General features: G+C 36.8%; 1 pseudogene; it reads left to right on the forward strand.

The window, feature by feature from the left end:
- The first annotated feature begins 30,902 nt into the window (after positions 1 to 30,902).
- LOC117018008 (5' exonuclease Apollo-like) lies at positions 30,903 to 51,242 on the forward strand (annotated as a pseudogene).
- The last annotated feature ends 20,847 nt before the right edge of the window (positions 51,243 to 72,089 follow it).

Here is a 72,089-nt window from a genome sequence, read left to right on the forward strand (position 1 = left end):
GATGTGACAAAATATGTCCGGTTGATTTTTGACAGGGGAGAAAAACCAATTCAATAAAAAAAAAAAAGAGTCTTTTTAACAAATGGTGCTGAAACAATTGGCATCAGTTTCAAAAAGAAAAATGAACCTTGGCCTAAAGCCCACATATTACATAAAATTTCACTCAAAATGGGTCATAGACATCAATGTGAAATGTAAAACTATAAAACTGTTTTTTTAAATATAGGAGAAAATCTTCATGACCTAGCGTTAGGCGACAAATGCTTTGACGACACCAAAAGCATAATTCATAAAAGAAAAACTCAATTATAGGACTCCATCAAAATTATATCATTTGCTCCGTGAAAAACTACGATAAGAAAATAAAAGGACAAACCACTGATTTAGAGGAAACATTTGCAAATCACATATCAGACTCATATACAGAATTTATAAAGAGCCCTCTAAACTCAACAGTAAGAAACCAAACAATCCAATTAGAAAAAGAGCAAGAGGTTCCAATAGACATGTCACCAAAGAATAGATACGGATGGCAAACAGACAGGAAAAGATGTTCGACAACATTGATCGTTAGGAAATACAAATTAAAACTATCGTGAGATACCACTACAAATCGATTAAAATGGCTAAAATAAAAATATACATATGTATATATATTGATAATGCCAAATGTTGGTGAGGTTGCGAAATAACTGGATCTCTTGTACATTGCTGATGGAAACGTCAATGACATAATCACTCCAGGAAATTAGTCTGGAAGTTTTTCCAAAGTTAAATATATACCTGCCATGTGACCCAACAGTTGCACTTCTAGGCATTTATCCTAGAAAATGAAAAGTTATGTTTATACAAAAATCTGTACATGAATATTTATAACAGCTTTATTTGCAATAGCCCCAAACTGGAAATAACCCAAACATCCATCAGTGTGAATGATTAAACAAACTGTACGGCATCCAGCCAATGGAATAGTACTTGGCAATAAAAAAGGAAGGAACTATTGTCATAGACAGACTGGTTCCATCTTAAGGGCATTATACTGCAAGAAAAAAAAAAAAAGCTAGTCTCAACAATATACCTTCTGTATGATTCCATTCGTGTAGCATTCTTGAAAAGGCACATTACAGACATGGGGAGCAGATGAGTGTTGCCAGGGGGTGGGGAAGAGGAGTTGGGGTGTGAATATAGAGGATAGCACTTGGAGGCACTCGGTAGTGGTAGAAGAACACTTCTGTGTCTTCATTATAGTGACGGTTATACAAAGCCACACAGATATGTAATACAGTGTCATAGAATTAATCACAATGACAGAAAAAAAATGAATGCATAACATGGAGAAACCTGAATAAGGTTTGTGGTCTAGTTCATTGTGCTCATCTAATTAAATTCCCGCATTGGTAAATGTGCTATGGTTATGTAACATACCACCGTTGGGGAGAGCTGACTGATGGATACACAAGACCTCTCTGCACTGGTTCTGCAAATTCTATCATTATTTCAAAATTTTAGAAGTTCCAATAAAACATTGCTGGTGATGGAATTACTAAAACAAATCATGAAACATTAAGTACACAATTCATTTCCATGATCACGCAAACACTTGTAATACTAACACATAGAGTCTGTTTTCTTCTCTCTCTTTAACGTGAGAGTGTAATGTGAGATGAGCAGATCCAATTTCAAGAGCTCATGTTTTCTTACCCAGACTGTGGAAACCCAACTCCCCACAAGACTGAGTAACTACCTGGCTCTGGATAAAGACCATGGTTTTGATAACTAAGTGACTTACATTTGATATTGCAGCCTGATCCCAGACCATCCTCTTTTTCATACGTGTAAACTTACCCATTGAATATTTTATTACTTTATAATAGGCACTCTTTTTTATTCCCTCTATTGGAGTGTAATTTAGAAACCTGACCTCATTCAAAAGCCTATCATATCAATATGGCGGCACTTAGCGTAAAGTTCTTGGTGTCTACCTTTCAATACAAAGTGGCTGATGGCAGTGGGTGCTGCGGGTCCCTGGGGAGCTGGCCCATAGCTGCCTCTTCTCACTGACACACACAGCATTCTCTTCACGGAAAGCGTCCCTGGTTTGTGATTTGGATCATTTCATACCAAGAAGATTTCATCCCTTTGACTATTTCACATTTCACCCTTTTAATTAGAATTAGATAGGGCTCCCACATTAAGGTTTTTACATTATTATCTTAAATATATGTCACATAGTCCGTAGTACAAGATATCAGACTTCATCCAATTTAATTCTGCCTGTGTTGTTGATGTAATAGGAAAGTTTCATTAGAAAACCTAAAGATCACAGAAGATGTCAGCCATTCCAATTAATGGGTTAATACGACGTCTTCACAGCACTGGACAGTTTAATTATCACAATTAGGTACTGAGTTCTTTACCTGCCACACCTGAATACAGTTACCTAGTAGTCATACCTGTCTATTTTTTAAACCTATTTTAATAACGATGAAATACCAGAGAATCATAATAATGTGTAGAAAAAGAAAAGAGAAATGATTTAATTTGTTCCATTAACTAGTTTTATTATTGTACCTTTAATGACAGGACATCAATATTCTCTAATACATAAAATTTTCAATATTTAGACCATTAAGAATCCCTTGATAAATGAGGTCCCCCCATCTATCAGATATGGTCTGGTTCTTTCCATGTTTATTTTCTGTACTCAGTGCCAGAAAATACCATCATTCTCATTCATTACACTTTTCTGAATGAATAAATGAATATGTAGATGAAGAAAATTAACGCCAGTGGCAGAAGCTTGCTCCCTGTCACCAAGCTAGCTATAATCCTAGCATGTCTCATATAAAATAACCAACTATTAACAATGATACAGGATTTGAGCAAGGTTGGACAATTATTTTTAGGAAAAGTTGGATATGAGGAAATGAAAGAACTAGCCATGGAGAGAAAAATAAATACATCATAAACCTGTAACAGATTGCTGGAGAAGAAAAGCTTGAGTTGGGCTATGGCTAAACATAAACTAGATTGAGGGAATCTATTAAAACAAATAACTGGATATTTGGAATGTATACTTAGATTTAATAAATAAATGTTTTTAAATCTTCACTGTTAAAATAAATTGTTCTTTGTACAATTTTCTGTCTCTTTATTAATACTTTAGTGTCTTCATTTTCCCAGTCTGGTTCATAAGAAATTTCTAATAATCATGTACAGAAAACAAGTGCTGTATAAATACTGTCCTATTATCTTTGCACTTGATCTAGTTAGGGCTGTCCCAAGTCAGAGACATTTCATTCAGGAGTTTTTGAAGGTGCAGACATCATATTTTGTATTAATTATATAAATAATAATAATAATAATAGTTATTATTATTATAATAAAATAAATAAAATTCCAACCAAAAACTATTTCCAAATTTTGGATTAGGACCCAATTAGATTTTGCCTTTTGCCCACTGAATAATTCATACTTCATTTTCATGTAAATTGGAAAAATAATATTGTGTGGGATAGGTGGTATTTCCAGGAAACAAAACAACATATTAGGCTCTTTTCCAAAAGTATTTAAGATTTTAAAATAATTGCAATTCTCTGTCTTACATGAAAGTTATAGATGATTTTCTTTTATGTTTTTTGGGGAAAGAAGATTAAATAAACAATTTATTGTCTTATGTGTATAGGGATGTTTTCCTATTCTTTAAAATAACTAAGGTGCTTTGCACAATCTCCATGATACTTTAAATGTGAGATTCAGATAATAAATGATCTAATAGTTCCATATATTCCAGCAATATTCAAATAACGTCAATTCTTCCACGCTGTGTTTATCAAGTTTCTAACATATGGGGCTAAGAAAGGACACTGTCAAAACAGCTATAAACTCAGACATATTACCAAACTCCACATGAAAATTGGTTCAGAACTTCTCTGCTGATGTCATTCACAAAACTATTAATTTTAGGAACAACTAGATACTAACTAGCTAGTAAATAATTTCTAATGTAGTAAGAGTACTCTAGCTGAGACAGTATCCAAGTATTTATTGAAGGCTAAATAGTTAGTTGTAGAGGAAAAACAGCAGCTTCAAAACTGTTATTTTTTTTTCCATGTTCTCTAGATTATGACACTTTGAATTTAATTTTGAGAACAGATTGCATCTTAACTTTGGGGAGGAAGGGAACGGCCTCTGGAGGGATTTTTTTTTTTTTTCCTAATGCAAAAGCCACTATTCTTGTCTGGAAGGAAACAGTTAGAAGTAAGAAACAGTTAATTAATGAAAATAGGCATAGTCATTATAAGTTAGTTTTCTGTTAGATGAAGTTACTTCTGTGAGATGGTTTACATTCAGGGAAATAAATACAACAAAATAACATAAAACAATGAAGGAAAGTTCTTATTTCCCGGCTAGAATCTTCAGAAGAACGAGGATCTAGACTTTAGGAAGGGTTCCTGAGAGAGAGGGCCGGCCACTCCGATGTAGCTAGCTGGTGACCTGCCCTCTTGCAATGATACTAGTAGACTTCCATTTGAGAGCCGCATCCATCCAGTAGGAGGAGCTATGGGGGTACAAGACCAGATGTATCCATTTTTTTCTTCTTAATGTACTTTTTGAATTTTTTTACCTTTCTCTTATCCCTAAGATTTTGGTAATTTTTTGCTAAAAGTAAAAGCCAAGTGTGACAGTTCTTTAGAGAACTAAGAGAAAGGTTTGTGTTGTCCTTTAGGATAATACAGTGTGAAAGAGGGACAGTATTTGAATTTGACTTAACTGCAGAATTAGAAGACTACCAGGGTGGAGAGGGAATAAGTGATCATCAATCAGGCTGAGTAAAAGACAGATGCATTTGTTGGGCTTTTTCAAAAATAGGAAGGGGACAAGATTTGGCTTTCTTTGACCAATTATGATGAAGGCAATTTGGGTATGAAAGAAGGATGATCTCTAAAGGCTGAAAAAGTTGAAAATGGGTTATGCAGGAATAGCTGGTTAAACAGATAAATTATTTAAACTGAACTGAACTGTTTGTTTCAAGAAAAAAAAAGGTCATTGCTTAAGTGAATAACGAGCTAGTACATAGTTTGTTGATATTTAATAAATATGTCATTGTTTATTGAAATAGCTAATTTTTTTTGAAAAATAAATAATCATGTTGAGTTTTGGTATACTGATTTATGTGCAAAGTACATTTTAATCACAAAGGATATTAACTGTGAGACAGAGTTACATGGAGCACAATAAGTAAGCATTCTATGATTAATGGATTCAAGGATTCAGCTTGAAGAGAATGAGACTAAACTATACCCCACAGGGCTTAAGGCATTAGGACACCAAAGCTTTGCTGATAAAAACAAAGCTATGTGATTAATCAATCCATTAATTCAATTAATGCAGCCAGTCAACCTGGATAATATGGGGAGAATCTTTTTATTTTCTTCAACAGCAACTCTTTTTTTTCTGTAATTGTCCTTAATCATTCAAATAATTGAATTAGCTATTTTATTTTGCTTGAGTGAGTTTTCTTGACTTATTTAGTTTATTCTGTATAACTTAAGTATTGAATTTCTGGAGGTGTTTTACCATATGCCCTGCCTTTGTCAGTGGTCATCCAAAAATAGTTCTCGTGAGATGATTTTTACCATAAACTATGTATAATTATCTGATTTTCCCCCCTTCCTTCATCTTATTAGTATAAGTAAGTTCTATGATAATCAACTATAGATTGTGACCTTGATTTTCCTGTCTCAAATACCACTTTATCTCCTCCATAAAATTTTCATTTAATTTGTCTATACATTTATCTTAATTAGTCTTCAGTTCTTTCAATTAAGTATATCTCTATCAATGTTTGCTGTGACTAGCACAAGTGGTGGATAACGGTGCTATTTTAGGGAGGTGTGAGTCAGATAACTGCAGCTCCAGGAAAGCTGTGTCTTTTTCTGCTCCTGGAAGTCCAAGGAGCAAGAGAAGGACAAATTAAGTTATTAGAATGAGAGTCCTACCTTCATGGGAGACACAGGATCCAGAGTTGCTCCTCAAGTTCAGTTAAGTGGTCATTAAGACTAAGTTACAGGCTTAAATAACAGTAAATGAAAGCGAGATCTTTATGTAGAAACCCTTTAGATTTTGGTGAAATATTTCATTTATTTTAAGTAGATTATGAGGTAGATTCATGACATTTCAATCACACAGAAATTTAAGAAAAAGGAGAGTTGCTGCGCTAGCTGAGAAAATGTAGGAGAGAGGGAGAAAAATAACCCCACGCTTACTAGCATTTGATTGTTGTATTTCTGCTGTTTGCTTGGAAATGGAAAGAATAATATGAAGAAAAAGTGGGAGCACATTTCCCCCCCATGGTCATAAAGCTCTTGGAAACTTCTCCCCAAATGGAAATTACATATATATATATGTGTGTGTGTGTGTATATATATATATATATATATATATATATATATATATATGCTTTATATATATATATGCTTTATATATATATATATATATATATATATATATATATATATATATATATATGCTTTATAGAGGAAAACCATTTCTGATGGTGAGACATAAATATACTTAGACATTCACATACATAACTTTTCTTAATATATATGATTTTTGCCCAGATCCTACTTTATTTTCTCTGCAATCTATGTGGTTTTCTGACCCATCTCTACTTTTGTACTTTATAAGATTCTTGAAGAAATGCTGTTTGCTTTATTACTATAAATTATGATTCTATAACTTTCATCATTATTTTTCTTTCTTACAAAATGGAACGAGTTTGATACATCCAGCTAACTCCCATTATTTATTTTTTTTAAAAGGTGCAATTAGTAGGGAGCTACAAGAGAAACAAAATATATAGGCTTAGCAGAAACATTGTTTTGAATCGTAAATGAAAGCCACAGAAACATTTTTTTTAGGTAAACCCCTCATCAGACTTTAGACTTGCAAGGGGTGTTCAAACAGATTTTTTTACCAATCTCAGCGATCTTACAGAGCTGCTTAAGCTGTTGCATCAGAGCTGTAGGGTGTTTGCCTGACCTAAGGCTTAGCTGTAGAAGGTTGAGAAAGACAGACATTGAATTTACTGTAAGTTAAACTTCAACCTGAACCTCTGGTTGATGAGGACAGACTCTTCTTAAGGTTCCAAATGGGGAGCAGAGCAAAAATTTCTTTTCCTTCAGTTACTTGAGTGGTAGTTTCTTTGTCCAAACCAAAGCCCCTACATCTTCCAACCTGCCTGGTGAACCACTCCCCGCCTGATGCCTTAGGCCCTGGAATAAATTGGCTGCTTTGTCCTTTCCTTCGCTGCCTTCCACCTGTGCCTTTCTTCCCTTCCATCAGCAATCCTGGTGATCTCGTGGTGCCAGCCCATCACTTCATTATTGGGGGACCCTATGAATGGAGTCCTCCAGCTTAAACCTTAAGGTATTGAATATAATTAAATACACTGAACTCTTCTCTCAAGGAAAGGTCCTTCTTTGTGGGCCATTGTTTCACTACAAAATCCTATTTTGAATGCCTCAAGCAAAATATTACTTCATTTCTGACTCTAAGTGTTCGCAGGGAAACGTAATGACGCCCCAGAAAGATGGATGCTTTAGGTGGGGGTCAAAGAGAAATGCAGTAAAGAAAGCATGAATGACCTTCAAAGTAGAATTCCGATCACATTTATTTTATAAGTAAACAAATAATCCAGGTGAAATCACTAGGGAGAGGTCTGTGCCTCATGCTTTATTGCTAGTAGTTACTAAATTGTGACAGAGACCAAGGAGAGCTTCTAAATGCTCAATCAGAAGTTACAGTGCCTCACTGACGATGCATTTGAACACAGATTCCATTGCTACTGGAGTTATGCCTATGAGACGTCAGAAAGATTGAGATTCGAACAAATTGGAAACGCAGATTGGGTATCTGGGGAGAATGAGAGGTGTCTTTCTCCTCAGATGCGGCACAATCTTGTACAGACAGCCAAAACCTACTACATGGATAAGTCATCCAGGGAGACTCGAATGATTTTTCCCAGTCTGTCATTCTGTGAGTTCATCATTTTTATGACACAGGGTGGAGACAAATTGCAAGAGAAAATTCACTTAGAATGAAAATCAAAGGCTAGCAACTACTCAAAGTCAGCATCTTGGCTTCATCTCTTCCTGGCCTTTTAGTAACTACAAGTAATCAAAGTCATTTGGAGGCTTTCGTGTGTGCTGGAACTATTTCCCCATGCTGTATACTTTTCACTGTAAAAAGCAAATTTATTTACCTAGTCTGCAGACTGACACACAGTAACTGATATCTAAATACAAGTGAACCTTTGGGAGAACAAAGAAAGGCTTAATACATGAGGATCATTCAACCTATAGATAGAGGTTTATCCTTCGGTGTTTAAGTTCCCTCGTACTAGGATACCATCTAGTATAACTGTTTTTGTTTTTTTTTTTTTCTTTTTTCTTTTCTTTAATAGCTCTAGTGATTTTTAACACTAGAGCTTGTAGGATTTTCTTTTTTCTGTTTATTTTAAAGTGTTCCTAAATCTTTTATGAAAAGATGCTTTTGACATTTGCTTTGATATTTTTCATTTAATTTCCATTTAAGTACTTGTTCCATTTATGTACTTGTGCCATTGTTTCATTGTTCCTAGGAGCTGGGAAATTAAAACTTTGGATATGATCAAAGTTATTAAAAGTGTATGTACTTCCATTGAAGCCTCTTACCATTTTGTTCTGGGTATAGGTTTCAGTGTGGGAACATACAGGGGAAAAGTTGATACGTACCAGTGTATATTGCCCTTTGTTTTTGTTTCCTTTTAATAGATTGGGAATAGTGGCTATCATCTGAATGCCGTCTGGGTAAGAAAACTCATATCTATATGTAAATTTTATATATGACATAATATTGGAAGTTGATAACAAAAAAATCATTATTTTTTGACATCATAAAATTGAAAATAAATAAGACCTTTTCAATTTTTAAAATTAGATAATCATTCATTATTGATTGTTAGCGTAAATGTTGCCTTCTGACCCTATGATACGTGTATTTGCTAGGATTTCAGCTGTAATTTGTTTAGCTTAGAATCAGGGACATCTTGAAGCATGATTCATATGATGTACCTAAATTTTACAAAAGCAACAATCTAGTCTTTTTTTTTTTCTTTTTTATAACTTATGTTAGCAAAAGGTAATATAATAAAGATGATCTGGAAACCTATCAGGAAAATAGGAACTGTACAGTCCTGAAAGCATCTTAATGGATATCTTGTGATGGATGATGATGAGTTCACATTACAAGGCCACCTCCTCTTAATTCTTGAAAAGAACAGTTTTTCCTCAGCTAGCATTAAAAAACATCCCTTTATAGATTTAAAATGTTTAAGAGGTGTTCAAAACTTTTAACCTCTGTACTAATTCATTCAACACATATTTGTTGAGCACTAAGTATGTGCTGGTTTCTAGACTGGAGATATGTACGGCAGAAAAACTAAAACAGGTCATCAGTCTGAAACCAAGAGAGCTCAATTCTGGGCACATGCATGGGGACAGTGCCTCAGGACAGAAAAGGTCAAGGACATAAAAAAGGCACTTTTCTGCTTTATTTCTGAATCTGACCTTAGAGCTACTTTTCCTAACCGATAGAGTCTCTCTCATTTTTATTTTTTAACTTCTGAAATGCATATAAGACACATATACAGAAGAATAAACAAGACAAACATATGGCTTAATGAATTATCATCAGACTAACACCCCAGTACCCAGCATTCATGGCAAGAAAGAGAACTGTGGCCTGACCCCAGGAGGCCCTCTCATGTCCCTCCCCACAAATGCAGCCACAGTTCTTTACTTGAATCACATCTTTGCTTTTTTTTTTTATAGCTCTGTCATCTAAATATTCTAACGACTAAAACAGAGCTTTGCAAATTGCACATATTCAAAAAGTGCCTAAATAAATTAAGGCTGAGGTATTCTCAAGCATGCATCCCTAGATGCTGCATTTTATCGTGCCCATTTTCAGTTTGGTGTGTGTGTGTGTGTGTGTGTGTGTGTGTGTGTGTGTGTGTGTGTGTGCAATTTTTGGATGTGTCACCTAAATCACTATTACTCTGCAGTTTTTCCTTCCACTCCCGACTTTTCTTTACAATTTATTTTGTGAAGGACTAGGTCTATTTGACCTGTAGTTGTGGATATTCCTCTGTCCTCTGTATTTGTCACAATCTGGCAGATAACACGCAGGTTTCATTAGACTCAGGCTCAGTCCCTTTGGCAACACCACAAGTTGTATTGCGTTCTTGTGTGAGGGGTCACGTGCTGTTTGGCTGTCCTTTTCGTGATATTAGTAGCTGTGGACCCCATGACTAGATTCATTAATTTGATGGGAGTTGTAAAATTCTACTGCTTGTCATTTAATTTTTAATATGCTGGCTGGAATAATTCTATACATAAAGGCTCTTCCTCCACTATTATTTTGGTATCATATAAGATTAGTAAAGCAAGACCAATGTTTTAGTCTTTCCTTTTATTTCCCATTTATCACCATAACAAATTTGTCCTCAGTCACCTTCTGAAAGTAAATGATCATTTTTTTTTTCTTTTTTACACCATTATCAACTCATCGATTTAAACATATTTGATGGGTGTCTTAGTCCAATCAGGCTTCTGTAACAAAATACCACAGTCTGGGTGGCTTATAAACTACAGAAACTTATTTCTCACAGTTCTGGGGGCTGGAAGGCCAAGATCAGGGGGTCAGTGTTGGGGAGAGTTCTCCTCCAGCCTGTGGACTGAGGATTTCTCCTCGTATCCTCACGTGGTAGAAGGGGCAAGATAACTCCCTGGGGTCTCTGTTATAAGGGCACTAATTCCATTCGTGAGGGCTCCACCCTCATGACCTCCTAACCTCCCCCAGGCCCCACCTCTTAACAACATGACATTGGGGTTAGGATTTCAACACAGGAACTTTAGGAGGACTCAAACATTCACTCCGTAACAATGGATTTCAATTCATTGCAATCATTATCCTTGTTGGAGTTCCAATTGTCCCACATTTGGCTAGCAGGAACCTGCTCACTTGTCTGGCTTTGGTGCTGCCAGCTGGTGATGAGGATGACAGGGCCATGTGTCTCATCATCCAGTAGGCCAGCCCAGACTCCATCACGGGGGTCAGGTATATATATCAAGTTCACAAAGTTAATTATCCAACCTTTGTGTGTGTGATATATATATATATATATATATATATATATATATATATATATATATATATATATATGTGTGTGTGTTTATATATATGTGTGTATATATATGTATATACACACATATATTTACTTATAGTTGACATACAATATTATTCTACTTCAGCTTCAGGTATATATCACATCAGTCAGGCATCTACACGGTCTATGACGTGATCCCCCTGATAAGTCCAGTGCCCATCTGGCACCTTACACGATCTTTACAACATTGTTGATTCTATTCCTTATGCTATATTTCATATCTCCGTGACTATATTGGAAATATGACTACTTTTAAAAAGAATAATCAGCATGTTATATCTAATGCAAGAGCCAAGTTATTCAAGTCGTGTTTATTCATTTAAAAGTGACACATGTCTGTATGCACCTAGGGACAGTGGTCCATGCTGAATTCAAATTAAGTATTGCAAGTCTCATGTGTATAGATCCTGTTTTCATTACAGAAATTGCCAGGAAACAGTCTTTGATCTAAACCTGTCAGCCTGCATTGAATTATAATGTCATTTGCTTCCTCCATCCCAAAATGACCAATTTTTGCAGCAGTATGATCTTTTAATAAAGTGACCTGAAGTAACTGATCACACAAAATTTGATTTGTTTGATGAGCAGATAAAAAATAGCACAGTAATATTTTTGTCTTGCCTTTCAGCTGACCAATTTGTCTTAGCTATACCTGCATCTCCAATGTCCCAGAATCCCAGCAGCTGATGGTACTGAGAACCAAAGGTCCAAAGAAAAAGTACTTAATCATAATAATTTTAACTTCTATAAGGAGCGAAACCAAGGCAACGTCTATAACATCAGGTGGCTTGGAATTCCATTTGAAGCAGGCATTGATAAAGCTACTTTTAAAGTCAGTATACCAGCTCCACACCTAGAATCATCTCGCTCCTTTCCTCTTCCATCTTCTTGACTATAATTATGTAAGGAATTTAACTTCTTAGGGTAACTTTCAAGATATTCAGTCATTTGGTTTCATCCTGATTTTGAAGGTAAATAATTTTCTGGAAGGTTGGACAGCTGAGAGGTGGAGAAAGAAAACAAGGGATGCCAAGTCCCGAAATGGCTTTTGCCCCAAAATAGAATACCATGTTGTCAATGTTGAGGTGAGCGTAAGGTGAGAAAGCCCAGCTGTCTGTAATTTTTTTCTACTGAAAACATAAAATGATTGAATATGTTTTTCCTGAACACTGAGGAGATTTTACATTATAAGAGTATTGGGATATAGCAAAAAATTTAGATTTTTAGATCTAAAAAAATTCCTAGTTTTCTTGTACAGAATCATCGGCAGGTGACTGCCACCCCTCACCACCCCAGAGACTAGTGACATTCTACATGGGAAATGAAGTTATTGTAAAAGTATTTTGTATTCTTTGCTTAAAATCATCACAATGACAGTAATAACCATGAAAATAATAATACTAACAATAATAGTAATAAGGAACTTAATCTAAATATATGGTTTTAATTTTTCACATTCCTGTAAGTTCGTAGTTCATTCTGAGAAGCTGTCCTATCCTGCATCATCTCTGTCGGTCTCCTCTGTAGCGTATCCTTCCATCACAGTTTCATTCTTCCATGTTTGCTCATGCTGTTTCCTCCACTTGCAATGTCCTTCTCTCCTTACTTCACAATTACATTCCACTTCAGTTTCAAGATTCCTTTAAAATGCTGCTTCTATTAAAAAGCCTTCCGTCTGTAGCACTTTGACTTTGTCTCTATTCCTGCATTTATTTTGTTTTCCTGGTGCAGAGGTTAACAGATTATGTGTCTGGGAGCTGACCGCATCGTCATTTGTCTGTCCTCACAGCTGCTGTTGTAGAGTTGCCTTCCTCTGGGAGGTTGATTAATTATATTCGCAGTGGTGGGACTTAATGGGCCTGCATACATCAGAGCATCTTTCATTGCAACAGGATCCTTCTGGAGAGAGATATATCCCAAAGGTAAGACTGTGAAATGCATTTCAGAGGATGTGGGGTGATAATCACAAAGATAGTTTATTTAAACCATTTCAAAGTATATATAATTCAGTCATTTTTTATTATAGTCACAATGTTGTGAAATCCTCACAACAAGTATCTAATTTCAGATACTTTCCAACATCCCCAAGGAAACCCTAAACCTCCCAATTCACCCCTCACCTCTGGCAACCACTAAGCTACTTTCTGTCTCTATGGGTTTGTCTATTCTGCACATTTCATATAAATGGAATCATGCAATATATGACCTTCGTGTCTGGCTTCTTGTACTTAGCATAATGTTGTCAAGGTCCATCCATGCTGTAATATGTATCAGTACTTCATTCCTTTTTATGGCTGAATAATATTCCATTGTGTAGATATTCCACATTTTTTAAATATCCATTCATCAGTTGATGGACATTTAAATTTAGACTCTTTGGATATTATGAATAATGCCACCATGAACATTTACGTACAAGTTTTTGTGTGGACATATGATTCCAATTTTCTTGGGTACAATCATACGAATGATATTGCTGCGTCACATGGTAATTCTGTGTTTAATTTACTATGGACGTGCCAAAATGTTTTCCACAGTAGCTCTCCATTTCACATTCCCACCAACAATGTATGAGGGTTCCACTTTCTCTACTCATCAATACTATGAAAAATATGATCTTAAACTAAAATTTGTTTTTTTAATCAGAAAATATTATTGTGAGATACATGAAAATATTGCTGAAGATTTGAAATAGCAACTAATAGATCAAATTATTTAGTGTGGAAGTTTCCTATACATTTGGATGGGAGTACATATTTCTAATACATCTTACCATAGAAAATTTGATAGATGATGAAATATTGAAATTATTTTTTCTGTGAGTCTCTCAAAAGTATATGCATTGGTTAACACTTCAATAATAAATGATTCTTTTAATTAAAAAACAAAAGCTTTAAGGAAAAGATACATAAATGTAACCACAGTAGACTAGTTGCCTTGACTGTGTTTTTTTTTAATGAGTGAAAGATAAGGTTGGGAAAATAGCATCCTGCATGAAATGCATTTATTGAATTATTTTTGTGCAATGTATTATAGGTTAAGAAAATAAAGGCAGCAGTGCACAAAATATTTTACTATGTCATTATTATTAATTTAAAAAATCAAAATCTTTTACAAAGGAAAATCTTTAAAATACTTTATAATGAGAAGAGATGTGACCTTGAAGTTCATTTACATTACTTAGAAATGTACTAGCTGCTTTGTAAAAAATATTGAAGAGTTGAACTTAGATATTAGCCACACATATTTCATTTTAGAAAAAAGAATGTTTTCCAAATATGTGAAAATTTTCTCATATGGTTTCAGGCAAATATTAAAAATAAAACTTTACCTTTCAAAGTACAGCAGCATTTTAACTTGGCATTAGGGAAAATGAAATTTTACCAGACAAATTTCAGTAAAAACATTCACAGAATTTGTGGATGTGGTTGAAATATTAGTATCATGATACAGTAAGTACAACTGAGAATTTTTTTTCAGTTTGGATATAACCTTCTCAGTATGATGTCTTTTTCACTTGCAACAGCCATTAAAATCAATTATTTATATAAATTGAACTGATAATCAGAACTTTAATTTGTGGATACCAAATGTTTTACTAGATTTTCAAAATTAGCAAAGTATTTCCTATTAGAGTATCTATGAGAGAAACATTTTTAAAATCATTAATAAAAAAATGAAATACTTTATCTTTCTATTTTTAATTTATATTTTTACATATTTTATAATATAGTAAATCATTAATACAATAGTGTATAATTTATAAATAAATACGCTCAGGTATATTTTCGACAACTATGTAAAACTATATATAACCATTGATTTAACCTTTGTTTTAGGTGTGAATACTATACGTCAGCAACTAAAAATACTGGGTTCTTTGCCCTTCATTTAAACTACATTAAAACCGTTATGAGGAATATTTTTGTCTCATCTTTATTTTAAATTATCCATTTCTGGGAAAACGTTGGAACATTATTTTGAATTAGACCACGTTTATTTTTGACACATTCCTAACCTTTATTTGGGTTATGATATAGAAAGTTTTCTCATATTGTTCCAAATTAATTCACATCTGGTCCCTTTTTCCATTTTAAGCTATCCAGAATTTGTTTTTCTGAAAATGGAGTTGAGTTGTAAATTATGCTGGAAATACAGATAAGATAACCTAGAATGAGTTGCATGCATGTGCAACAGAGACTTTTATGCACCACAGTTAAGAGGACAGAAGCCAAGGCACATATTTTGCTAGGGTAATTGAGTTTGAATGGTAATTTCTTTTTAAAATATAACTTTACTTGAATTTAAAAAGTCAGGGGCAAAATATTTTGTCACTACAACTTGGAGTCAGAGTGCAACAGACAGAGCACATGTGTCAGCTTCAGTAAAGGCTACTGTGAACACTTCTCAGATCTATAATTAGGTAATGATCACAGTAGTTTGGTGGTAATAGTAGTGGAAGTGTTGGCGATGGTGGCTGTAATAAATAGGTGTAATAGCTGTTTGAGCACAATTTGAAACACTATATATATATACTATAAGTATATATATAGTATATATATAACACTATATAGTGTTTCTATATAAATATTCTATATATATTCTCTATATATAATTCTATATATATAGAGTGTTTCTATATATATAGTGTTTCTATATATATAGTGTTTCTATATAAACACTATTTAATTCTCCCAACAATCCCATGAGGCTGGTACTATAATTACATTCCTTATATCGATGAGGAAACCGAGGCTCAGAAATGTAAAAAACTGGCCTCCAAACTCACAACCAGTAAGTGGAATAATAAGGATTCACAACAGAAACTGCAGGCTGAGGCCATGATCTTAATCACAGTACTACAAGGTGTGATCAAAAAATACAGTGAATGCTGCTGCCAAGTGCCATCCAACGGAAAGGCAGGGATCTTCGATATGGGAAGCGACATGTCAAACCTTAGTAACAGTGTGTGACAAGTTTCAACTTGTTCAGTGCAGGCAGTCGGGTGTGAGCTATGGTTGAGAGAAGGTGTGTTTTAAAGTGTGCCATAAAACATCCTCCATCATGACAATGCTCCATGTCACACATCGTTTCTGGTATATGGCAATTCCTGTCAAATAAAAACGTTACAGTGTGTCCTCATCCACCTTATTCACTGGATCTGGCACAGTGTGACTTCTGGCTCTTCCCCAAAGTCAAAACAATTCAGGACATCGAGGCAGCCACAATAGCGCAACTAAAGACACAAAAGAGGACTTCCAGAACTGCTTCAGAAAGTGGCAAGAACAATGGGATAAGTGTGTTTGAAGTGACGAGGAGTATTTTGAGGGGGATTAATGGTAGTGTGCCTTTTGCTGTAATAAATGTATTTTTTATTTAAACATCCACCGTATTGTTTGGTTGCACCTCGTATATTCAGTGGTACAACAAGGGCAGAGTACTTGCTACTCAGGACGAGACAAAGAGAAGGACTCACAAGACTAGGTATACTTATGTAAGGCTTCAGTAAAACTGAAGGACTGCGAAGGAATGCATTTTCAACAAAAGGCACTGTAACAACTGATTAACTATGGTACTGGATAAACAACTGGTTAAAAATGACTTTTGAAGACTATCTCATACCATCCAATAAAGCATAACAGGAGAAAGAAAGCATAAACTATAGAGAGATCCAAAAACTGCCAGATGCAGCCCCCCAGGTCCTTTTCTTCTTTGGATTATGAACCACCACGATATATATGATGTACCTTAGTTTAATGGAAAAACGGGCATGAGCTTATTACAGAATCTTTTATATTATAATGTTCTGAAAACTTGCTAAATAATATAATCCTTAGGATTTTCTACGTACACAATCTTATTGTCTGTTAATAAAGGTATTCTATTTCTTGTCCATCCATACACACATATAGTGCACACTAATAGTAAATAATGTATATAACTGTATATAATATATAACATTATATAATAGTAGATGTCAGCATAATAAATGTGCAAACCTGTAGAGAATTTTTATAAGAGTTTATTTGAGCCAAACTGATGACAAATGCTGAGGAGAAAGATCTCAAAAGCTCTGGAGAATGACAATTTTTCAGCTTCTTTTATGCATTTGAAATTAAGGATGGGACTAAGGAATATTGGAGAAAGCAAGGTGGGGATTGGATCACAGGATAGTTAACAAGATTATGTACTCTCCTGAGGGTGGTTATTTCAAGGGTGTGTTAACCTAAATGCACAGAAACAATGCGCAGGACTTGCTTAAAGAAAGGTAAATCTTTTACTAGAACGTTCCATGCTTGGGTGTGACTCCCCACCATGGCCTGCCCAGTTAGGAATTTATGATCAGATCACCCTGTGAGGTTACTTTCCATAGAACCCTTTTTTCTTTTTTGTCCACAGTATAATGTATATAATATACTATATCTAACATATAATATATATATATATAATACATTATATTTAATGTATGGTATAATACATGCATAAGAATATAATATGTAGTACATAATCAATGTTGTATACAATGTATATAATACTAGGTCAGACAATTAAGTTCGTGAACTTGTTGCAACGATGTTGCTAACCTTTTTTTGATATCAGAGGGATTACTCATTATGAATTTATACCAACTGGACAAACAGTTAACCAAGTTTACTATTTGGAAGTGCTGAAAAGGTTGAAAACGACCCGAACTTTTCACCAACAATTCATGGCTCTTGTACCACGACAATGCACCAGCTCACAGAGCACTGTCTGTGAGGGAGTTTTTGGCCAGTAAACAAATAACTGTATTGGAACATCCTCCCTACTCACCTGATCTGGCCCCCAATGATTTCTTTTTTAACTCAAAGATAAAGGAAATATAGAAAGGAAGACATTTTTATGACATTTAGGACATCAAGGGTAATACGACGACAGCTCTGACGGCCATTCCAGAAAAAGAGTTCCAAAATTGCATTGAGGAGTGGACTAGGCACTGGCATCGGTGCAGAGCTTCCCAAGGGGAGTACTTCGAAGGTGACCATAGTGATATTCAGCAGTGAGGGATGCAGCACTTTTTCTAGGATGAGTTTGTGAACTTGTCAGACCTCGTATAATACTATTAATATATATGCTATAAGTGATATAATGTATATAATAGTATATGTATATATGTGTGTATTCTGTAGCTGGATAAAGGCTTTGATTATGTGGGAATAGGGAAGCTATGAAGAAAGGACTGGTCAGCAAAATGGAGGGGGGTCAGAAAAAACATAATGAAGGTAAATTCTCAGTTTTGATCATCAATATACTTCCAGTGGTAATGACTTTTATCCATTTTTTTTTCTTTGTACAATTTAAACTTACTATTCAGTGCCGTACAAAAGTTTAACATGTGAAGGATCATAGTTCTTTCACCCTTCAAGTTTTTCTTGAACATCTATAGATACTACATAGTGAGATACAAAAATGAATAACATGTAGTGCCTATGCTTGTATCCCCTTGGATGGGACTCCTGTTCCCATCCTGAGCCAGATGTTAGGGTGGATGTGACCTTACCCACCCCCACTCCCTGTTCCTCAAAGTGACATTAATTGGGTAGAGCCAAACCCTCATATTCCAATCACACGGAAGGGTTTGCATATAAACATGGGACTTGGTCTGGGTAAAACAGAGTCCAGATGTTTTCTGGACATTGGGCATCCATGTGCTTGATTTCTTGTCTCTAGGAGCTACCGGAAGGAATGGTTCTCTCCTGGGTGGTTTGTTGCGGGGCTCCCACAAGTAGAGAGCTTGATTAGAATGGCTCGAGGAAGATGCTGAAAGGATGACAGGGAACCAGAGCTGGAGCTCTGTAACACTCTGAACTTGTTTGTGTAAACCTAGATAAACTGAAATCAAGAGGGTATGTCCCCTGGTGTGTGCCTGTTCATGTAAGGGTTTGGGAGAAAACAAGGCTAGAAAGTAAGGTTTGAGCTGAAAAATGAAGAATTTTGAATTTACTAAACGTTTTCCTTTAAGCATTGTGGAGACATGTTATGATTTTTTATGTGAGGAGCAAATATTTTTTTATGACAAAGGCCAAATTATACGCCTCTGCAGTTAGAGATAAAGGAGACCTTAATTTTGGATAGCTAACATCTGAAAGTTTTAATATGTAATATAGTCTCCGTATAATCACAATGAAAGGTGCAATCAACTGAACACTGTCAAAATTAATTGCAATCTGAATGGTCCAGGGTGCCATACTTCATGTCAGATTTAATTTGAATCTTTTTAAAAGGTAAGTCTGGTTTTTACTGGGTTTGAAGTCTTCCCCAAAGCGTGTCTTTTCAACTGAAATCATTTCATTGTGAATAGGAATAAAATGTGCTTTACACAGTGAGATGAAATACATCACCATTTTACCTGACATCCAAGAAATTTAAACTGATGAGAACCTTTTAAAAGAATCAGAGAAAAAGTATACTTTGAACAAGGAACGCCGCCAATAAACACTGGTGTGGCCTTGGGCACGATGGGGGACTCTTTTGTTTTTTAAACATCTCTTTTCTCAGATGTCTAGTTAAGGAATTAGGATTCTTCCTCTTATTTATAGTTTCTTAGAGAGCTTTGGGTGCCCAAATTACTAACACAGATGCAAGGAGCTAAAAACACGTATAGGGCAATACAACCCATTATTTATTTACTTTGCATACTACAATATAGTATTATACAGAGCATGAAAAATAGAGAAAACATTGCTTTCCTCAGTTGTGAGCTGGCTTAACCTAGAGCTTTAATAATAAGCAGAGATGATAAATGAAAGGCAAAGGATATACACATCAACTTATTTGTAAACTCCTTAGCAAAATATGAAAACAACAAATCTAGGAACTTACTGAAAACAAAATCAAGTATAATGACTGAGCCAGGTATATTACAAGAATACAAAGATGGTCATTTAAAAAAACAATCTATAAATGGCATTTATCCTACCAAGAGATGAAAAGAAAACCATCTGTTACTTCAAAAGATATAGAAAAAGTATTTGATAAATTTCAGCATCCATTTATGAAAAAAATGTTTAATAATTTAGGAAGAAAAAGAGCCTACTTAATCTGTTAAATTATCTACCAATATTCTACAGCAAAAACCTGTTTACTGTTGAAAGCGTTCTCATTTGATCAAGGACAAGCAAAGATACCAAGTATGAACCACACCTACTTCATAGTTTACTGGAGATATTAGCAAACCCAGTAATACCTATAAGTTAAACACGCAAACAAACAATAAATGATATATGGTTGGTCAAGTTAAAGATAAGACTGTCAAAACTGTCATCATCACATATGATGGAATTCTTTTCATAGAAGACAAAATGTCAGTGACAGAGCATGATTAGAATTAACATGTCTGGCAAAGTGGATGAATAAAAGATCAAAATACAAAAATAAATTCATTGATATCTATTAGCAGCAATGACCAACTTTGCACTCTCAGCCAAATCTTGGACTTGCTACTCCATAATCTATTGATGAAGCCGGCCCATTTTGCAATCTTCTATTAAATTATCTATTGTTTTGCCAATTATGACATGGTATAAATAGAAATTAATAATATTTGTTTATCAACCTAAGGTAAATGGTCGAGAAGTCTCTTAGTTCTAGAGGGAACTGCTCAGAATCATTCATGGCATATGCTCTATCATATTGAGAGACGAACTTGAAAATTACAAAGTTCTTTCATAAACATTTCATAGACATTTGATCTAGTGCCTAGAACTATGCTGTCATCTCCAATGAAGTGTTGTTTTTTTTAATAGATATGATTAAAATCGTTATTCTGCCCATATATACCTTTGATCTGATACACTCCCCTGGCAACACAGGCTACTTAGAGCGCACTGAAAAAGCTGATAGTTAATGCCTATTGTAATACTGAATCCACTGAAAAAAACATTCATTTGCTCCTCCCAACCCCCGCAAATAGCTTTCATTTTGCCATTTATATGAAAGACAATGTTCAGACCAAGTATAGTAGTATTCAGGCTTGCAATGCTCTTTTCGTCTCAAGATCTGTAAGATTTCTAACTTCAGTATTTGTCAACATTAGTCAGTTTCAGGATGGAGTGGGAAATATTAAAGTTGGCCCTTTATTTTGGAACCTTTGCTATAAAACTTGTTTTAAAAAATATGACAATTTCCATTCAAACTAGTTTTTGTCTACAAGCATAAAGTTGAACACTTCTTTACCTAAAAAAACATATACATGATTTTTATTTAATATCACTTTAGCCACCTTGAGGCAGAGCAGGTGGATAAAATATTAATGTGGAAAGGATATACAAACTCAGGATTTAAGCTCATGACATTTGTAAATCAGTTTCCTCTATCCTCCCTCCTGCATTTCTTACCATTCAAAGGATTTCAACCTATGTCAGTTTTTTGCCATCTAATAGGAGCTCAGCGATTCTGGTTTGCTTGCTTCGTTTACCTGCGTATTTTCGGTCTCCATTTATCATTATTTTTAACAGTTGTCAGCATTAAATGTGATTTGCCACCTCAGCCAACTTACACAGCAAATGCAAATCCTTTTGAATTTTACTTGCAGTTTCTAGACTTTTTTGGTCATTTCAGTGTTGCTTTATCAGCATCATTTGATTTTTTTTTTTCCCATCAGGGAGAGTTCTCACTGATTTTTTTTTTTTTTTGTATTGTTCTAAAGGAAATAGAAACTAAAACGGGCATGTACAATGAGACATGGTTCTTCAATGTTACATAAACTAGAGCATTTATTTAACAGCAGCATTCTAGGTCACTTATAAAACATCACTATCCCATGACAGACAATGGGATTTTTTGATCCGATTATTTTTTTATCTAAGTTTTGGGAAGCCAACATGAGAAGGGAGTGTGTACGTGCATATCCTCTAGGTTCTCTGCGTACTGTTCCGTTACAGCATAACTTTGTTCCTTTTAGCTTACGACTGTTTGATTTCTTTTCTGAACATGACATTTCAGACCACATTTCTTTCTGAATATCCAAACACTGTTTCATTATCTAGAAATTTAGCTTTCTGTTTGGTATTTCGATTATTAGCACCACCTTTAGATTTTTAATAAGATTTACTATTTAAAAAACTCTTTGAGCATCCAAACCAAATTGTTTTATCTCCTTTATCATTGATGACACTTATGTGTATTCATATAGATGTATTTCCAAAGCTGGGTGAGGTGGAAAAATCACATAGATATACTTTTTTCCTCTCGATATAAGCAACAGCAAACATATCCATTTAATAATCAAGGCAGAATATCCTAGCTAAATGTCAAGGAGTAAAGCTAAGATCATATAATCTCTTAATTCAAATACCTAAGAAAACTAATATCAATTAGAAACACAAACGAAAGAAATTCATAGGCAGTAACTTGATTATATAGCCGTAAATCATAAACTCCAAAAGTATTATTCAGTGAAAAGCAGTAATTTGAGTCAAAATGGTTTGACTTCAGATCCTTCCCCTTTTGCCCCACTCTGGCCTCCCCCAACACAGACATTCAAAGCTTGGAGTTGTTTTTGGGAAAGCACAGTTCTTCCCTGGAGGAGCTGTCCCAGACTTCCTTGATCTCGCTGGTCCAATGCAGCTGCGAGCAGTCTGGGGGCGGGGAGGACAGCAGCCCTGCGGTTGGTGGGAGTCCGCAGATCAGATCAGGGGTCTCTGTCTGGACCGGCTGCATCCTCTCCAGAATGAAACTGAGATTCTCTTAGCGAAGAAGTGTGTGTGTGTGGGGGGGGGGAGGGGGGCGGTTGTCTAGCAGGTACCGAACTGTGTGTTTATCACACTTATTTTCTCCTAATTAGAGAAAAAGATCAACAGCTTTATCCCTTCCCTCTTCGTAATAGAGGAAATAAGAATGATGGCTGAGGAGAGATGGGGGAAAATTAGAGAAATAAACAGCTAAGATTCTGTTACAGAATCATAGGGCTTAGGGTTCCACATGGAATTGGGGAAAGAATCTAAACTCTACGGAGGTGCCAAAAAAATGTATACACATGATTGAATTCATCTTTTGTTATTGGTGTACATTGAGTAGTACAGTTTGAATGCACTTTTTTCCTTTCTTAAAATGTGTATACATTTTTGGGGCACCCTCTGTAGAGGGTTTATGGTGAGCTAAAAAGTAGAGGTTTATGGTGAGGTTTATGGTGAGCTAAAAAGTGAACTCCTTTCCCTCCGCTCCCCCTTCCCCGCACCCCAAATAAAGATATCCACATCCTCATCCCTGGAACCTATTTGTCAAAAAAGAAAAGGGTCTTTGCAGAAGCAGTTAAGAACCTTGAGATGCTAATAAATATTATCCAGGTGGGCTCTAAATACCCTAATCCTAAATCCTTATAAGAGTGAAGCAGAGGGAGATTACACACCCACATACACACACACACACACACACACACACACACACACACACACACACACACACACACCACAGAGAAGGCATTGGGACTACCAAACAGAGATGTGCCCATAAAACCAAAGAACATTGGAAGCCACTAGATGCTGTTAGAGCATCTGGACTTTTCCTCCACACTCATGAAAGCACTCTGAAATGAGTTGACAAGATTTCCCCAGACACATGTAAAATGTAATGTGCTATATCAGTGAAGAAGCATACATTCATTCATTTATCTTTTCAGTTCATTATTTCTCATATTCTTGCATAGGAATTTGTTTTCATTTTACTGAGAACATTCTTCTCTTTATGAGATTATGCTTATAATAAGGAAGGGAACTTTTGAAAAGACTAATGCTTTCTTAATTAAGCAAATAAACTTTAGATTAATATGATGGGTAACACAGGTGAATAATGCCTTGTTACCATTTATGCAGCATGGCACTTTAAACTCACTTATTAAAGGTTCATAGCCCAATAATAAATACTTTAGGTATGTATATTGATCCTCATTTCATAAATTAAAATATATATTAATTTAAATATAAATATTAGTTTAAATATTAAATATAAATTAAAATACATACTATGAAATTGAGTGATTTAAAATCTCTGGTATAATGATCCATATCTTTTCATGAGATGTAAAAATGTGCTTGGAGTGAATCAATTGCCCTAAGGTTTTATCACAAACAGTCTTGTATGCCACAGGTTGGCTTATTCCAAGGATGTAGGGGAATTCCTTAGTTTCCTACCCCATCCCCAAATCCCTTTACTAAAACCTGAGATTTCTCTCTTAGAGCTACATTATTTTAGTTGAAGTCACTGTTTGTTTGTTAATATCAATAGCCTATAACAGAAGGTAACATAATGATTGGTATCAGTAAGTCAAAGAATATTTAAAACCTTCCAAATTATTGTTTCTGAATAAATAAATATATATAAATCCAAGGGTCCTGAATGGATTGAGAGTATTTGTAGAAAGAAGGACTAAGGGAAGGAGCAGATAAAGGTTGGTGAGCATGAAGGGGAAAAAACACAGATTGTGAGGAAAGCTAGTGCTAAAAGTAAGCTCCAGCTCTTCTGAAATTATAATGGGGGTTGAATTATAACTACCTATGTGTGGTTCTATCCTGAGTCAACAAACATCTTTAAGTATCATATAAAGATACAAACTAATTGAATTCTATTTAATGGCTAATTGTGTACCATGAGTCTCAGAACTTTGTAACAAACAAAATAAAAATTAAGTTTACACATTTTGTTCTTTTCCATAGTAAAGAAATCTGTAATTTGCAGATTTTCTCTGCCTTTTCAACACATGTCTTTGCCAACACACTTATCTTGGGAAGAAGCTTGGGCTCAATAAATTGTGTATATTTGGAAATGGGTGAGAATACTAGAAAATGCTTGACAATGAGCTTTTAAAAAATGCTTACTCAGAGAGATGCCTGAATAATCAATCATATTTACTCAAGTGTATGTACGTGATGCATATATTGATTTATTTTAAAACAAGCAAACATATTGTCTGCCTTGAATGTAATATTGTTGGTTTAGCAGACTGCCTTTAGATATATTTGACATTTTTAGTCTTACGTACTCCCAATTTATGTCAAAAAGTAAAAGTTATGAAAGGGATTTTATACTTAAGGATACATTTCTAGAATGGGATCTAGATATATAGAAAGAAGAAAGTATTTGGAATTTGATATTTCAAAGTGAGCAAATAATTTCCTTGAAATTTGGAGGTTATATTACATTGTCAATTATCTTTAAACCAGTGAAACAGTCTGTGTGTTTTTAATTATTATTCCTTGGGAATCTATAGCTAAAACTTTGTTCAGAGAAACTGTTCCCTGACTGAAAGTCAGGAGACTTCCAGCATAAATCTGCTGAAATCATCAAGAAATCATTGGAATATTCTAAATGAGTTTATGTGCTGCTCCAAACAAGAAGACTGCAGACATGGAAGCAGATGATGACTTATTGCAGAACGGAACCCACTGGAACAATTGAGGGCAGGATAAAAATTGTGCTCAGGATCAAAACGTTTAAGAGGTAAATGAGAAACATTATGAAATCTAGTGTTAGTGGAATCTAACGAGGGAAAGCTAAGAAATGAGAGTGAAGCATTTAGTTTAAAGAGATTATTGATGACAGTGGCAGACTTACAGCCATTGAGTTAGAGGAAAATAATGGAGATAATAGATATGGAAGTGATTCTTTTTTTCTTCCAGCTCTATTGAGATAAAATTGACATATAGTCATGTACCACATAATGAGTTTTCGGTCAACGATGGACGGACTGCATGCACGAAGATGGTTCCATAAGATTAGAAGCTGAAAAATTCCTATCGCCTAGTGATGTCTTAGCCATGATAAGGTCATACGTAGCACATGGCATTATTCATGTGTTTCTCATGATCTTGGTATAAGCAAACCTATGCACTGCAAGTCGTATAAACGTATAATACGTGCAATTACAGCAGTAGGCTATTCCATCTAGGTTTGTGCAAGTACGCTCTAGGATGTTTGCACAATGACAAAATCACCTAAGACTGCATTTCTCAGTGCATGGCTGTGTACCATTGTATACATTTAAGGTGTACACTGTACACTTACATACTGCAGTATGATTATCTCCATTACATAACATAATTACAATTTCCGTTTTGCTGTGAGAACACGTAAGACCTACTCTCTTAAGAATTTTCAAGTATACACGACAGTATAGTTAGCCATAAACACAATGCTGTGCATTAGAGCCCCAGAATTTATTCATCTTCTAACTGAAAGTTTATATCCTTTGGCCAACATCTCCTTAATTCCCCTACCCCAAGTCCCAGGTAACCACCATTCTACTCTCTATTTCTAAGAGTTCACCTTGTTTTAGATTCCACATATAATTGATTCTTATATAGGAAGCACGGTCCTCTAATAGACTAATCAGAGTTTCTCTCAGGGGGTGGTGAGAGGAATACAATGATCTATATGCATTGATAAAGAATATTCAATATAATTTCATGTGAGAAAAAGTTGACACTGAGAATATACTGGGAATGCTTGGAAATTAAAGCACTAAATAACATGTGTAATAGCTAGAGAGGATATATATATATCAAATAATTGTGTTGAGCAATGCTATGGTGATGGTATTGGCTACTTCTGAGCAAACATTTTGCTGATATGTTTTTCAATGAATATGAAACGCACTGTGCTTCTACACAGGAAGGATCTATACAAAATCCCTGATATTGCTGTGGATTTATTGTTATTAATGGTCCAAATAGGAATAGAGTTCATTTCAACTCCGATTTGCTATTGAGTGAGACAGCCAATCTATTCAAAACTATATTATGATTGAGTGGTCATAGCTGAGAGAACTAATTAGGAACTACTTCAACATGGAAAATGAACTCATTACCTTAATATTCTGCTAACAGGCCTTTTGAGCCCTTTTAACCACCCCTAAGTTGTCATGGTGATGGCAAAAGTTAATGGTGGATTGGGTGAGAATTCTGATCTGAGTTTCTCAAGCAGCTAATGAGGTTATTCTGCCATAGAATTGGATCCACAGCTTTTTGGAGCTTGCAAGGATAGAGATAATTTTTTAATGTTCGAGACTTAAAACAGAACCAGCTCCTTGGCTCCTCAGAAGACTGACTGGTCTTGCAGTGATCTTTGGTGCTTGAGTCTTTTGATTGAGTAATTTACTCTGTTTTCTTTTGTGAGTATCGTGCTTTAGATCATTCACTCTGAGCAAAATCATTTATTTTGACCCCTCATTCTGTCATATAACAAAACCTACAGCAAATACTGTTTCTTTTACTTTTTAAACTTACTTTTTATTCTGCATTTGACATGCAAACGACATAAACATGTTCAAGATTAAAAGGCCCAATTCCTTCTTTTACGTTTTTCTTCTCTCTCTCTTCTCTGCCTCAAAGAGAATGTAGAAATATTTCATGGAACAAGACTGACATTTAAACTATGTGCTCTTTTTGATTAAACCTTCTTGCTGGTTTAACTGGAATCTATGCTATCACATTGATTAACCTTCCAAATAATTTAGTAAATTGAGAGATTAACCATGTGTTCTTAGTGTCATTCACACATTCTGTATTTGGTCCTACACTGTAAATGTGGTTTATATAATTCACTGGGGATGGTTTCAAGAGAGTGATTTTTCTTAAAAGATCACTGAAGTAAAGGAGATCAAGAAGGCTAAAGTAAAACCAGAAAGGATATTAGTTGGATATTAGTGTTTATCTAACGAAAACCATAAAGATACATCCTATATAAGCAATCTTGCTGTCCTATTGTTTGGGTTAAGCTGAAGGTCAACTGCTTTGTGTACACAAAATATATATGTATTTTATGAGAGGCTTATCACTGCATGTATAGTCCTTGACCGATATCACCAGCACAAAAGAAGGACTTAACTGTAAATTAAAAGAAAAACAGCACTTTATGTAACCTCTGGCTTATTGTATAATGTTATAAAATTGTTGGGTTAGTGAATGGGTAGGGCATGAGCATGTACCCATATGCTGATACATAAAGAAATGTAGACCCCAGATCTAAAGAGGCCTTCAGTTCTCATTGATTTCGATGGCTCCGGCAGTGGTCGTTTTCATCTCCAAAGGTTGTCAAAGAGACTGTCAATAGTCTTTCCGTGATCGGAGCCTTCACGGCTTTTTATAATGGTTTTATCCCAGTCGTCACATGCTGGACCCTCAGTACTGGTCCTCAAAGGTCTCCATCAACTGTTTTCAATTGTTTTCTTCACATGCTTTCTATCACTTGAATTGTCAGGCCGGCCTCATTAATACTCTGCTTATACTCTGCTCATTTCTGCCTCATGCAATTTTTAATAATATTCTCCACACCTTGAACGAATTTTCCCTTTTCTTTTCCACTAAAAAAAGTCATAATGATATTTTACTCATCTCAAAATTGCAGTCAGCCCAACCAGCAACAGCTAACAAAATGGGCCATAAATAAAGCAGAGTCTATTTATTTTAGCCTAGCAGGACTTAAATTCAGTGAAGGTCTAGCCCATGACACAGGGGAATTCTTCTGAATTAAAAACTGATTTTGTTTTCTGTTATTTTGATTTTTAAAAATATCTGTTATGTCATAGCTCACATATTAATGTGTTAGAAGTGTTTCCTTAGTACCTCATTGACATATATGCAAAAGTTATTTAACAAAATGTGTTGAAAACTCATTCAACTATAAAAAATGGGATCATTACCAGTGATGACACCTATTAAAATTTCATCTCCGTGACTGAAAGGAGGCCATTAAATTTCAACAATGATCTAGTATGTTGAAACAAGTACGCCTTTTGTCGAATTGTACCCTTAAAGTCACCGAGCGAAAAAATAAGAATCAACACTTAGCTTTTCACATTATTAGTTATCACTGCAAAGTTAACATCTTTATATTACGAAACTGTATGGGTATAAAAACTGTAGAAAGTAAAAAATACCTGTATATCTATAATACAAAAAAACACACAAAACAATAAAACTTTAAAATTTTGCTGTATACCCTTCAGAAAAATGGAAAGAAATTAAGTTAAACATATTCCTATGAAATTATGTAACCTTATTGTTTATATTTTATGAATTTTAAAATACGATGTTATATGTGCCTACTGGTAATCAGCTTCTCCAGTTTAAGAATGTATGACCGTCTCTTCATATTGATATACATACATTTATAATTTAAATGACTTCCTAGTATTTCATCTTATGCATACATAGTGATTAATTTAATGTGTCCTATTCTATTTGGAGATATTTAGATTGGCTCTATTTTAAATAAATTGCAAGAAGTATGTTGAAATCTTTATTTTTTATGATATTTACTTCTGCATGATATATTTCTACATGTAAAATTGCTTGATAAATAAGTAAGCTTATGTTTTAGATTTTTTGCTATATATTCTCCAAAATATCTCCCAGAAAGTGCTCTAATATAAACTCCCAATAGAAATATACCAGCATTCATTTCACACACAATTAATGATACTCCTCTGCCTATTAGGATCATCTATAATCAGATTCGATATATTGTCATTTCAACATGCAATCCACATAAAAGTTGAGATTCTAAAGTCTTTTACTTTTGTACTAAATCTTTGAATCAGTGTGTATTTTATACATCCACCATGTCTCGATTCAGACACTGAATTTTAATTGGAAAGATTTGATTACATTTGCAATTAAAAATATATTCACATACCCAAATTGTTCGAAACATATTTAAAAGTTTGCAATAGTTGGATCAAGTATCAATTTTTAAATTTTAATTTCATTCCAGTTCAATTAAATTGAAATTCAGTCACACTAGCCGCATTTCAAGTACTCAATAGCAACAGCTGGTCAGTGACTACAGTGTGAGCTGGCACAGATCTCAGGTCCTTAGTCCAATCAACCAGACCCTACACAATCTAGTCTTCCGTAAACCCTGTGACCTCATATCCTACCATTCTCCTCCTCACTTACTCCACTCACTTCAGCCCTCGAGCTTTCCCACTCCTTATGGAACACTACTGGTCATCACAGGAACTTTGTAGTAGCTATTCTTTCAGCCTAATGCTCTTTTCTCAAATATCCTCACGGGTTGCTATTAGTATTTCATGTCTTTGCTGGTATGTCCCCTTATCAGTGAGAACTTCCCTGGTTGTTGCTATTCCCTTCTCACTTCTCTATGATCCTTATCTGGCATTATTATTTTCCTAATATTAATGTCCTGCTGCTATTGTCTGTCTCCCACACTGGAATATAAGCACCGTGAATGCAGGGCATATTCTCACTGCTGTATCCTCAGTTCCTGGCACATAGATGCTCAGATATTTGTTTAATATGAAAGGTCATTTATAATTTCTAATTTTTAATAGGTCGTGTGTGTGTGTGTGTGTGTGTGTGTGCACACTATTGTTCTTTGTTCTCCCTCTCTTCCTGTTTTTCTTCATTTTCCTTTACTTTTCATAATGATAATTTTAAGAACCTTATTTTATTTCTTGCCATGTACCCTATTAACTCTTTTACCAAATCCTAATTTTCATTGATGGGTCAGTCGGTGAGAAACACTTTCACTTCAAACGTGGGCTATGTCAGCCTCAGACCTTCACAAAAATATGCTTAAGAATTAAAAATTCTTGGCAAGAGCTGCTTAGAACAAAGTATACACAAACGATATGGCCCACAGGTAAGTCTTTCCATATAAATGATAATAAGTAATTTAAGACAATTAATGATCCCTCATTTCTTCTGTTAGACAAAAATCAGTTATTCTCTAAATAGAGCTTTTCTATGATTCTGGAATTGATAATAATTGCAATCTCATGCATATATGTATTTTAGCACTGTTTGCATAATGAATATTTGGCTTTGAAGAGATCGTCTCAACTTAGAAAATTATATCAACAGTATTAAAATAAGGATCAAATCATCATTAGTTGTACCAGTCATTTATCAATAAAAACTTAGGTCATATTTATAAATATTTATTATAAACACGAGAAACTTAATATAATTCAATTTTTTAAATTATAGTAAAGTAGTCATAATTATAGAAAGAGCAATCATCATTTTCAGAGGGCTCTTTCGTTTTACTGTATCTCCTACAATCTTCTTTCTGATGTGTTTCATAGATAATGCAGAAATTAATAGGCCAAGTTTTAATGAATGAAACACATTTAAAAATATTTTTCATCCTAAGATAAGTCCACAGATTCTAATGCCTCTTGCGATACTGCAAAATTATTGTCCTCAGAGATAATCTTTTATTTGTCCATTTTCTTAATAGTATCTGCAGTCAGTATACCAAGTTCTCACCAGGGTGATGTCTTCTTATGGTTACCACTGCCTTTGTTATTTCAGGATGAGTTTTTCGAATGCTTTCTAATTAAATCTCTATTTGAAAACTCTCGAGGGAGTCAGGTCATAAAGCTGCTCATTTGTAGTGAAATGGAGCATATGGAATGTGTAATGTTGGTCTTGGTCCCTGGAATAACTCACTATTTCCTTTGTGTTTGAATTCAAGATCCAGCTAAACTCCATTTTAACATTGCTTACAAATAACCAGATTAAGCAGAAAATTAAAATTGCACAGGGAATTGGTACGTTGCATTATATTCCTTGGCATTACCCAGTTGGTTTCTAAGGCACTCTTCCCACGTTTCTCTACCTGGTAAGCTTCTGGCCACCCTTCAAGACTCAGGACAATTTCTATTTCCTCTAGGAAAATTGCTCCAAATTTCACAGGCAGTTGGTTGTTTCTACTCTGAGATATCACTCAGCGTGATATCATAGCTCTATGTGTTGCATTTTAGACACTTGTCATAACCTACTTATCTATTTCCACCAGGTACAAACCTAGGAATCATCCTTACTGCCCTTTACTCCCTCTGTTCTCACCTAGTCAGTCACCAAGTACTTTGCATTTTATCTTCAATAGATGTGGTAGGCAGACAAGACGCCCACATCCTAACCTTGCTATTTGGGCAGCAGACACACTCTGTAACCCTTTGTGCTTCAAGTTTTTCAGGTGTAAACTAGGGATTACAGAAGCAGTACTTGAAAGGACTGTTGTGAGATTAAATGAATGATCTATCTATCTATCTATCTATCTATCTATCATCTATCTATCTATCATCTATCTATCATCTATCGTATCTGGCAGGAAGCACTCAAAAATGCAATTACTATGAGCTATAGTTCTCTTTCACTTGAGTCTTGCAAAACTCTATGAGGTAGGTATTAGCGTTATTCCCAAATACAGATGAAGAAATTGAGCTTTAAAGAGAATAAAGAACTGTGTGAAGTCAGAGTTTGGGAACCCAGCAATCTGGTTCCAGGACATACTGGTTTAAATATTTATTTGGATGATATATATGAATCTGATTGAATTAATTTAGAAATGATTTTTTTTCAAAGTTTGAGAATAATTTTTCATATCAAACTGATAAACTTTTATATATGTAACAAACTGAGATCTCTTAAAGAACTGATGAGAATTGGAGGAAGGGAAAGGACAGTTGTAAATTTCACAGCATAATAATGACTCTGATCCATTCACACTAAGGAGACTTGGATTCAGATCAAAACATTCTCTTAAATATGGACTCAAAGTGAAATATTGTAAGAGTAAGTATATATTTATCCTCAAGTCTTTCTTGGATTTATAACATAAAAGAATCGTGCACATGAAGAAATCAGTAGCTTATACATGGTAAGTAAATTTTGCAAGAAGTAAGTATACATTTCTTTTACCTAAGGATTAGTTGAGCAGACTATTAATTAAGAAACTAAAATCAAAGTAAAATTACTCCCAGAGAAAAAGAGGAGTTGACCTAAGTAACTCAAGTCTACTATTTCTCAGAATTTGAATTTGTTTTTAATGAGCACATTTTAGTCTATGTTTACGAATTTTCATTTGGACACATTTACATAAAATGTTCTAAACTTGTATTGCATAAATTAAGGATAATGTGAGACTCAGCAGATCAAGGACTGTAAACTATTTATGTTTGTTTTATTACTAGTGCCAGTCTGGCTCATTCACTTTATTTATTCAAGTTCCTCAGTGCCTGCTAAGGGATAGGAACTATCCTTACGTCATAAGACACAGAGAGACCAAGACAGCAAAAAATGTCTTTATAGAGTTTAGATTTTAGTTAAGAGGGATAAACATTAAACAAATAAATAAATAAATTGGCACATAATGTCACTTAGAGATATCCAAAATAAATGATTATTAACTCAATTCTTCTAGCATTCAGTTATTAACCGCTTTTTACTAACTCTGTATTTTATGTGATCGCAATTCTGGAAAATAATTTTGGAAGGTATTTTTACTTTTCATAGGAAATAAATAGATAAATCTGTAGATTAAACAATATTCTTAATTTACATAGCTAGTTGCCAACAAAACCAGAATAAAAACATGTATCTTCAGATTACTTGATAGAAATCTCATGCAATTTTTATGAAAATTGTTTAAATTATTTTTACATGTAAAACCTATGGCTACATAGCAGCAACTTTAGTGGGCTATGTCTATACCACACCATGGTACCCTAAAAATCACTAGCTCTTCCAATATAATAAGATATCCTAGGCCATATGCAAACTCTACTCTTATAAACCAAATGCAATTTAAATGAAAGTGGTTGGGAGCAAGGAGAATATCTACACCTATATCTACTTATCTTTGTATCTAGCTATCTATCCAGCACAAATATATTGTTTTTATGTAAGAATTTCAGTTCAGTTACTTTTAAAATTGTGTCTACTTAACAGACCTTGACTTTCATTTAAAAACCCTCAAATGTTCATTTCATTTCATTTGAAACTCAAGATGAGAAAAACAAATATCAAATACCAACTAACTGGAAACCAATCAAATGCCTAAAATCCCACAGGAATTTGACTAATTATAAATGATGAAAGTTGTTGGAGGAAAACAATTTGTGTCCTGCATATGCTTCCCCTCATGAAAAGAGCAAACCGCCCCTCTATAAGGAATATAAAGGACACAATTTAGCCTTCTCCTAACTTTCTGCCCACTAATTCATAGGAACAAATTTGTACCAATGACATAGCTGGGTAGTCCTCTCTCTGTTCCATTGGAATTATTTCTAGGTTGCTCTACTTCTTTCCACTCTTAAGTCACCCCCCTCTCAATGTTTATGTCCTAAGACTGCCAAACCAATTGCCTGCCTCATGGTGGAGACTGAAGCTCCCAGACAGACTCCATTATGGTCCAGCAGATCTGCAGGAGATGAAAGCTGGCTAGATGTTAGACCTGGGCTCAGGGAATAACAGCTCTGCTCCAACTCTAAGAACAGGATTCAATCAGCACCCACGTGGAAAAGAAGTATAGACACAGGCAATTCAAATTTCCTCCCAGTTGGCAAATTCTGAGTACAGACGACTTCTTTTGAACAAAAATAAACAGAAAACGATAACAAAAACAACAACAAAATGTGTGAAGTTTTGGAAGAAAATTACACAGTAAAAGAGAATAACATAATTCTAAAAATTAGTAAATCAGTAATTAGAAGAAAGTCCAATTCAGGAGTTTTAGATTAATACAAGAGATGAAAAGAGTAATTTAAACTGTTATATTAGAAAAGTGAGGACATTATATGACACTTACGTGCACTATTCTTTTCATCTGCAGTATTTCCACTATACTTTTTGGCTATTTCTGGGAGGTTCCTTATTAAAACTTTCACTCTATCATATGACTCCACTCATCTGTCTTTATGAGATGGGATCAGTGATCACTGCCTGGCTCTCCCATAATCCATCTGTAGGCTGGAGGGGGATAAGAAGTTGCTCCCTGGTGGATATGTACTGAAAGTTCTAGTATGGACAGAAGGAAGCAGACAGAGGGAAGGGCACAAGCTAAAAGACAAACAGAAAAAAATGCAATAAGCAGGAAGCATGTACAAAGTAGCAGAAATTATGAAATAGAAGAAGCAAGAGAATTTGATTGGTAACACTCTGTTAGGCCTGGAGGGAGTGGCTATCAGATCCCAAAGAGTAGCTGTCTGGAGAAGGGTCCCTGTCCAGAGCTGTGGTCTGTAGTGGTGGACGCAGCCAACCTACAGGAGAGGGCAAGCGAGCCAGTCATATAATATCTATAAGTTAGGTTAGCCTCTGAGGGCTGAAGGCAGGAGGAATTAAAATAAACAAATCAAATTATAACCACGACTCATATATAAACAATGAAAAAATATAAATCTTTATGATAAAGAGAAAATTCTTGCAAATAAATATTTAGGTAGATAAAACATGTATCTACAAAGGACTGGAAGATTCGTTTCCAAGGTCTCTTAGAAACAACTTTTCAGGAAATTACTGAAGATTAATGCATGAGCTTCAGGCAGCTCTTGAATTATAAAAGCCTATGTAAAATTCTGTTAATTTTTGAATAGATAACGCTTGTTTTCTATAGAGAGGCCCACACTGTTCATTAAATTCTTAAAGATGTTTGAAACCAAAAAAGGTTCAGAACCACAGATCAGTACAAATTCCAGATGAAAAGATTACAAGCAAAGAATTTTATATTCTTGAGGATTATTTTAATGTAAGATAGAAGACAGTTCTAGACATAAAATATTTCAAAAATATATGCCTTTGGTGACCTTGGAAAAACCTACTTCAGCTAACCAAAACATGAACCAAGTTTAAAACATAAGAATAAAAACACAGTGAGATAGAAGGCAGATAGAGGATATCGAAACTGATTTAGAATAAGGTTAAAGCAATTGTTGTAATTATGATTACAAAACTGGGATAATTAAAAATAAATATATATAAATTAACGTAATTTAATAGCAATTATTTGTGTACAAATGATTAGTCTATTACAAGAAAGACCAAATTTGTCTTGGCAGAAAAAGTGGGGAGATGAAAAGTGCATAGATTTAGATTTACAGTCTTTTGTAAAGAATAGGCAAAAGATGATGTATTATTGATTGAATAATGTTTTTGAGAAACTTAAAGGAAATCATTTGAAGAATGACAAATGTATGAATTCCAAATCACTGTGGAACCACAGCATAGTTCATAGAACCAAGAGAGAAAACAAAGAAAATAGCAAAAAATAAAATTAAGGGAGAGAAATAAAACGAACCACATACATTATGAAAATATTTATATAAATGTACAGTTGACTCTTGAACAACATGGGTTTAAACTACATGGGTCCACTTACACATGAAGTTTTTTTCCACAAATACTGTAAATGTAGGTTTGGGACCAACATGGTGGATTAGATAAATGCTACGCCTACTGCATTCCAGGATCACACCAAAGTTACAACTAAATTATAGAACCATCAACCTACAGAATCATCTGAATTAGTATATAAATACTATATATAAAATGTATATATTATATAATAAATAATATGTATATTATATATAACATATATAGTCACAAGATGTAAAAGTACAGCGCAGGGAATAGTCAGTGGTATAGTAATAGATATGTACGATGTCAGACGGGGTTATCACTTTGTGCGGGGTGTATTATAAATGTGCAATCATTATGTTGTTTTGTACACTTGAAACTAATGATAAAAATAAATGTGTTTTCTCTTCCTTATGATTTTCTTAAAAGCATTTTCTTTTTTCTTGCTTACTTTATTGTAAGAATACAGTATATAATTCATGTAACATATAAAATATGCCTTAATCAACTGTTTCATAGCATTTCAGTAACAGGTAGACAATTAGTAATTAAGTTTTGGAGGAGTCAAAAGTTACATGTGAATTTTCAACTGTGTAGGGGTTAGGTGTCATTAACCCCTGCGTTAAGGATCAACTGTAGTCTAAAAATATATCTAACTATAGATTGCTCATAAAAAATACATCTAGAAAAATTAGAGATTGGAAATGAAGGATGTACGAAGTTAATCAGGAGCCTATAAATAAAATGCATAAACAACTGTAATTTATGAAAATGTTGAATTCAAGGCAAGATGCGTAAAAAGAGAGACTTGTTTTACATTGATACAAGTAAAAATCCATTTAATGATCTTAGCCTTTGACAGATGTTAAACAAAAATTAATAAGGTTATAGAAAATGTTAATGGTTTTTAAAATTGAAAGAGATATCAAACATTTTAATAAGAAAAATACATTTTTGCTGATATATACTAATATATTTTAATAGGTACAGAGTGATATCATCCACAATAAATGATACAAAGACTTAACCCAAAAATAAATGCAATCCCCCAAATTATAGGGGAATTTGAGGAGAGTTTGGAGGTAAAACTTGTAATTTGATTGAAAATTTTATCTAGAAGACCAATAAATATTTGGCATGATGATAAAAATGTGTTATATATTATGAACTTGAAATGTATCATGCATTTCGATGTATTACAGTGTTACAATAATTAAAAAATCATATGGGTCTGGTTCTGAAATCAATAAAAATATATCAGGAATAACCTAAAATATTCTTTTCTGTAATAATAATAATAAATATGTTTTTATAAAATTTATATTTTAACAACAGCAATTAACATCTGATAACAATGAATATGACTATCTTGAATAAACTATTTCCCAGCCTCCCTTGCAGTTAGGTGTAATCATGTGACAATTCTGGCCAACAGCATGCAAGAAGTAGTAATGTGTTCATATTTCTTAAGTGTACATAAACGCTATGGCAAGACATTCTCTCCATTTCCTTTCTCTTCCTAGCTGGCTGAAATACAGGTTAGTGATTGGAGCTAGATCAGTCAATTTGGCTCAAGAGGTGAAAGCCAAACGTGTTGAAGATGGCCGAGCAAAAAAACCAGAAGGAGTCTGTCACAGAATGATTGGCCACCGTTTCTTTTTCTTTTTTCTTTTTATTAAGAACTTTTTAAGGTATTCTACACAAATTAGGGACAAGTTCATATGCCAGTAAGAGAAAAAGTCCTTATTTTATAACACCAGTGAAAAACACCAAAGAGAATCTGACATCAGAACTTTGATGAACTCCATAGTTCCGGGTTTCTGGTTCTTTTTAAACTACACTCTGGGTAGCACTCAGAGCTTTCAGAAAGAATAACAAACCCATTCACCCCTGAAATGACGCATACTAGCACTGAGACTACTTCTTTAATTTCTCCTATATTCACACATACACACTCATATAGCTCACCACACAAATATCTTCCCTTTCATATCCAACATGAGATTAATGGTAAATATGATACCATTTTTAAAAACAACATTACTAGTACCAAAGCAGAGTAGAACACAAATGTTATTAATTAAAGAGCCAATCATTTCTTTTTTACTTCAACAAGGCTCAACAATATTTTAAAGACTTTATACATAAGCTAATATATAACCTATTTTTCTTGTATGGGAAAAATGTATGAACAGTACCCTGTTCGAGTATTAAAAATTTGATAGAGGGACCAATTTTTCTAATTCTGCTCCTATAGTTTGTCTTTCATAATGAGAGCATCCACCAGTGCAATGTCTGAAAGGAATAATGTTAATAAAATTAGCAGAACCTCCCTCCCCCTTTTTTTAAATTTCTCCCCTGTGGCCTGCTGCAATGCAAGTTTCTCTTCAGGCTCTTGTGGAACTGCTGATGTAAAAATACAGGGAGACCGAAAAAAAAAAAAATTACTTACGCGCGCGCGCACACACACGCTCACACACGCATACAGGAGGCCTTAGCAGCAGGAACAGATCAGTGAGGTAACCCCCACTATTCCTACTTCGTCGTACTGTTGACTGCATTCCTGCTACTTCCTCAGCTCATACACCACTGGGTTGTCTTCAGTGGAGCGTTTCTAAGCCACATTTTTTATTCCTCAAATACTAGGGCTCATGGTCCCTGAATGGAATGAAATCAATCTACACATATCTTCGTTTTATATTTTGCAGAGACTTGATTTTATCCTTCAAAACTACATAGGATTTGTATGATGATAATTTACATGACTCAACACTCCAAAGGAACAAAAGAGAACACAAGGAAAATTCCCCCCTCACTTTTTATGTCATGCCTCTTCCTTTCAGGCAACTGATATTAATGATTTTACATGTAATTCTGGCATTATTTTTAATTTTTATCATATATGCATACATTTTTTTTTCCTTAAAGAAACATTAGCATTCTATTCACTTGGATATGTATTATGGTTGGCAGAATAATAATGGTCCCAAGCGTCCATCCCTAATCCCTGGAACCTGTGACTATGTAAATTTACATGGAAAAAAGGACTTCACAGATGTGATTATAGTTAAGTATCTTGAGATTAGGAGACTATTTTGCATTATCCAATCAGATAGCAGAAAAGCAGAGAACCTTTCCCAGCTGCAATCAGACGGAAGTGTGACTATGGAGGACAATTCAGAGAGCCAGGTGACCTTGCTGGCTTTGAAAATGAAGGAAGGGAACCATGAGCCAAGGAAGGTGGGTGACCGCTAGAAGCTGGAAAAGGCAAGGAAACAGATTCTGTCTTTCTTAGGTCTCCAGAAAGTACCACTACTCTGACAACACCTTGAGTTACCCTGGCAAGACCCATGCCCCCAAGACCTCCAGAACCGTAAGGTAATACATTCATTTTGTTTTAAGCTTCTGAGTTTGTATTTTTCATTTGTTACAGCAGCAGCAATAGAAAGCTAGCCTACTACAGGTAGCTTGTTGTTGTTTTTTTCATAAAAAATATATAAAGTCATTCCATATCAGTACATAAAAAGCTTACTTGGTTTTTTAAAAATGTCTTCACAGCTGCGTAATACACCACCATGTCCTTAAACCATCATCATGCATATGCATATGAAGGCCAGTGAAGTCTTTTCTTCTGCTCTTTAACATAGGACTACAGTGCAAACCTTGCATAGGTGCCGGTTCTTATAAATATCAGTTAATATACAGGACAAATCCTAAGAAATGAAATTAAAGATTCAGTGGAAATGTGCATTTTACATTTGGAGTAACATTTCCAAATTAGGCCCCCTAATGGTTGTTTCAAGATATATTCAATATCTGAAAGTCTTGTTTCTGTATACCTTTGCTAATACATATGTTATCTTTACCTACTTGATAGCAGACAAATGAAATCCTAGTTTGAGTTCACACATTTTTTAGGGTGAGTGAAGTTGAGAATCTTTTCATGTGTTTAAAAATTATTTGTATTTCTTAGTCAGTGAATTTGCTTCCCTGTTTTCCCTCCCTCCGTCCCTCCTTCCTTCCAAACTCTTTGTCCCTGTTTTTATCTGCTGGGTTGATGGGCTTTTTCTTATTGTTACATTGATGCTTTATATGTCCTAAAGAAACAAATTACTTTTCTTTTGTCTTTGCTTTCAGAAGCTTTGTCAAGCAGATTTTTTTTTTAATTATCAATATTTTATTTTTTGAATTTTGGGTTTTAGTTCATATTTAGAAAAAATCTTCACCAATGTAATTTTTATACTTTAATGAATTATTTAGTATTTTTATGATTTCAAGATTTATATCTTTTACCCATTTTCTTAGGCTGCAAGTTATGAAAAAAAAATTTACTTTCATTTTTTTTCCAGAAAGCTGCTTAGTTCTTCTAACACCATTTATTGTCTATTCCACATATGCCTTTAATATGCTTTTTTAAAAAAGCATGTAATTTCCTTTACAGCCAAAGTTTTTAAGTTTAAGAATGGGCATTATTGCACACACCTAAAAGTTTTTAGCTTCAAATTACAATTCATACAATTAATTGTATTAATATGTATTAAGCTCTTATAAAAAATCTAATGTATTTTCCGTGTTTTTATGAATAGACAGATAAGTTAATATATCTTGGCAAGAGATGTAACAGACCACAGTTGGATGAACTGTCCAGCTAATACCAATGTACTCAGTGCCCGTATCTGTCCTACAGGCCTTTCTTGAGGAACCATTATTTTTCTGTCTGATTATACAGACAATCATGGTATTTTTACCATACCAGCCACAGAGCTGAAAATATAATTTACCTTGGCCAGTCACTGAGAGTAACTCATCTTCTTGGAAATCACTTCCTAGTTCCCCTCCCAGACTGAGCTAATACAGGAATGGAACCCAAGCATTTAAACTCTAGGACCCAAGTTTCTTTTCCCTGTCACGTCTTTCAGGTGTATTATTAGAGCAAGGGGGAAAAAAAGCACCTTTTGTTCCCATAATTCTGTTCCTTCCCTTCCCTTCATTGGGCGTGATGATTCATCCCTAAAAGTTTGATCAACCATTGTAAAGAAACCTTAGCGCTTAGAGCACAAAACCTTTAGCATCTAGTTTTGAGAAGCAGAATGATTTACCTTTCATCCTGGATAGCAGTAGGCGTTAGTTTATTACTTCCTGACACATTTTTCACTTCCAGGAATGGGTGCCAGAGCTTCTCTCTAATGTAACAACAAAATACAAGATAAATTACCAGCAATTTAAAAGCTGGCCACACCCATTTGTTTGAAGGCTTTTTTTCCCTCCCTGATAACTAGGCCAATTAATCAGCTTTGCATCCTAGGGACCTAGTATAAATACAGAGAAGATACTTAGCACATGTTTATTTAACAAATCAGTAAACACATAAATGGCCCCTAGTTGGAACTGTTTCCTCTGGGAGAAGATACCAGAAATGACTTGCTGCCTTTTGCTTAAGTAAATTTTCATGCCATTCTTTTCTATTAGCAGTACACCCCTGAGAGATTTCAGCTATATGGCTCTCCCCTGTGGTGATTTCAGTACCTTCTTCTAACTGGGTCCTCTCTCCACTGCTCAGGGTACCAGTGACGCCTGGACTGTGCTATTCAAGCTATCATCAGCCACTTTAATTAGGAGCCACGATTGATTCTAGGATGAAAGACCAATCTAGCCTTTTCTGATTTCCCAGAGCTTTATTCAAGAAAATGACCCAATGTCGCCTCAAAAAACGACTTTTCCAATCTCTTTTGGGACTTTCCTCCTGCCCAGACTGTTACTATATAGAGTAAATAAAACTTGGTCCCAACCCTTTGGCCATGGCCACTCCTTAGTGGTAAGGAAAACAGTTCTGCAGTTTACACTTATAAAACTCTAGGCAGAGGTCTAGTCGCGTGTCCCATGTAACTGTACATGGCCGAGAGTGCTCCCTTCAGCAGTTCTTCTGAGCAGGAATGTCAAAGGGATGAGGCTTGGATTCCTCCCAGACATTGGGGGTTTGTAGCGCCACACACAGCTGCTTCAGAGTCGTGATCCTAAGTCTGTGATGGAGCCTGAACTCTGCGCTTTGGAAAACCTCTCATGCGATTCTGATATATATATATGCCTGGTTAAGTCTTACTCCTGAGGACTAATTACCACTAATCAAACAGTCCTAACTTCAAGCATTAGCTTTGCCTCCAACAATTTTCCTATCCAAATGCAAGTCCCTTAACACTTCTGACCTTCAATAAACTGCAGAAAATATTGTCTGTTTCCCAAATGCTTATGAGGATTACATGATGTGACGTATCAGCAGTGCAGAGCACACGGGTATTCCATAAATACAATTATTATTATTATACAACTCCGCGGCATGACTCTGTTCCCAGTCAGCAGATGAAAAATATATCTATTCATTATGATAGTGAGCAAGAATACACATCTTTTGGAGAAAGGTAGGGCTCATGCAACTTTGAAATATTTTATACTGGAAAAGCTCATTTGGTCAAAAGAGGGTCTTAGAATGAAATCTAATAAAACATAGGCTTAGTCCATGGAAAGAGCTATCACAGAACCCAATGAAATTCAATTTAATTCTTTACCTAACCTTATAAATAGTGCTGAAGTTGCCTTTCTCCATTTAAAGTGCTTTCAGCTAAGACAAACAACTCAAATCCTTTTATTTTCCTTTAGTCGCCCTTAAATGAACATCTCAGTTATTTCTGACATCTCTAATCCAACCTGGAGTCCTCAATGCATTCTACAGTGTGATTTATTTTCTCTGGAGTCTAATAGTTCCTGCCCTTCTCAAAGATAAATTCAGAAGCCCCCTTCTAGATTTTTACCTATGGCTGCTTCAGGTTGGATTATTTACTTCAAAACCCATCGTGTTACCGAGCAGTGGACCCAACCCCTTCATTCATAAAAGGGATACGGGACTGAAAGGAAAACTTGCCTCACTGTTTTCTAACTTTGCGATGAAGCAACAATTATGGGATTCATAGCTGGTGATTAATTGCAAAACCTTGGGCTGCATCATGGTGACACAGGAAATGCAGGAGCCTTGACTTCAGGGGGAGTCAGACTTAGAAATCGCTTAATGTCACAAGTCAGGGAAGTGTATATTCCCCATCCCATTCATTGCTGTGGCTCAGAGCAGAAGCGGGTTGGTCAGAGATGGCTCCACAGACCGGAGCTACAGCCTAAAAGAGACATCCTTCTTCCTTTAACAGGTGCCTGCACCAAATCTTTTTCTGCTTTCTGAAGAATCATGGTATTTTTTTTTTGGTATTTTAAAAATTAAAAAATTGAATATGTATTTTCATTTTAAAATAACTCAAATTATTACCTTGAACACACAAATTGTATGTTGTCTATAGCAACACCATTTTTGAACCTTTTAATTTTTATGCTTTCTTATTTTAAAAAAATTAAATCAAACTAATTCCCATGAATATTGCTTAAAAGGTTAAATTTATTCAATATTTTAATGAGTATTTGAGTTCCTTCTGTGAGGCAGGTGATTTTTCTCAGCACTGAGAAATTCAATAATAAGCAAAACAAAAACATAAAAAACTCCTATCCTAATGGTGCTTATATTTAGTTGGGGCTCAGATGCTATAGTTAGAAGATTTAAAGAGCGAAATACAATGAAAGAGGAAGATAAGGGATGCAGAGCACGGAAGGAGGGGATTGAAATACAGTAACAGTTACTATTCAGTAATTTAACTGCATCTTTATTTAAAAGATCAAGACCACATGTATATTTGGTTTTGAGCTCAGTTTGCGTACGGGTTTTCCTCTTAATAAACCAATTCTGTACATTTTGTTGTAATTTGATTTCATATAGCCTTTCTAAAAAAAAGTTGTCTGTAATATATGATGATGGCCTAGTAATTGGTTTTTAATGAAATTAACTTTCACTTGCTCCTGGATCTTACCTGTCTTCTCATCTTTTCATGAAGTTACCTAAACCAAAGGAGAAAATACTTCTTCAGGTGAATGGATTTCTTTAATTTCTTTAATTCACAATATAACTGTCTAACATTAGGCTCAGCGATGATGAGTAAGGCCATGAAAAACCTGGAAAGACATGCTGGGTTACAGAGCAGTATCAGAACCGTAATAGAGAGAAGCATAAAGCTCCATCTAAGTAGAGAGGCCGGAGTGACTGAATGGAGATAACCATGGAAGCATAATAGAGAAAAGGGAGCTAGAATGATGTCTAGTTGTCCAGGCTGGAATCATAGGGTTACCTTCTAGTACATGCCACGTGTAAAGGCGTGAAGCAGTGAATTTGCTGGAGGCATCAGGGAAATTCCAGTCGTTCTTTTGGAATTTGAAACAAACAGTTCATAAAAGTCATGGATTTGTTGGGAGGGGAACTGACTGAAGAGGGACAAATATCTTCAAAACTTCAAATTTTTCAAGACTTGACTCAGACGCGGTTGGTGCTCTGCCCCTATCCACTGTCCTATTCACTGAAAGGCTGCCAGCAGCCCCACCTGCCTTCCTTTGTTGGAGGCTTTCTTTTATCCCTGAAATCTGCTTTGCCAACTGGTCAAAAAGGCAGGGAAATTACTGCTTCCTGGGTTCATTGTTTAGCCAATGCTCTCAGGAGCTGGTATTAAAATTCTCCTGCTCCCTCACCCATATATTGGCTCAACCTGGAGGGGCATGCAGTGCCTTGGCTCCTAGAGTTCCTGCAGCTACGTAAGCTCCAGTTTCCCACAGTCCAATCCTCAAGATGGGATGCCAGCATTGATGATGGTTAAGTGGGCCGCTGTAGTACCGTGTTTCCCCGAAAATAAGACCTAGCAGGACCATCAGCTCTAATGCGTCTTTTGGAGCAAAAATTAATATAAGACCCCATCTTATTTTACTATAATATAAAACCGGGTCTTATGTAATATAAGACCTGGTATAATATAATATAATATAATATAATATAATACTGGGTCTCACATTAATTTTTGCTCCAAAAGATGCATTAGAGCTGATGGTCCTGCTAGGTCTTATTTTCGGGGAAACAGGGTACCACAGTTAGCAAGATGCTCACCAGTGCTGAACTGTGTTGGGATATACAGGTAAAGGGAACTGCATCGCTCATATAATAGCTCTAGTATTTGAGAAATATTAGGACTCTTGGGCTTCTTCTGTGCTGTCCAGCCTTATCACTCATCTCCTGCAGCTAGTCACTCATTAAGCACTAAAAGACTCAGAAATATCCCAGGTCCCCCAAAGAAATAAGAAATTCGGCTTTATAAAGCAGAACATGAAAAAATGGTAAAGACAAATTTTTGTTGAGGTACCAAGATACAATAGAGAGAACCATCCAAAAAAGGTGGCAATGTCATACATTTTATAAGGCTTTTGCTAAGAAAAATTTCATGGCTTTTGAATACATCTCCCATGTCTTAGGTATAAAAGCTCCAGAGACAGTTGCGAAAGCATTTTTGAGAATAGATTTTGAAATGTGTTATGGCCCCCACCCCACCCTCCCCCCCATCACTACCACTAAGGAGGGGAAGATGTATGTGGAGCGTTCCAGCTTCTCACCTGAAGACTGTTGAGAGGAGCTTCACTAGGACCCCTTGGAGGATTTGATAGGTGATTCCTTAAGACGGAGGTGGTAGATCCGATAGACTATTGTCATTCCACTCCCAGGATTTGTCAAGACAGAGGGTTGAGTGTTTCCTGTGGGCAGGATATGGACCACATGAAAGAGAGCAAATGTGAGGCTTCCTTGAGAAAGGGTCTTGTATTTCAGGGGTTCGGTAGGCTTTTGTGTTTACATTAATAGAGACAGCTGAATTAAGTGTATGAATTAAGTGTATGAATTCGTCATAGCAATCATAATGTGTAAAATCATTCATGAAGAGTCTGAAATAAAATATTGGAGAGTACCGACAATGAAATGTTGATAAAAGAAGGCTTAGATAGGGTTAGGAGGACAACAAAAATCCCACTGTAAGGGGGTACACTGACAATGACAGCTTCCTGTGGTTACTGCCTTACTTTATCTTCTCTTCACAGACAAAAACATCTTAAAAGAGGTTTCTGTAGTTGCTACTCTCACTTATTTATCTATTAATCTCTCTTCAACCCACTCCAATTAGGCTTTCCTCTGTACCACTTCACTGAGAGTATACTAATGAAAGCCATTCGTATGTGTACCAACGACGGCTACCGATAATCTGGAAGTTGTCACATCCAGTGGTTACTCTTCTGCCCTCTCTTATCTGAACTTTCATTGGCCTTCAACACAGCTGACTGCTACTTTCTCCTCTTGGCTTCTTTGATTCGGCACTCGTCTGCTTATTTCTCCTATCTCACTGGCTGCTCTTTCTCAGTTTCTTTATGGGACCTACCTTCTCTATGTGAAATATAAATATAGGAATGTACCAGAATTTGGTCTTGGCCACTTTCCCATTTCTTTTTACAGACATACTTCAGAGAGATTGCGGATTTGTTTCCAGACCACCACCATAAATCACGTATCGCAATAAAGCAAGTTGTAATCATTTTGCTGGTGGAGGGTCTTGGCTTCAATTTGTAAAAAACTAACAAACAAACAAACAAACAAAAAACAAAAAAAAAATCCCGCAATATCTGTGAACCACAATAAAGCAATAAAGTATGCTTTATAAAGTACGTCTGCCCTCTATATCCTTGGATACTATTGTCCAGTATCTTGGGTTTAGGATGTCATTTATGTGTTAATGTCTTGTAAACTGCATCAATAAAATAAAGTTACCAGATTACTAATGTGATAGAACTAGTTGGATGGCGAATAGGCATCTCAAACTTACCATATCCCAAACAGAATTTTGATATGTTTGTGCTCTATCTGCCACCCACAACCTTTTTCTCCCTGAGTCTCCCGTCTTAGTTAACATCCAGACAATATCCACCCAATTCCTGAAGCTAAAAGTCCAGGAGTAATTTTGATTAGACTTCTTCTCACTTAATATCATCACATAGATCATACATGAAGTCCTGAGGCTTCTGAAATAGAACCTAAATTCCTCTACCATTCACCATCCCCAGTACTATTCTCCTTGTCCAAAATATCCCCCATATCTTGCACGGATGACTTCAATAGCTTTATATATGTTTTCATGGCTTCCATAGGGCCCTCCCCTGTCACTCACTGGACACCACACACAGCTTGTGAGGAGTCAAGGCATTTTTTAACTACTCAGTCAGCACTGGCAACCCAGTTTTATTTCTCTGTATATTTTCCTGTTTATTATTAGCATTTTCCCTTTTGCTTATTTATTCTCTCCTCCCAGGGTAACCTATAAAAAAGCAGTGATATGTGTCCCCAGTGTTTAAAACAATGTCTGAAGCACAGTAAATACCCAATAAATATATGTTGAGTAAATGAAAGAATGGATGAATAGTAAAGATAAAACACAGTTGGTAGAGGATTAATGGTTATGTCTGAAATATTGATTAATATTTCAAGACTTTGTACTTGAAAAGGAGAAAAAAAACAATAAACTGGAAAATTAAGAAGAAGACAAGCTAAGGAAAGCTTTGTTTGTTGGTTTTTAAGACTGGAAAAGAACTGAATGCATGTGAAGTTTAGAGGGGAGAAACCAATGAAGCATGAGATTAAAGATAATAAAAAAGACAAAGGATGAGACAGGATCATAAAATAATCAGGAACTACTGGATCAGAGCTGATGATTCTTATTGAAGGATTAGCCTCAGAAATGAGAAAATGGAAGACCCTGCCTTCCTTCCTTGCATTTCCTTCTCTCACCCTTTCTTTTCTCCCTCCCTTTTGATGCCTTCCATTTCTCTTGCAACAATTGCTTTTTCAGTACTTCTATAGTACCAGGTGCTGTGAAATAGCTGGGAGATTTAATTTGAATAAAAACAAAAAGCAAGATCTGACAATAGACAAGAGGGAAGGGAAACTGTCATTGTGCCAAGGAAATTAGCAGCAGCGTCTCCAATGGGTTTATTATAGCTATGCTATTAGTCACAGATAAAATGGTCTCTGGTGGACTTTATGGACAATGAGCGTGTTGGAATTGTGAAGAATACCTCAAAGAACCTACAGGAAGGCCATGTATAGGCTACGGCAAGAGCCAAGCAAGGCAGAGCTGAGACAACCCGGACATCACCAATGGCTGCTGCCACTTCTGCTACTAGCATCACCTCTAGTTGCAGGACACTAGTACTCTGAACTCTTGTCACCCCCCACTGTGGACTGCCCACTCCATTGCAGGGGCCGTAAAAAATCCTTCATTGACCCTTCCTTTTGCTTCACTGCCTCCATCAAGCAGGGTCACCTGACTGATCATGCTTAGGTCACGGGACCTGAGGGGAAAGGAATGTCTAACCTCTTTTCAGCTTCTGTGTGGGGCAGGGGAGCTGCCTCTTTCTGGACTCTGTTTGAAATCCCACCCACAAGCGTATGAATCCTAGTCTTCCCAAAAGTCAAATAGTCACTAGAGACAATTCCAGAAGGCAGAGGAGTTGACTCGGGATACCTGGGCTCTCTATAACATGTGACTACTGTTCCCACGTGTTTGCTAGCCCTTTCCAGCACTAAGTTTTTCTAGGTAGTATCTTATAGCTCAAGAAATATATCAGTAAACCAAGTCATACCCACGTTTGCAGCATTTAGCATTTATGACCTTTCTTTAAAGCCCTTGGGGGTAACATAGATCAGAATATCTTCACTATGTATCACGAAGGTAGAAGAATACAAATGAGAAATGGTAAAGGTCAGATATATATACACTGGACAAATGAACTGAAGTGAGACTTGGAGAGACATGGTGCCAACACTATGATTACGTTTATGCTCCTGAGAAAAAGAAAGAGAAAACAGTATGCTAGGGGAACCAGATTTCCCTCTTAACAAACAGTTCAACAGAAACAGGGCAAATAACACAATATAAGAGGCACTGTATGTCAAGCCAACACAAACACCAGCTGGAGGTAACAGCCTAAATACAATTCAGGCTTCTGCTTCACAGAGATGTCTCCAGAGGTGGGAAGTTCAATAAAGACTAGCATGGACTACAAATGATGCAGAACTCATCTTTGTGCCATTATCATTCATCAAAAGCCATAGAGTAAAAGCATCAGGAATAAATGCTGAAAGGTCAAATGCCCAGAGTGTTTATCATAGTAAGTGTTAGGAGAGCGGAGGGCCTGGGATGGCCTGGGGCTGGCTCCTGTGCATGGGTGAGGATGGTTCTCTCAGGTGACTTCCAAGATGTACGATTCCATCCCCGCACTCCCCTGAGCATGGTCACCTCCTTTTTTCTAGTAACTTATCCCTTTCCTGGGCTGGCTTTCCCTCAGGGTCTCTGGCCCTGTTCTTGCCCCAGCATGACTCTTCCAGGGCTGTTGCAGGAGGCTCACGCAGGAGCTCCGTTCCCACGAAGACTCCAACCCCACCACCATGAACGGGGCCTGATCCCCCACACACCCACCGCTGTGGGCATTTGGAGCCTGGGCTCCGCCCCTCTACTGCTCCCCAGTCACTGCTTTCCTCCTACATTGACAGCTACAGGTATCTAAGCAGTGGATCCAAGCTCTGGAGGTTGGTGAGAGCCACGTCCTGCCTCTAGATGAAATTGGGCGAAGAGACCATGATGGTAACCCTGCTGGGTGTCAATCACTGCCCTGGCTCTGTCATGTTTTCCTTTGAAGGACACTTTGGAACCATCCTGTACCCAGGTGATTTTCAGTATACACCGTCCATGCTAAAGGAGCCAGCCCTCACAGGGGGGAAACAGATCCATAGTTTAACGTAAAGATTGGACCCGGTAGCCTGGGAAAGAGTCCCACTATTGGAGCAGCTGGCCCTGGAGTTTCAGTCCTGGGTGGTATTGAGTCTTTGGCACCTAGAGCTGGTGCAGCTGTTGGGCAGATGTGTTCACAGGGGTGGCGAAGGCGGCCGCATCCTCGCGTGGACCATGTGGAGATCTGCCCTTCTGCCACACAGCACCGGAACCGGACCCACCCTACCACGGCTCGCCTTCCCACAGCCAGAAAATCCGCACTCCCAGCCCTCCCCACCTCCACATCGTCCCTTACTCTCACCATTCCTCCGGTGTCCAGCGTCCTGCCTTTGTCACAGCTCTGAAGCCTTGCCAGGTGGTGCCCACTGTCAGGGGCAGACGGACAGGGGCTTGCAGGACAGCCTGAGCCCCAGCTTCTGTGTCCCCGATTCCAGACTCTGTGTGGCAATACATGTGTTCCTTCTCTAGAAAGCCAAGCGTTGTCTGCCTGTTGTTAGAAAGGAGGCTAAAGAAGCCAAGAACCCAGGGTGTCCTGTTTGAACGCCTGCAGGAAAATGCAGATCAATCTCAAGCTGACAGTGACTCGAAGAAGGCCGGGAATGAGAACCTTTCTGGGAACCTTGAGAAGCAGCCCCTCCCACCATCCTTTGCGGATCAAGAAGCAGTTGTCCAGACCCCTGTAGCAAAGAATGGGATGGGACAGTCCCTTTCGCTGAGTCCCAGAAGACGGTGACCGTCCTGACGGCCCCCTTGGGTTTTTCAGTGCATGTAAGGTCTGCAGATGAGGAATTTATCTCTGGGAACTGGGGAGGAAATTGGCGTAGGGCCCCACTTGGTCCCCAGGGGAGACCTTAGCGGCCTCGGGGCTTAGCGGCCTCGGGGAACCAGAGTGCCTAGAGGGGCCGGGATTCGCCCCTGCCTCAGAGCAGCAAGGCAGCCCCTCTTTTGGCTCCTGAGTTCAGGGGCCTTGCGTTAAAATACCTCTTGACTCCAGTGAAACTTTTCCAGGCAGGCTTCTCTTCCAGGGGCTTTGACCAGCAAGTGGAAAAATACCATAAATGCTTCCTGAGTCTAGACAGGAGTGTACAACCTTGTTGAGCCGACACTGCAGTTTTGAAGCTAGTGGTTGAAGGCTGGTAGGCGAGTGTGTTTGGGGCCTTACTTTTCTGTCTTCACAGGATCCTGACAGGCGCATCCTGGAGCAACGCTTCTCAAAGTGTGTTCACTGGACGCCTAATGCCTATGGAAGCCTTAGTTTATAGTTGACCATGTTGGAGAAACACGTTTCATTATAACCCCTTCACGGTATGAGCACATGTAAGGTTCTAAGAAGGCCTGCAGTAACATAATGTGTTTACATTTGTTTAACACAGGACTTCTCCAACTTTTTGAACATGCAGTCCTCTTACGTGGCTGCAGAAAGAGACAGTCTGAATCAGAAAGGCTTAGGTTATCCCCATTGTTATTTTGTGTGCCCTGTGCCATTTTCCATGTCTCCTCCTCCCTTTTCCTAGATAAAAGCCCCCACGTAGTTCTGGTTTTTAAGTTGGGAACTGTGGTACTGGAGGATCAAGTGGTGATCCAGGCAGCACGTTCCAATCCTGAATGTGGATTTGCCACGACCCTCTCTAAGTGACTTCCTGTCTCTTCCTCTGGGAGGGAACAGGAAGTGATGAAGAGCCTTGGAATCATGGAGACAAATTCCACCTCTGCCTCCATTAGAGCTTGCAGTTAGTGTCACTGGGGACCGACTTGGGACAGAGGCAGCTGGGGGATTGGGCACCCCTCACCAAGGCAGTACCTAGAACCAGGCTTAGGGGAGGGTGGGCCTGCCAGCTGTCTGGAGGCCCTGACTTTGAAGAAAGTTACAGAAGATCAAATATGCTACTAAATATTCCTGATTGTTCACATACCTGGGAGAGTTGCTGGGCCCCCCTCCCCCCTGCCCTTGGGTTGAGGAGGGAGCCAGAGCACACAGCCTGTGTGTTTTAGTATCCAGGGCAGAGACCAAGGAGCCAGTTGGCGGAAGGGGCGGGGCCGTGCAGATCTGCCCTGTCCTGCTCACAGCCTGACAATGGGCCAAACCAATGAGCAGGACAGCAGACCCCACAGGATCAGAGACAGCACAGGCACGAGGAGCTGGGCACGTGGATAAAAACCGCTTCAGCATGGAGCCCCGAGGCTTCCTAAGGAAGAAGCCTCATTTCTGGTCCGGGAAAAACTGTTTGCTACTGTTGGAGGAAGATAGGAAGAGTATAGAAAGCAAAATAAGGGCTTCCTCTTGGGCAAGCTGTACACAGCTGTGTTTTGTCAATGACCTTCACTGTAAGCCTCCTTGGGCCCACGAGGAGCCGCAGCAGATGTGGCATGTGGGGCTGCAGGAAACCTGGGCCTTGTCCTGGGCTTCCATCCAGGGCACCCTGGGCCAGGAGAGTGCAGAGTGGCTACACAGCACTCTGTTCCTCTGCTGTTACACAGCAGAGTGGCTGTTCCTCATCTGTGAAACAGACTGAGACACCTACCATTCCTGATTATCACAGAGGTCAGATAATTGGGAAAATTCCTCGCTGTGCCTACCACATGAAGAGTATTTCAAATATTGGTTCTCTTAGCCTCTGTTTCTTCAAAGAAATATATATACATATATATATGTGTATATATATATATATATACACATATATATATATGTATATATATATGTTCTGTATATAAAATGCGAAACTTTGCAAATTATATAAAAATATAAAGAAGAAAAAATAAATTATAATTCTTCCACGTAAAAAATAATAATAAATGTTCAGAAAGTAGATCACAATGTGCCAGAATTATATGTGCCATAATTATTTTTAGGTCTTTGATGGTTTAATAAATAATATACTGGAGAACAAATAATTAACTTAAACCTGAAATGGTATTTGTTCATAGGGCCTGAGAAGGTAATCACGCATTCTGGCCAGTACACAAGGTAAGCGAATTAAAATTGCAACCCTGCATTTTCGTGTATTTGACATCTGACTGATATTTCCCAGCGTAAGAGATGCTGATATCTAAGTAGTAAGGGAGAAAACTGGTTAATGATGTACCAGGAGATAAACTTTAAGAGAAGCACCTACAACGTCAGTTTTCTTGCAAAATACTTATTTGATTTATAACTTGACAAGACTGCTCCCCTTTACGTACGCAGAGTAAAAAATCTTATTAAATTCTGAGAGATAGGTATTTCAGGCAGTGTACATTTTCTTATCCTTACTATCTTTCTTTTTATGATTAAGGAATAGCTACTAGATTGCATATTTTTACTCATTAATATTCTCTGTGACACTAAATTCTAAAGCAAGAAAGGAAGAGATTTAGTTTTGATAAAAACAGTCTTTTATGAATGGACTAAGGCAACCGAAGCTTCGGGAAATAGCCTGTTCTCAAGAGAATAGAGAAAGTACAAATGAAGAGCTAAATGCTTTCACGCTGGAGATCCAAAGATGAACATGAGCACATGTGTCCCGGAAGCATGACAGTCTCGTGGAAGAGAGTCATCAGTTTCCAAAACCCAGAAGAAGCACTAGGAAGGGGTTTTCTTAAGGGAAGGTGCCTGCAGACTAACACGGGAGTGTATCCAGGACAACATTATTTTCCTAGAGGAAGTTACTCTTCTAGGGGAATTTGAGTTTAACATAACAATGCGAAAAGAGAGCAATGCTTACCATTTCACCATCTGTGGTGAATGGCTAATTTCAGACATCAGCAGGCACTTACACTTCTGCTTCCTGCCTATCTTTCCAGTCATCTGATTGTCACTCCTCCCTTCAGACTCTACACTCCACTCTCTCCTAACCCGCCATGCAGTCTCACACCCCTGTGCCTTTGCAAGTGCTGGTTTTTTAACCTTGAATACCTTCCCACCGCTATTGACCTGTGTCCCTCGTAAATCTGTGAGCTAACCAGCACCAGGACCAGGTTCACCATTAGCATGTACATCGGTATCAAATCCACCACAGGTTCTCAGTGAGTATTGGTGGAATACATGAAAAGATGAAAAAGGCAGTGCAGACTGTGGGTAAAAACAGGAGCTCTGGACACACACTGCTGGGTTTGGGAATTTATATCTTCCCCTTATTTTCTGGATGATATTGAGCAAGTTGTGTAACCTCTCTGTGACTCAATTTTCAAACTTATAATAGGATTTCCATGTGGATTAAATGAGATGATACTTGTAAGTCTCTTAGAACAGCATCTGACACATGCTAAGCGTAACAGATATTCATAACTAAAAAAAAAAAAAAACAAAAAAAAATCCTGGGTGGCTGTTTATGGCCGAGGTAGTAAGTAATTATTCTCAAGTATTTGCTTCTTGAATGTCCCAGTACCTTTACAGTCAGGCAGGGGCATATGATGAATTCTAACCTACAGGCTACCACTCAGGAGCTAACGTCTGAGGCTCTACGCTCTCTATGCTCACCGAGATCGTAAGTCATGCGTTAAGATGGAAGAATCATAAAACTCAAGCTGTCTCAATGGATTTTGTGTTTTCGAATGATTGAAACTTCAGGATTATTGTTACTGCAGCATGAGCTTACTTATCTTGACTAATTCTGGATTCCCCTAAAGCCATTCCACAGAGATGATGTCCACTTTATACGCTTACATGACCTTTGATGAAAACAAGTGAGTAAGTGCAAACAGCAAAAGCAGCATCACCTGCAAAGCCCGCAGGGATAAAATGGGTGGTTGCGAAGAGATGCTGTGGTGGAGAGAGAGGAAAAGAGGGAAGAGTATTGTTGTAATTTGTAAGGCTGTTCTAAGATTTAAGAATGCCTTAAGTAATGATCAAAGTGATGTTACATTCTTCTACTTAGAGTTTGCTTTTTTCCCTATCAGGAAGACTAAATAATCAAAAATCTAGAAAAACAATTACTTTCATAATTAGATTAAATTAGCAAAAACAAATCAAATGATTGTATTGCTTAAACTTTTTCTGCAAATAGGTAGACTTCTGTGAGTGTAGGTGGGAGTGGGTCATGAACTTTGAAAATCTGATAAAAACCATGGACTTTTTCCCTAGGGAAAAATGAAGGTGCCCACACAAAGATACAGTTTTCAGGGATCCTGGACCTAGAGTTACAAAACCTTATGTTGTGGGTTTCTCTATCAAATCCTGATTTGAACTATCTAGAAATATCTTGAAGAAATAAATTTCCTAACAATTTTAATTTATTAGTTGGGCTACAGTTAATAACAGTATAAGCACGGTATTGGAGAGTTATATGCTCCATGAACACTTACTATAGTGGTGTATATTATACTGTTAGTATAACTGTGTGGACACCAAATAGTCAATTTTCATCAAACTGAAAAATGGTCACACTCTCTGAGCCAGCAATTCTATGGCTAGGAATTGTCTCTATAGATACGCTTGCAATACTATGCCATGATATATGTTCAAAGATCTTCATTATAACTTTGTAATAGCAAAAATACCTGGAAATCACGACCATTGACAGGAAGCTGTTTAAATACATTACAGTACATTTATATAATATAATGCTCTGCAGCTATTAAATAAAATGAAGTTGATATGTATTACCGACATGGAAGGACGATCTGTCTATTTAAAACAAGAAACTAAACTATGTATATTAAATGGTCTTGTTAGATAATTTTTTACAAGCATGTGAGTGTGTGTGTGTGAGTGTGTGAGTGTGTGTGTGAGTGTGTGTGAGTGTGTGTGTGAGTGTGAGTGTGTGTGAGTGTGTGTGAGTGAGTGTGTGTGTGAGTGTGTGTGTGTGAGTGTGTGTGTGAGTGAGTGTGAGTGTGTGTGTGTGTGTGTGAGCACATTCAGGAAGAATATGCAGGACACTATTATCAGTAACTATCTTTGGTGAAGCATATGCCCATACATGACATATGAGAGCATTCAACAAATACACTTGTTTTTATTTATTCAACACAATTTTCAATGCTTTAGGAATACAAAAGAATGTGGAAGGCAGTCATTATGACTGACTTTTAATCTTGTAAATAAGAAAAGCAGATATTTAAAATAATTAAAGAAAGTATAAAAGACAATGTATGAGTCAGAGCATGTTGAAATGGTAAAAACTATGTAATCAATGGTGAACAGTGTGTTGTCAGAAAATGTGATAAAATAAATAAACTGAAGACCAGCAGAAACAAAATATTCTCATCTAAAGCAAATGTGTGTGTGTGTGTGTGTGTGTGGACTTTGAAGAAAATGTAAATCATACAATTCACATTGGAAGATCTCAGGAAAGCACAACTTTAACTCTAAAGTGCTGAACACACACACACGCACACACACACACACGTACACACACCCCTTATGGGAATATTACAAACCTCTTTCTCTTAATTTTGGTTCATTGAGGGTAGAACAAGAACTGAAAATACAATTTATTCATCAAGTATCAAATGAGAAAACAGTAAATTCAATTGATATGCCAAGTGGTATTTCTCTAATTGCTTCTAGTTGTGTAACATACGTCCTTATATGAGTTTAACTTCTCAGACACCAGAAAGTTATTTTTGGCAATATTGGCAGCTCTATTAAGATAACTGTTAGTGATGCTAAGAAAGCTCATTTTCACCTGAGCCTGACAACACTTGATACATAGACCATGTTGACAATTGCACCAGCTGGATGATTTTGAATCCTTCCAGTAATCAAATCCATCAAAAGAAAAAAAAAATCAACTAGTCTGTGTGTATCTCCACAGTTCCAGTTGTGACTGACTGACACTTGCAGTGATGCTAGGGTCCTATTTCTCTGGGAGAGAATACTGATATTCACACTAGACTTAAAAAGAAATGCTGGTCAAAAAATATTCTAAAACCCAGTAACATTCCTCTGGAAAACAAATGTGCAGTCAGTTCAATTATTGGAAAAGCTACAATGAATGGCTATTTCTGTTAAGGCAATTTTGTTTCAAAAATACACTCCCTTTTACATGTTGAGTATATGATGGTCATAAATGTGGTACTTATTGTTGCACATGGTTCTCAACTGGTTCCAAAACTTCCTTAGTAAAGAAAAGTGTTCGAAGTGGCATTGAGGTCATTTGGCTAGAGCTTACAGGCACAACACAGAACATGCAGTGACCGTAGCTTTGGTCTAGCATTGGCCCCCAGACTTCCCAGTCACTGACCTACGCTGGGATGCTAGATTCTTGCTCAGACCAAACACTAGGTTCACATTTGTGCATTAAGAGTAGGCCAGGCCTCCTCACTTGGGTATTAAACCACAACCCCACCTCTGTAAAATTCCTCTCCATAGGTGCATTTGCTGGACTGATTTGACTATAAATCTGGCTGGGAGGAGAGGACAGGATGAACGGCACTTTATCTTGCATGTGAGTGATTCGTTGGACTGCTAACCTGTGAAAGAGTTGACAGCTCTCTATATTTCATCAGTTGTCCAGAAAGCCTGAGAGAGGACTTGTGACAGTAAAGCCACTGGTTTTAGGCTTGCCTTCACGACTGTATAAATCAAGCCATTTTTACCTTCCCCGCCTAAATTCTAAAGTCTCCTATTTAATGGTATTCATTTCTTTTATTTGTCTTACAAAGTAAAGAACTATGATGTAGGTTATTGATTCAGTTAATGTGGTAGATCTCAGAGTTTCTGAGAATTTATTGCTTAGTAAAATGACTACTGTACTTACCTGGAACAGCAGTGACCAAAAGCACAATGAAATTAAAAAAAAAAAAAAAGAAATACTATGCTGTCTAAAATATTGTGGGTCCCCAGTGATATTCCTCTTGTAAGATAAAGGGGAAGCTCTTCAGGAAGTACAGACATCAGCAAATCTGCACACTTCAGATTGCTCACGGTGAGGGCACATGTGTGCATGGGGCTAAGTGGAAAGGCAACTCTTTGTTCCTGCACCTGGAGATGTCTATTAATAAGAGTCACCTGGATGTTGGTTATACATCATTTTAAAATAGGAATACAAATTACTAGGCTAGATAGGTCTCCTGTAGAACTTTGCAGGTGGTCTGAGAAAAAGAGTACTATTAAATACAAATTCTTAGTGTGTATCTGGTGGAGGATAAAATTGACACAATTCAAGGATTAATTAAACCATTCTGGAAGTGTTTTTGCAGTTGCTAAATACAGAAAAAAGCAAAAAAAAAAAAAAAAAAAACCACAAGAAAAAAACCTAAGAATAGGCAAACACTCTAAAAAATAGAATGAACTCATGCTAACTCATCTCTCTCACTTAACATCCAGCTACCACCTAGCAGCTGCCAAACATGTACTTTGAATGATGGGTCTGCTCTAAGCAAAGCATTATGTCTTTCCAACACAAAGTGTATTAGCTGTAACTTGGAAAATCATGGAGTTTCTCAAATTCAATATGTATGGAGACCCTAAGCTTTTGAGTGGGACAAGACTGTCAAGGAGATTCTGAAGCTTGTTCCAAGTTTCACTGAGGTCTGAACTCAGATATTGCTAAGAGGTACAAGCGGATACTGCAGTACAAGCCTTTTGTACAGCCTCGTGAAGGAATGAAACCTCACCCTAAGCTAAGTTGGAGAAGGTGCCTCAGCAGTCAGAAAAGTTTAGAGGGGCAAATATGATATTGACTTCATGAGATAATACATCAGATAATAATAATATCAGTAACAGTAAAAAGTATACGGATTGAGTGAGACATATTTAGAATTTTGTATGCGTCATTTCATCGATCCTGATCACGCTCCTGGAAATTATGATTATTATTGTCATTATTATTCTTCTATCCACTTTATAACTGAGGAAACTAAGACTTTATACTAATTAACAAAATTGCCTAAAAGTCATTTTGCATTTAAGTGGCAGTGCCCAGGCTCTTAACAACTATGCTGCCCTGAGCTATCCATCTGTTCAAAGGAACTGTTCAAAGAAGCTAGAAGAAACATCAAGAACCGAACTGAAAAAGCCCTTAATAGGGTCTGCTGCAGAGACAAAGCTGCTGAGAACTGTTCATAGTAGAGGTTCCCTGGTGGGAGCAATTGCTACAATGAAACCTGTAAGAAGTATTACTGGGAGATGAAGCTAGTTACAAAGCATTAGGAAACATTTGCTACTTCAAAGTGTGGTCTCCATAGGGTAATGTCACCAATGCTTGCTCTAAGTGTGGTATCTCAGGGCCCACCCCAATCCTGCTGAATCTGCGTTATAACACATCTTAGGAAACTGCATAAGATCCCTAGCTAATTCACACAGTAATTAAAGTTTGAGAAACACTGCCAACATATCACCCATAAAGCAAGCAGAGTGCCACCTGAGATAGAATGTAACAGTTTTACTTTCAATTGAACAAGATGAATTGAAGGCAGGGATTGCATATACAGGGATTTATTATTTATAGGCAGGTAATTACATTGGTATTAAGATAGGACATCTGATTTAGGGACAAGGCAGACAGATAGTACCATTCCCTGTGATATGGATATATAAGACACTTGAGGACTGCATGTGTGGAATTAGCTGCCAATCCATGAGGTTCAAGTCTGCCAATTGAAAAGTTTCTCAGAGGCAGCTGCTACCATGGTGCCATTTTAAGACAATTTAGAAGTACAATTGAAATGCATCTCTATATGTATGTCATCATGGAACAGACATCCTAAAATGTAATCAATGGAAGATAATCTGCTAACTTGGAAACTGTAGGTTGAAATGTGGACTGGATAATAATAACAAGTGCAAACAACATTGGCAGTCCCCATGAAGTCTAGAAAAATGAAAGTCAGAAAGTAAGAATCCGTCATTGTGTCTTTAGCTCCATCCTGAGGACAAGATGTCATGACCAATCACCAGAAGTATCCCCTCCATTGGACAGCTATATATATTAGAACAGACAATGTCTAACCAAATAGTCTCCTGCTTGACAAACAGCTGCTTAAGGCCCCTCAACTACCTATATATTGTGATCCCAAATTCATCAAGCAAACTTTTCTTATTTTAATTCACCTTCTCAGGTCAGTTTCCCAACTGGTAAGAAGAATGTGTTTATTCTTAATACCAGATGGTGCACAAATCCAGTCCTTGTTATAAATTATTTAATGGCTTTCTGTCGCAAATCTCTTTGGGAAATTCTGGGTGGTGTTAATCTCTACCACCCTGACCTAAAGATTTGGAAAATGTTAAAGTAAGACACTAGACCTTGGGTGAGTAGCAGTTGAGATGAAGTTCAATATTCTAAAAGGGACTGACCTAAAATATTCTATCATTAATTGTTGAACCAAAATGGCTTGGGGTCAGTAATAGTGTAGAACTTTGAATTGCAACTACCACAAGCGATCTGTGCCATCTTACGGGGAAAATATATTGTGCATAATCCAGGTAAAACTGTGCCTCATTGGTGTGAACACTGCCCGTGGCAACAGTGGAGGGAGCGGGGCACTCCGAATATTGTGGGAAAAGATAGTTGCCTACTGTTTCTATGGTACAGTAAGGAAGTCCTTGCGCTCTGGTATTAAAAAGGGAGTCACACAATTCCTGATTCTCCAGATGAGACTATCCCTAGCCTCCATAGTGCCGTTAGAAGGTTGAAGCAGGGTGGATGCGCATTCTGCCTCATAATTGGTACCACTGAGCAGGAAGGTGGAATAGATATCCTCTTACCTCCTGCCCTGGTTTGCCCAGGATGTAGGAGTTTGCTGAGACCTGGGATTTTCGGTGCTGAAAAACGGGAAAATCCCAGGCAAACAAGGACAAGTTGATTATCTTACCTCACTGCTATGTTTGGACCATTCTCTAGTCTTCATATAGACCACCAGCTTTCTCATGTCATCCATAGCCCCTTTTTGCTGCAGCAAACTCTACCGGTGCTTATCAAACTATCTGTGGGGAAGGATCAGTCTTCCCTCCCCTCCCAATCTATTTTGGATCAATAAGTAAAATAAACATTTTCCAGGCTAAATGGTGTAGTATGTAGATGCTGTGCTCACCTCCTCTCAGGACCACATCAATTACAACTAAACCACAGAATGACCATTATTGAGAATCGCCTGAAGTCTAGCTGAACCAAAGCCCCACAACTAAGGACATACAGAAGAAGCCACTTTAAGACTGGTAGGAGAGGCAGAGATGTGGAAAGGGCTGGTCCAACACCTGCATGTGACCATTAAAAATTGGGAGGGATATCTCAGCTGTGGAGCAACCCCCTGAGGAGCAAGGGGTCCCAGACCCTCCCTGTCTATGGTTTCAGTGCAGTGCCGGGAGAGAGAAGTCCACATAACTTCTGGCTTTGAAAACCAGCGGAGATTGTCACTGAGTGAAAAGGAGGCAGCTGGAGTCCCAAGCACTTCACTTAAAGGGTCTATGCACAGATTTACTCACTGACTGACTCACTCATTCTGAGCTCCAGTGCTGGGGCAGCAGCTTGAATTGTGTCAGGGACATATGGGACAGATCTGAATTGTTTAGTTTCAGGATGAGGGCTGGAGGGGCAGCGTTCTCCCAAATGGAGAAGCTGGCAGAAGCCATTTTTTTCTTTGTTGAGCCCTTCTCCTTCCTGAGTGCAGAGGGAGGCAGACGCAATGTCTGAGGTTCCATCAAATGGGCTATCACCTTTCATCTGCTGCACCCTAGTTATTCCCTGAGACCTCACCTCACCTAACGTGAGCACACCCAAGCCACTTCCAGTGGGTTTTCCATATAAATGGACTCCCTTGGCTCATACTTCAGACTTTCTTAAAATCTCTCAGGTTCACCACACCAAACAAGCAGCATATGGCTTCAGCATAGCCCCTACCTCTCCTCTGGCTGAGCCACCCGAAGCCCAACACTAGCGACAGACAGACTTTGTGCCCAGCTGGGCCACTCAAGGCACCTCCTAACACAGCATAGACAGCACCCTTCTCTGGATTGCTTTGTGACTCACGCCAGGAGGCCACAGGCAGGACACAGACAGTGGCTAAACTTGGCCTGCAGTAGTCCCCTCCCAGGAGGCCTCAGGGCTGGCAGGCCCAGTGGCCAGCTTCAGATTGGGCTGGAGCATCACCAAGCCACCTTTAAGGATGACACACCCAAAGAGCAGACTGGGCAGGCACCAGAGCCCCCCTAAAGCGAACCCTGCTCTGTAGGGTCTGCCCTTGTACCACAGCCTCTCTGCTGTGGTTACAGTCAATCCGCACAACCAATCAGCTTGAGAGTCAATACCTCTGATTTATGTGCAAACAGCAACAAAGGCTCAACTACTATAGGAGGGAGACACAACCCACACAAGGGACACACCTGGAGCACCTGGCATAGGTGACCACGGAGACTGTGCCACTGGGCCCCACAGGACACCTACTCATAAGGCCACTCTATTAAGACTGGAAGACACAGCAGCACTACATAGAAACAAGCAAGGGAGGCAACCAAAATGGGGAGACAAAGAAACATTTTCCAAATAAAAGAACAGAACAAACATCCAGAAAAAGAACTAAACAAAATGGAGACAAGCAATCTACCAGATGCAGAGTTCTAAACACTGGTTTTAAGGATGCTCAATGATCTCAGGGAGAACTTCAACAAAGAGATAGAAAACATAAAAAAAGAACCAGACAGAAATAAAGACTACAATAACTGAAATGAAGAATACATTAGAGGGAATAGACAGTAGATTAAATGAAGCAGATGATTAAATCAGCAATTTAGAAGATAAGGAAGCAGAAAACACTTAAACAGAAAAAAGAACAAAATAATCTAAAAAAATGAAGACAGTTTAAGGGATCTCTGAGACAACATCAAGCGTACCAGCATTCACATTATAGAGGTACCAAAAGAAGAGACAAAGCAAGGAACTGAAAACATATTTGAAGAAATAATGACTGAAAATGTACCTACCCTGGTGAAGGAAATAGATATCCAAGCCCAGGAAGTGCAGAGAGTCCCAAAAAGAAGAACACAAAGAGGCCCACACCAAGACACATCATAATTAAAATGCCAATGGTTAAACACAAAGAAAATGTCTTAAAAGCAGTATGAGAAATGCAGTTACCTACAAGCAAACTCCCATAGGACTGTCAGCAGGTTTCTCAACAGAAACTTTGCAGGCCAGAAAAACCAGAAAAGATCGGCAGGAAATATTCAAAGTGATGAAAAGAAAGGAACTACAACCAAGGTTACTCTACCAGCAAAGCTGTCATTTAGAATTGAAGGACAGATAAATATAGGAATATAATCAATAATATTATAATTATAATTTATATAATTTATAATTATAATTTATAATAATATTATAATTATGTAACAAATATTGTAACAATGTAAAGAGCTTCCCAGAAAAGAAAGAGCTAAAGGAGTTTCTTACCACCAAACCAGTGTCACAAGGGATGTTAGAGGGACTTCTATAAGACAAAAAAATAAATAAATAAAATTAAAATATGAATAATAAAATGGCAATAACTAACTACATATCTATTAACAATTACTTTCAATATAAATGGATTAAACGCTCCAATCAAAAGATAGCGTGGCTGAATGGGTAAGAAAACAAGACCCTTACATATGCTGCCTATGAGAGACACACTTCAGATCAAAAGAGACACAGAGACCAAAAGTAAAGGGATAGAAAAAGATATTTTATAAAAATGGAAATGAAAACAACAATAACAAAAATCTGGAGTAGCAATACTTATACCAGACAAAACAGACTTTAAAGCAAAGGCTATAACAAATGACAAAGAAGAACCCAGTAATTCCACTTCTGGGTATTTATCTGAAGAAACTCAAAATGCTACTTTGAGGGGACATGTTTATCCACATGTTCACTACAGCATTGTTTACAATGACCAACATCTGGAGACAGCCAGGGTGTCCACTGATGGATAAATGGATAAATAGTACATGGTACATATATACAATGGAATATTGCTCAGCCAGGGAAGGAAATGGGTTTTCACCATTCACAGTGGCATGGATGGACCCAAAGGGTATTCTGCTGAGTGGTGTATGTCAGACACTGAAAGACAGATGCAATGTTAATTCACTTATATGTAGAATCTAAAGAACAAAATAAACAAACAAACAAAACAGAAACAAACTCATAGATACAGAGAACATCTTGATGTTTGCCAGACCGGAGTGAGGTTGGGAATGAGCAAAAAAGGGGAAGGGATTAAGAAATACAAATTGGTGTTACAAAATAGTCATGAGGATGTAGAGTACAGCATGAGGAATATAATCAATAATATTATAATTATGTAACAAATATTGTAATTATGTATGGTGTCAGAAGGGTACCAGATTTATTGGGGTGATATATGGGAGGGGGGTTGGGAGACATGGTGAAAAAGGTGAAGGCATTAAGAAGTACAAACTGGTAGTTACAAAACAGTAATTGGGGATGTAAAATAAAGCATAGGGAATATAGTCAATAATATGGTAATAACTATGTATAGTGCCAGGTGGGTATTAGACTAGTCAAGGGGATCACTTCTTAAATTATATAAATGTCTAACCACTATGCTGCACACCTAAAATTAGAATAAAATAATACTGAATGTCAACTATAATTGAAAAATTAAAAAGGCAGGGAGGTGAAGGGGAATAAGAGGTTCAAATTTCCTGGTATAAAACAAGTAAGTCATGGGGATGTAATGTACAGCATGGAAATATAGTTGATAATATTGCAATAGCATGGTATGGTGTCAGATGGTTGCTGGATTTATGGTGATCATTTCTTTCTCTATTGTGTACACCTGAAACGAATATAATATTGTATGTTAGCTATATTTTAATAAAACTCTTTTAAAAATAAACACAATACAAATAAATTATATGCAATGAATAAAATGAGCATAAAACAATGTAAGTTCTATTTTATACTATTATTAGATTTAATGGATATTTAAAGCAAACCTGTCAAATTGCTACCAAAAAATGTGTAAATGTCTACTCTCAATTTCTCTTCTTACTAAAACTTTCCAAAATTTATGTGTATAAATAAATGTGTAAGATTAGAAGAAAAAGCCAAATATTTTTTTAATGGTTGGAAACTGCTCCTGTTAAGTAGATATTAAGTTGTACTAATTAAAACCATGCAATAATGGCTTAGGGGTTGACAAATCAATGGAACAGAAAAAGGACAAAAATAGAACCATTTATATAGAATATTTAGTACATGATAAACATAGGTTTTCAAAATCCAGTGACAGACAACAGATTACTCAATAAATTAGGTGAGTATAACTAGCTATTTTTTGAGGGAAAAAAGGTTGGATATTTACCTTTCTTAACAAGATAAGTTCCAAATGATTCTCTGTCAACAAAAATTTTAAAAACAAACAACAAACTGAAAAATATTTACAATACATATGACACATTTCCTTGATGTATAAATAAGTGTTAATACTATATAATATACTATATATTTATATATTTATAAATACTATAAATAAGTATTAATAATTTATTTTAAAACATGAACAGGGGCATAAAATGGGCAAAGCATCTGGAAAGCCAATTCCATCTATCCCTGCCTCTCTTTCTCTGTCTTTATCTCTCATTGTCTCTCTCTCACAATATATAAATGACTAATAATATACATGAAAGCTTACCTCACTTAATTAAAATATGACAAGTAAAATGAAATTGAGCTGCTTTTCACCAACTAGACTGTCAAATATTGTAAACATTTATAAAATTCCATGTTATTTAAAACATGCGAAAATCAGTACAACTGTCCCTTTTGCCAGAAGAGTACAGATGCTTCATATCAATTTTTGTAGGGAAATTTTACAAATATTCAAAATATACAACATATATGTCATTTGGAATTTAGTCTGTGATAAGATTTATCACATTAAATGTAGAAGGATTTTCATTTTGATAGGGAGTGACAAACACAAGTGCCCATTAAATGTACAAGGATTTTCATTGCAATAGGAATGATGTTGAATTGGATGCATAAATTAGGCTATATACTTACAATGCAATACTATGGAGCCATTAATTAAGAGTGAGTTATAGCTATGAATTTTGCCATAGGAAGATTATGCATAATTATATTTTAAATAAAAGATAAATTATATGCAGTTTGACTACATTAAAATAGCATATGCACATGATTTTTTTATTTGCATAGCATGCAAGGAAGTACTGGAAAATTACACTCCAAACTGCTAACAATAGTTACAGCTGAGTAGAGGAATAAAGGCAGCAGTGGGGTAGACAGAAAAAAATTTCAGTTTTTATTTCGAACTCATTCATATTTTCTGAAATTTTTTATTATGACCATATATTACTTTCTAATAAAGACTACTTACTATATAGTGGTGAATTAAATACTGTGATATTCTAAAATTCTAACTGGACTTCCTAGCAATACTAAATTTGGAATAAAATTAGACACATTTCCTCTCTGATAAAGAATATGTTTCAGGATTCTGTTCAAGATGGCACAGTAGGTAAATGCTGTGCTTGCCTCCTCTCATGACCACATCAAAATTACAACTACAGAACAACCATCATTGAGAATTGCCTAAAGTCTGGCTGAACTGAAGCCCTACAACTAAGGATATACAGAAGAAGCCACCTCAAGATTGGTAGGAGGGTCAGAGATAAAGAATGAGCTGGTCCAACATCTGCATGTGACAATTAAAGATCAAGAAAGATATCCTGGCTGTGGAGGTCCACTAAAGAAGGAGTGAGGGGTCTCAGGTCCCCACCGCAGGCTCCCCACCCTAGGGTTCCAGTGCCAGGGAGAGAAATCCACCAGGTGCTACTCTTAAAGGGCCCATGCATAGACTTACTCGCTAATGGACTCACTCATTCTGAGCTCCAGCACTGGATAAGCAGCTCAGAAGATGACAGGGACATACAAAGAGGAATTGAGTTGCCTGGCTTCAGGGTAAGAGCTGGAGGGGCAGCTTTCTCCTGGATAGAGGAGCTGAGAGAAACCATTATTTGTTTGTTGGGCCCTCCCCCTTCCTGGCATGCAGACGCAGGAGGCCATCATATCTGAATCTCCATCAACCAGGGTAACAATGTTCATTTGTACTGATTTCCTGTGACCCTGCCCCACCCACTTTTTGAAACACCCAAGCTGCTTCCAGTGGCTTTTTTGTGCAAATCGCAGGTCTTGGTTTAGGCTACGGACTTTCCTAAAGTCTCTCAAAGGTTCACAAAACCCAAACAAACAGCATCTGGCTTCAGCGTGACCCATTGCTCTGGCTGAGCAGTCCTACGCCTGGCACCAGAGACAGACAGACTGGTTCACAGCTTGGACTCTTGAGGCACCTCCAAGCCCAGCACAGCCAGCAGCCATCTGTCAATTGTTCTGTGGCTTATGCCAGTTGGCCCTGGGCAAGGCACAGCACATAGATAAACTTGGCCACAGCAGGTCTCCTCCCAGGTGGCCCTGGGGATGGCACTCCCAGTGGCCAGCTTCTAACCAAGCTGAAACATCACTCAGCCACCTCCAAGGATGACATACCCAAAGGACAGACTGGGCAGGCACCAAAGCCTTGCTAAAGCAAATCCTGCTCTGTAGGGTCAGCCTCTGCACTACAACTTCTCCAATGTAGTTACAGCATGTCTTCACAACCAACGAGCCTGATGGTCTTTCCCTCCCATTGTAATGCAAACAGCAACAAAGGCTCAACTATAATAGGAGCACACACACAACCTACACAAGGGACTCACCTGGAGCACCCGCCTCTGGTGACCAGCGAGAGAGCAACACTGGGTCCCACAGGACACCTACCACATAAGGCCACTCTATTAAGACTGGAAGACATAGCAGCCCTACCTAATACACAAAAACAAAAACACAGGGAGACAATCAAAATGGGGAGACAAAGACATTTTCCAAATAAAAGAACAGATCAAAACTCCAGAAAAAGAAATAAACAAAATGGAGACAAGTAATCTATCAGAAGTTGAGTTCAAACCACTGGTTATAAGGATGCTCAGTGATCTCAGGGAGACCTTCAACAAAGAGATAAGAAACATAAAAATGGAGATAGAAAGCATAAAAAAGAATCAGTCAGAAATAAAGACTACAATAACTGCAATGAAGAATATATAAGATGGAATCAACACTAGACAAGATGAAGGAGAGGATCAAATCAGCAATTTAGAAGATAAGGTAGCAGAAAACACCCAATCAGAACAGCAAAAAGATAAATCATCCAAAAAACCTGAGTACAGTTTAAGTGGCTACTGGGACAATATGAAGCAGACCAACATACATATCATAGGGGTATCAGAAAGAGAAGAGAGAAAACAAGGAACTGAAAACCTATTTGAAGGAATGACTGAAAACGTCCCTAACCTTGTGAGGAAAATAGAAAAACAAGGCCAGGAAGCACAGAGTCCCTGGAAGCACAGAGAGTTCATGTTGGGTTCCCAACATGAACCCAAAGAGGCCCACAAAAAAATACATCATAATTAAAATGCCAAAGGTTAAAGACAAAGAGAGAATCTTAAAAGCAGCACAAGAAATGCAGTTACCTACAAGCGAGCTCCCATAAGACTGTCAGCTGATTTCTTAACAAAAACTTTGCAGGACAGAATAGATTGGCAGGTAATATTCAAAGTGACGAAAAGCTAGGACAAACAACCAAGATTACTCTACCCAGCACAGCTATCATTTAGAATCGAAGGACAGATAAAGAGCTTCCCAGACAAGAAAGAGCTAAAGGAGTTCCTCACTACCAAACCAGTGTTACAAGAAGGACTTATTTAAGATGGAAAAAAAAAAAAATCAAAGATATGAATAATAAAATGGCAATATCTACTTATCTATCAACAATTACTTTAAGTGTAAATGGATTAAATGTTCCAATCAAAAGACAGGGTGGCTGAATGGATAAGGAAACAAGACCTATACATGTGCTGCCTACTTCTGATCGAAAGACATCCACACACTGAAAGTAAAGGGATGGAAAAAAAATATTTCATGAAAATGGAAACAAACAAACAAAAAAGCTGGGGCTGCAATACTTATACCAGAAAAAACAGACTTTTAAAAAAAGGCTATAACAAGAGACACGGAAGGATCTAGTAATCCTACTTATGGATTTTTATTTGAAGAAATTCATAATGTTACTTTGAGGGGAAATGTTCATTCATACATTCACTGCAGCATTATTTACAATAGCCAAGATATGAAGGCAATCTGGGTATCCCTGAATGAATGAATGAATAAAGAGGAGGTGGTACATATATAAGTATGCAATGGAATATTAAAAGAATTAAAAAGAATTAAATAGTACCATCTGTGACAACATGGATGAACTTAGAAGGTATTGTACTGAGTGTAGTTAAGTCAGATAGAAAAAGACAGATGTCATGTGATTTCACTTACAAGTGAAATTTGAAGAACAAAATAAATGAACAAATAAAACAGAAACAAATTCATAGATTCAGAGAACATTTTGATGGTTGTCAGATGGATGGAGGGTTGGGAGCGGGTGAAAAAGAGGAACAAATTAAGAAGTACAAATTGGTTGTTACACAATAGTGATAGGGATGTAAGGTATAGCATAAGGAATATAGCCAATAACATTATAATAACTACGTATGGTGTCAGATGGGTACAGATTTATTGGGGTGATGGATGGGAAGGTGGTTGGGAGAAGGGTGAAAAAGGTGAAGGGATTAAAAAATATAGATTGGAAGTTACAAAACAGTCATGGGGGATATACAGTAAAGCATTGGGAACATAATCAATAATATGGTCAAAACTACATAGGGTGCCAGGTGGGTACTAGACTAGTTATGGGGATCACTTCTTAAATTATATAAATGTCTAACCACTGGGTAGTACACCTGAAATTAATATAAAATAATACTGAATGTCAATTGTAATTGAAAAATTAAAAAGGGGGGAAGACAAAGGGGAACGGAGGTTCAAAATTCCAGGTATAGAAGAAGTCATGGGATGTAACATACAGACAGCATAGGGAATATAATCAATAATATTGTGATAGCATGGTACGGTATCCGATGGTTGCTGGACTTATCATGGTGATCACTTCTTTAGGTATATAAATGTTGAATAATATAATATTGAATGTTAGCTATATTTTAATAAAAATAATAATAAAAACAATGTGTTTCAGTAGGCAGTTGAACCGACCTGGTGTGGAGGCACAGATAAACAGGACTGATTAAGACAAATGTTAATATAACCCACCATATGAGTGCACACGCAACTCCTACATGACTGACCTACAGACCCCAGGACTCAGATAATTTTGTCAGGAATTTATTTATTCTGGAGATGAAAGTCAGTGGTTACCATAATCCGATGTTGAATATTTACAACAAAATCCCCTTATTTTCTTGCTCTGGATTTTTGCTCACCAGGCAATCTTATTATAAGTTGGCTTCCCAAGTCCTTCTGCTTGTGTTGTAAATTAATAAATTGATATTCTCATTTATACTTCGGGCTCTGTGAACTTGATGAATACGAGTCTTATCCTCAGCAACTGACCCACTCTTGGAATGCTGACAAAATCTAATTTCTGAGTCTATGGAATGAATCCCTTGACTCTGGTGTCATCACCAAGGCAAATACTAACTTGGGCAACTTTTCTTGCAAATGAAACAGACTTTTTCTGAAATCAGACCTTCTAACTAAAATGTTCTATTTCTCTCAAATAACTTTTATTCATAGCTTGATCCAAACCTTACTTCTTACATAAAAACTGCCATTTCATCCCAGGTGAATTGCCACCTCTAAATTTTTTTTAGAAATTATTTCCCTTTTACTCATTGGGCCCTTATCACACATTGACTGTATTTTTGTTCATTGACATTAATTATATCCTGTACAAAATTAAGCTTTTGGTATATTTTTCTCCAATCATTGTTATCTGGCAGGATCCCTTACACTCACTGTGGTTAGCGTTTAGCACATATTTGTTGATTTACACTTTCTTGATTGTCCTCTTCTGCCGTTATTTCTTCTTCTTTGAACTTATTTCTTATATCACCATTTAAACATGTACCTGATTATATTTCTTTAACTTTTATTTTATATTATTACTTTCATAAGTGACTATTTTTCTTTTAGTTTACATAATCTTTGGTGGTATAAAACATTTATTAGTGTGTGTGAAAGAAATGCTTACTGAATGAATTTAAATATATTATACTCCTTTATATAATCATCATGCATAATGCTTTTAATAAAGTAGACCCCCCCTCTATATGAGTGTTAAATAAACAGAAACCCCTAGGAAATTACAGAAGCTCCTAATAGAAGCTCTATAAAGTAATTTAGGAATCCTTTTAGACAATTATTCTTAGATTTACTTTGAAGAAAAACAGAAAAATTCAAGCCTATTTGGGGTCAGGTTCACTTTAAAGAGTGTTGCTAAGTAGATGATAAGTGAAGAGGCATTCACCCACCAGCTATGCAGTAATTGCTTTATTTATATGCTCCCTGTTGGCTTCCAGAGTGAAGAAAAATGTTCTGTGAGTTGATACATTCTTTTTACATATTTAACAGGCTGCATTATTTTTTGGTTAATTACCTTAATTACTGTGACCCAAAGCAACTCAGTCTTGCCTGAAATGTTAGATAGGTCTGGAAAGAAGTGGGGGATACCTTATAGGAATAATACTGCCTATAAACTCCGGTGTTCTCACTTTATTAGTATTTGGTCACCTTGCTTTATGGAGTTTGGCTATCTTTGACCACATAGTAAACAGGTTACAAAAGTATAACAGCGATGCATCAATCCTGAATAAAGAAAGCATTTTTTTTTTTTGTAAGTGTAGATCAGTTACTTTCAAAATTCCATTTAAGAAGCTAGTTCTCATATTCATTGCCACTTATCTTGAGGGTATTTAATTATCAGAGCTAGAATGCATATAAAAGTTACATTTCCTGTTTATATTTTCATATATAATCTCTGCATGTTTTTACCCCTTATTTAGGCTATACATTCAATTCATTGCTCCAGAAAGATTCCTCTGTTTCTCAAGTTCAAAAATTGGAT

This window comes from Rhinolophus ferrumequinum, chromosome 26 (genome assembly GCF_004115265.2).
Source record: "Rhinolophus ferrumequinum isolate MPI-CBG mRhiFer1 chromosome 26, mRhiFer1_v1.p, whole genome shotgun sequence".
Classification (NCBI taxonomy): Eukaryota; Metazoa; Chordata; class Mammalia; order Chiroptera; family Rhinolophidae; genus Rhinolophus; species Rhinolophus ferrumequinum.